Here is a 72,089-nt window from a genome sequence, read left to right on the forward strand (position 1 = left end):
TGCTCTGTGCATGAGAGAGGAAGAATTCCAGATTCTTAGTGTAGATGCATCTCTCACAAATTGTACTTGGCTGATTTTGGAGTAGAGGGTTGTCAGTGTACATGAGGCAGTTGTTACACTGCCTCAGGATACCCATGTTAGTCAGGCTGGGAGGAGAAATGAAGGGAAACTGACCATCCATAATGCTAGATTAAATCCTGTTTTCACAGTGTTGAGAGAAAATGGAGGAGTGTGGTATAACTGTGTGCTGTAATTGGGGTCCATATAAATGGGGTGCTCTATAATGGTCAGCCTCAGTAAGAAGCTGAGGTCCATCATAAAATCCTCCAAAGCTAGCTACAAAAACAAGATTGTCACTGATTCTAAGGACAACCACAAAGCAGTCTATAGCTATGTCAAGAATCTCAGTGGTAACACCCAGATCTGCTCTGAGTTACAACACAATGACGCTAAATATACAGAACCAACTGATATTACCAACATCCTGGCAGATAAGTTCAGTGCTAACTTTACCCCCCCCACCCCGTAAAGGGCCCATATCTATACCAGAAGAATGTGGAGCCCCTGCAATCACAACTGTGCAGGTAAAAACTGCACTCTCCAAAGCCAAGAACACAGCATCCCGGAGACCGGACAAGATAACAGGCTGTGCTCTACACAAACTTCAGAATGAACTGGCCCTCCACCTAAGCACCACGTTCAATCATAGCCTTATGTCAGGCTTTGTATCCACTGAATGGTGCACAGCAACAGTTATACCACTCCACAAAGAGGGAGCCACCATGGACCCTGGGAACTATCGCCCTATTAGTCTGATGAGCCTGGTCTGCAAGACCATGGAACGTATCATCATGGAACTTATAAACAAAGACATTGGTAAACTCCAAACTCTGGACCCCACCCAGTTTGGGTTTGCAAAAGGCAGATCATGCCTCCTGAACCTGATCGACTTCTTTGAAACAATCACCAAAGCTGTAGACCATGGTAAGGCAATTCACACAGCCTATCTGGACCTTACCAAGGCTTTTTACACCATCCCCCATTCTGGAATTATAGATAAACTCACTAAACTGGGTTTAAATCCATACGTCACAAAATGAGTTGCCAACTGGCTCACTGACAGAACCCACACTGTAAAAGTTACAGACTCCAAATCAGACTTCAAACCAGTGACAAGTGGAGTGCCACAGGGTTCAGTCCTGGGTCCTCTCCTGTTTGGTATCTACTTATCTAAAGTGCAGGCTAACACAGAGGGCCTCTGGCTAATGAAGTTCGCAGATGACTGCAAATTAGGTGCCATAGTCAAGTCCCCAAATGATGTGGACATCCTACAGAAGGGCCTCACTGAGACAGATGCCTGGTGTCAGAGCAATGGCCTCAAGCTCAACGCCAAAAAGTGCATTGTCATTCCCTTTGGAAAAAACTCTCTACCCATGAACTACCACATAGACGACAGTGCACTTAACACCAAAGGTGTGCTAAGAGACCTTGGGCTTCAGGTGGACAGTAGTCTCTCCTCTAATAATCACATCACCACAGTAGTCAGGAAATCCTTCTATGTGGCACACCTCATCACAAAAGGGTTCTCATCCAGGATAAAAGAGGTCATTGTTCCCCTCTACTGCATGCTGGAGGGGTAGATTCCTGTCCCAGAGACTTTCCACATTCTGGAACAAGCTACCTATCTATGTCAAGCAGAGTTCCTGATTAGCACTCTTCATGAAAAATCTTGATTAGTGGATGGGAAATAGGAAATTCACCCCAGGAATCACTTCTGTGGCTCTGCTTGACAGGGGCACAGGAAAATAGCACTTCCTGGGTGGCAAAAGCCAGGGAACCTTGGGCTGATAACCTAGTACCTACCTATGAGCCTATGAACCTATACTAGTGGGGGGATCTCTAAATGGTATGAGACTATTGTAGATTTGGTGGTTTGGGGACTGTTTAAGGTGCAAAAGTGCAGCTGAGGTGCTCTCTGAGCAGCTAAGCACAATTTAAGGGCATACAGGCCAGATCACAGGCACCTACTAAGGGAAAATTTATCTATTGAAGACTTTCCGTCTATAACCACCAGTGGTTACCCCCCACTCTACATTAGTATGCAATGGTGCATGGAGGTGAATTACATGTAAACAGGTGACTACAGCAGAGCAGTGGCTGTTTTCTCAGCTCTGTGGAGCTGTGTTAAAACAAGGGCAAATGTGGGGCTTATGAAGCAGCAATGAGCAAATTGAATTAAACAGTTTAACCAATGAAGAAGCTCAAAACTGAGCCCTGAGCCAGCAACCTTTAATCAGATGAGTCCTGACTACACTCTCCTGCCACAAGGGCATGGGGGGAGCCCTCTCCAACAAAATATAGCGTGGTTTAGTGCTCAGTTTAACAAACAGAACCAGATTCAGCAGAAGGTAGTTGTAGGTTGTGTGGTGGGCTGGGGATGGTGCGGTCATTACTTCTGTAATTTTCATCAAAATAAAACCTTACAGATGTACACAGGTGGTCATTATAGCTTATGTTGGGACTGAGGACAGTGTGGCCATTGTTTCCTTTACTTTTTTTTTAGACATCGGAGAAAGTTATTATAGCATCGGTAGGGGCAATGTGATCTCTAGGAGCAACAAAGTGGAATACTTTATTGTAATCATGAATTTTTCACTTTCCTCACAATCGCATATCAAGCAAGTATACAGGCAGCTGCTTTAAAAGCTTTAAAAGTAGGGGTGAAGAGTGAGGAGGCATGCTGTATAGATGTATGTATGACAGCAGTCACTTGAATGCATAACTGTGGTCATCTGAACCGAAGATTTCATCCCAGTCTAAAACAAGATAGTTGCACAGTCAGTGATTGTCTTTTTTGTGGGGTGGATGGGGGTAGGAAGGCAAGCAGTATTCACAGATAGTATTTGTTTATCCTCACAGACCATTGTCTTGTTAGTTTATTGTGAGGCACTATTTTGTCAGCTTTGAACATTATTAGGCTTTGAGTGTAACTTATGTCCTCCTTGAAAAAAAAAAGAAATATAAGACTAAAATTATTTTCTTACTCATGATTTTTGTTCAGGCCACAACTGGAATAAAAGGTTAGGAAAATGCTCTAAAATGCACCTCATAGCATTTATAACCCTATGGCTTCAGGGAAGCCTAGATTATTTGAGTAATTTCTTGAATGGTTATTACTGTGCTATCTGGGCCAGGTAAAGTGTGTTGAAAAGATGCAAGGAAAAATAAGTTGATTAGCAGCAATGAATATCTTTCATTAATCATAATTTCTGTTTAGGCCATCACTGGATTAAAAAATGTATAAAAAGAAAAAAAAATAAATGCACTTCAGATCATATAGAAAGTCATGCTTTCTTGAAAATACTGAAGAGTAAAGCAAAATGAGAGAAAAAAGAAGAAAGAAGTAATATGCTTGCTGTAAGGAGCCCAGGATGGGGAGGGGGCAGAACAGATTAGTAGATGATTGTGTGTGTGTTTTTTTTTTTTGGGGGGGGGGTGAAACAGTAGGCTGTGCCTAGGGCATCATTTCACCTAAGTCTAGTCCTGCACATAGAAGAGTTGTATCATCATTGCAACTAAATACCAGTCATGTGAAAGTCTCTCTGTGAAATGGGTGACCACAGCGTGATACACAAGCCTGACTAACATTAGAATGTTTTAGTACTGATCAGTCTGTGTGTGCTAATCCTAAAACCCTCAAGTATGAGCTAAAAGCTTGCTTAGGAGGAGTGGCAATGACATGGTGATACTTAAAATGGAAGTTTCCAGAGGACTCCAATTTGACATTGGCAGGAAGCCCCTTGAATGCTTACACCGGCCCTGATCTTATGACAAACCTACTGAGAAATCATGAAGCAAGGACAGGAAGTCATTCCCAAGAACACACTTTCATAAGGGTGACATTTATGATAATATCCACATTTGTGCTTGCAATACACTATTTTTATTTTATTATTTGTTTACTGGGAAAGTCTGACTTGGAACAAGGCCAATTTTCAGTGGAGGCCCAGGGAGAAACACTGCATACGCATGCCTTTCATGTCTTTGTGACGTGAGAGGAAACCGGAGCACCTGGAGGAAACACACACTAACACAGGGAGGACATGCAGACTCCACACAAAAGGCAGTCTAGCCTAGAATCGAACTGGAAAACCTCTTCCTGTGAGGTGACAATGCTACTGCTGCACCACTATAATTTAAGAGAATGCAATTCTGTCTTAATGAAGGGAAGATTCAGCAATGCTCCTTACCCACAATACAGTGCAATTTCAGAAAATGAACATAAGATATACATGTGTGTTTAGTATGCTGCAATGCTTATGAGGAGACTAGAAAACAAATACAATGTGCTTTTTGAGATAAGCGTCTCATCTTGACAAAGAAAAGGAGCAGTGTTATTGAAAAATTAAACAAATCCTAAAAAAAATAACTTTATTAGGGGAAAAGTTCCCCCCACACCTACATGGGGGCTTTAACACCTGCTATGCTTACCTTAATTACTATATTAAATTGATAAGTTCACAGCCAAAGAGAAATGATAAAAGCATTCCAACAGAAAGGCTATTTCAGCTCCTCATGTGCATGAGAGACCTATGCTTTGAAGACAAATAGGACATTAGTTCATTTTAGATTTGCTAAAAATGTCTTGTCATTATTGTTACAAATAATGAAATGTGTTTTAAATAGAGCACTACATTTCTGCATAGAGAACATTGCAGCATATGCAAAGCTGATTCGGAGGATTATCATTTGTTAGAGTAAATTCCAGTTATTCTCCAGATTTTTCAGAAAAGTCACCTGACATTATTTTATATTATAAAGTCCTCACGGACTTGAGTTTAACACTGCTGTATAGTTCTGATAGCTTCTTTTAAAAGCTTACAAAGAGAATAAGATCATGTTTCAAGTTCCTGAACAATTAGAGCTCTCCACTCAATGACATGTGTCCCACATAATTAACTTCCTGTGTACAAAAAAAGCTTTAGTGCCCAAGGCACAGGAAATCACATAGCTCTAGATCTTTAGAGATATTTGTAAGATGTTATGTTGCCACCAGTTTTAGCTTGATTTGCAATATGCATGCCCTTAAGATGTGAAGGTTACAATAAATAAATGCTGAGATTTGCTGATCTGGGAAAACCTTTGAAGTCTGAAAGATATACCCCTAAACTTTAGACATTTTTTTACATCTGAGAATTGTGCATGTTAAGAATAGTCAGGAAAGATTGTATTAGTCATGCCTCATTTTCTTTTGAATCGATTAGAAAATGTTAAGATTTATCAAAAAAAAAAAAAAAAAAAAAAAAACAGGGCAATGTCACACTCCATCACATATCTGTACAAATGAACACGTCTGTCAGAGGATTTCCAGTTAAGATACTTACAGGATCAGTTCATCTATTGTTAATATTTATTTGATTGTTTATTGGTCTATTGACAAAAGTCCTCCCTGTCCAGAATAAAAGCTGTGCTTGTCTGTAATGTAACCGATATCATATTACCATGTTTATAACAAATTAAAACAGTTGGCTGTGAACATGAGTTTCCCATTGCCAGTGTTATTCCAGTGTACATACTACCACATGTGGCCTGGATCCATGTCCTTCTGGATTGGTTTTGGCTAAATTTGGAGCCACATACCAGATCATTCTTGCCTCCCTTGAGGAATGAGATCTCATGCTCAGTTAAAGGAGATCTTTATCATTCCAATCCTTCAGAAGGCAGAGTTGGATCTAGATAATATAATCACTACTAGTCTATCTGGAGCTTTCCATTTATAAGTAGGATTTTTGAGAAATAGTGTATGTATAGCTGGAAATTTACAAAAGAGATAATAACATGAACTATTCCTTTTAGCCTAGTTATCTTGCCAGACATATTGCTGAGATAACACTAACTAGGGTAGTAGATTGATGTTGTTATTGTTTTCTGATTCTATTAGATCTTTTTGTGACATTTGCTATGGAGGAACATTCCATCTTGTCAAACATCTTGATCTCGGTAGGTTCACAGGTTATCACTAAACCTATGACTAGACAAGCAGTGTGAAACTTATTGACATTACTCTTCTAGTGATGAGAATAACCGAGTTCTGCAAGTATATACTAGACATAAATTTGAAGTTATACAACAAATTGTTGAGGATGGTTTTCAAGGTAATGACGGACACAGTTTATTTGACAAGTAGTGTGAATCTGTCCCAAAGATGGGGTATCATTTAGGTAAGAAATGTAGTGCACTATATTGCACTAGCAGGTATTGCTAATCTTATGGATGAATAGATCTTTGGATGAAGTGTTTGTTAGATGGTTTCTTTTATGAAAGTGGAGAAGGACAAAAGCTGTAGGTCTTTCATATTTCAGAATGCTTTGCAGATACTACCTCTTACCTTGGGCAAGATGGAGTATTAAAAAAGAAGGATTTTAACCTGTCAGGTAGCATTAACTAGAAGATTGTAATTAAAACTCTGTATGTTGTACAATGTGTTTAAATAAGTATGCTACAAAGAAAGTGTTTTGTTCAGTCACTGGCCTAATAAGGGAATGCAGTGGGACAAAGACATACTGTGGCTTAGTTCAAATCCCACTCCACAAAATAAGATGAGCAACTAGAAGGGCATCCTAACCACAAACAAAACATGACGATGAAAATATATATCAAGGTATGAAGCTACCAATATCTCTCAAATTTTGGCATGCAGGGGAGCCACTGATGTGTCAGGAGGAGGATGTAGGATGCTCACCAAAGTTGATAAACTGCAATTATCGGCATTTTGAACAAACTGATTACTAAAACAGCAGACATTAGTCTGATTCAGGCCCTGATTATAAATATGGGTATCATGGAGAGAGAGGTATCATAGAGAGAACTGTCAACTGCATATAATTTGAAGTTCTCTTCCCACTTGGTTAACCAGATACATGGGATGCCTGATTTCATGCCTGCAAAGCAACTAACAAATAAGAGGAGAGTCAGGACCGTGCTCTGCGAATACTGCTAGTGCCTGTTCACTTTTCTCAGTAATGTTTTATCCCTGAGCACATCAATTTTGCTAAACATTTTTTTTTGTTCTGATAATACTGTAGCACAGTCAATTATTCGGAAGCATGGTGCCTCATGAGAGAAAGTGAAATGGCATGTTTTTTAGGAATGCAGTTTAATGAAATTTGGCCAGTTGTCAGATTTTAATTGGTATGTTCTGAAACAATAATTGAATAGGTTCATAGGTTCATAGGTTCATAGATTAGTACTAGGCTAACTACCCTTGTGGACCATTTCAAGAATAATTACTCTAAAACCTCGTCTTCATTTTATTAATAGAATACTGCAAATCAATAAATCCTGTTACGTATTTCCATATTGTGTCCTCAATAAAATAGTTCTTCCAGATTGGATAATATTTCATTCACTGTAAAGTAGTCCCATAAAGTGTCTTCTAATAAAATCTTTGATTAATTTTGTTAATGAAAAGTATTTGCATTTAAATGTTCAGATTCTCTCTCTCTCTCTCTTCTCTAAGAGTCTCCCATTTGTGACTGGGCAGGCTTCTGATGGTTGACTAATGATGAAAATTAACAAATGAGAATAGATTTAAGCTTGTATCTCATGCATGAATGCATATAAATACATACACAAATCTGTCAAACATACACACATAATGTCCCAGAAAAGCTAGACTAATTATCATTTGCATATGGTCATCTTATAGCAACAGACATCTGTTATCACTCTCTGGAGAATCACCACATCAGTCACTTTCTAACTGGTTCACCAGTGATGTTTGATGTGTAATTTTGTTTTCTAGCAGGAAGCTTACACTCATCATATAACACTCATACTTGTGTAAATGTGCGTGCTTGTGTATGTGTATAAGTACTTAAACACACACACACACACACACACACACATATATATATATATATATATATATATATATATATATATATATATATATATATATATATATATGTATACAGAGAGAGAGAGAGAATGAGCGAGTGAGTCTGTCAGTGAAAAATATTTTTGGGAATGTGACACATGCGGTTACTGTGACCTTTAGCTTCTGTGACACATGGTTATTTTAAATATCCCAAAGCTTTCCGATAAACACAATGGTTCTTCAGCGCTAAAACCATTAGAAACACATATCAGTTAAATAACATTTTCAAAAATCATAACATACTATCCCACCAATTAAAACTTTCAAATAATTAACTTCCTTAAAGATACATGTTAACATTATGTCATAATCCCACCTTAAAGACATTTGCTTACATTTCAATACAGCTCTTAAACTAATAGTCACATCAATTCCTGTTTTTTGTCTGTTTGAAACATAACAATTCACTTATTTTCAATATTTCAAGGGTATTATCTAAATCACCACCCCTACAATTACTAGTAATAGACTTTGTTTCTCTAAAGAAAAATGAATGTTCACTGCCATTTTTCAGATAATGTTTTGCCAACGCATTGGTTTGCACAAATCTACACATGTCAAATTTATGTTTTATTACATGATTTTTTTTTAATTTTCTATGCAATTTACCTATATATAATGCTGTACAATTTTTTACATTTTGCAAGATGGACAACATTACATGTATTACATGTTGCAAAACACCCAAATAGAAATCCTTTTCCTGTCGGTGAATGCTTAAATATATTTTGTGGATATATAAATTCACAGCAACAAAAATTATGACAGGGTAAGGTTTTATATCTATTACTAATATTATGAACAAAGTGCTTCATGCCTTTGTAACAAAAATGGTTCTTTAGACTGGGACAATTGTTATAGGTAAAACTTGGCTCATCACCAATAATTGATCTTAAATCTGGTAATGCTTTCAGAATTCCCCAGTTATTCTTAATGTCCTTTACAAATTTAGTCTGTGTATTATATATAGTTAAATAATGCATATTATTCTGTGTAACATTTCTTGAAGCATTTTTAACATGTTTATTCATTCGCAAACTATGCCTATTCATTATTACTTCCTTTTCAGTCTCATTCAATAATATACTATTATATTGTCTTTCTTTAAATTCTACCAATATTTCTTCCATTTGCTTTAAGAATTCTGCATAATCTGTATTAAGTTTACTTACTCATAACAACTGGCTTTTTTTCCAATACTTTTAAATGTATGCTGAGCATGCATACCTCTCATATGCATTTCTTTCTTGTGAACACTCATATTGATAACACCTTTCTCTGAATTAATACATCAAAAAACTATTTCTGTCTCATCTCATAATAATGCATTTTAAATTCTAAAAATCAGTTGATTCATTTATATATTTCAAAAAAATATTTAACTCAGCCACACTTTCCTCCCATATTAAAAAAAATGTCATCAACAAATCTTTAAAAAAAATAAAATTCTGTTAATAGATTCCCTGTGTCCATTGTAAAAAAAATCCTCTTCCCATTTGTTAAGAGTTAAATTCGCATATGTGTTGGCTATGGACATTTTACAGTGTTTGCAGAGTCCATTTTTCCGTTGGTTTTAACACGTTTTTATGAGAACTCTGCTTTACCTTAGTAGTGTTTCAGGTTGATTCTGTAAGCATGCCACTCATTCTCATCTCTGGAACTGGGACTGCACCCATTAATCAAATCTAAGTCCACTGTGCCACAGTTATGGTCCTATTAGAGCCAGGAAAAAATAACTGATATGGTTAGACAGTGTTATAAACACTGTTCACAACTGATGTCTAGGGTTAAGACATTACTACTGTTTATTGATTACTCAAATCCTCCACATCCAATCTCATGTTTAAGAAAAAAAAAAGCAGAAAAAGGTGATCCTGTACATGTGTACCTCCCTAGGTGATTCACACAGATGTGGGCATGGCATAAACGTCACTTGCATAACTGACATCCCAAAAGGCTATGATGTAGTTAAATGATGCTTGTGCAGATTTGATGTTGACATCATGCATACAATTTATCCTTTTCCTCAATGTAGTGAGATCTCAGAGTTGGTATATTTAATTTGCATGGGATGTGGGGGGTACAGCCCCCCTACAAAAATGTAAAAAAAAAAACATTGCGTGATTGTAGTGGCCCCTAGAACTAAGTGCTGAATACCCAATGAATATTCATGCGGCTGGTGACATCAGCATGAATATTCAGGATTTAGGCAGGACTTGATCTGCACCCACGGGGCACCCCTTACTGCCCAGGAAGAAAAAATGCTCACCCAGTCCAATATTACAAAAAAAATTGTTCTTTATGCCTCTTTGATTTTCTGTTAAAGATTAACTGTTAGCCATTTAGGTATGAACTATAACATTATTCTCTTCATAGATGACAGAATTCTCTGTTTAAAGCAACTCAGACTCCTTGCCTAAGTTAATCAAGATCTTTCAGTTATTTGCAAACTCATCATAAATCAAATTCAGGGCAAGGAATTTGCAAGTCAAGTTTAGGAAATTATTCTTCCTCTTAACAGATGCTAAATAGTTACAAAAATTATAATATACCCTATTTCTGAAATAACTAAGTACAACCCATCTAATACTTTGCTTCCTGCAAAATATAATGCTATAGCCATATCAAAGTATCTTGGTTGCTGAACCATTCTAATGCGCAGTCTGTACCATAAGAAAAGTGGTCAACTCTAACCAGAATAACTGCCTTAACCAGTACTTGATAACAATAAAAAAACATACTATCAATCCTTCAGAGAAAGAAAATGAACTAGAATCTAAACTAGTAAGTCTTTAAGTGAACAATTTATCCACCATACATAAAATGAGAATGCTGAGTTACGTATACCACCAAGCACTAATTAACCATTGACACCTTAAAGCAATTAATGGCTCACATTCTCTTTCTCAAGGCAACTTTGAGTGATACAATTTAATTAATGCCTGTGGCCATACTTGTATTCAGTATAGTCTACCAACTATATTCACAGATTTCAGCATTTTTGCTGTTACTCTATCCCATTTCATTATCTGTAACATAAAAACATAAACCATTGAAGTTAAAAAAAGATAAAAAGTATCCTTTTTATGTTTATATGAAGTATTGTTTAAATTTATTTTCTTAAATGTCATGTATGTTCATCAGTATTTCATTTAAATGCCCCTATATTTTTACCAGCATAAAATGTTTTGTGCAAAGTACCAGTCTTTCATATTGGAGATTGTATTTTTTTTAACAAATTATAATGTGCAAACTCATTTGTGTCTTCTGATTGCTTACAACATAAACAATTTAATCAACTAAATGTTGCATTAAAATATTTCAAAACAAGTACTTTATTAAATTATTTATAGCCTCTCATTTAATCTTTGACATTTTCTTATAAAAATTGACTTTGTTTCATTTCTCTTGCTGATGTTAATACATTTTAATTTGCTTTATGTATTTAATACCATTAGCATCAACACTGTATTTTACAGAATAAAAATGATTCTTCTAAAACCACAATTTTCAGTTATGGCTTTTTTTTTAAAAAGTAGTATGGTTTTCCTTTTCTCTTACTTCTGACTTTTAGAAAAAATTGTCTCAGCTTTTCCTGGTTAGGGGTCGCCACAGTGGAACTCTGGTCCGCTAATGATTGGCAGTAGATTTTTACATGCTGGCTTGCCGGGCCTAACACACAACCTTCAATGAAGGAATGCCCATTCACATATGTCAACACACAGAAGATGCTCTAACTGAGAATCGAACGTGCAACGTCTAACTGTGAAGCGACAATGCTAGCGCAGCACCACCACCACAGTAACAATTTCCTAATGTTTTCACTTAGAACATTCTGAATCTGTTTTCAATCTTGTTTCTGAATACATACCAGTTGAAAGCTTTGGTTTTGCACAGACAGTTTTCCTTGTAAAAGTTTATTTATAGCTTTAAAATATGCCTAATTACATTTGCATAATTGCTCATCTGATCATAAAATGTATCCAAATTATATTCACTTTTAAAAGCAAAGAATGAACAATACATATATATATATATATATATATATATATATATATATATATATATATATATATATTTATGGGTCTAGGACTATTCACTGAAAGCACATTTCACTGAAACACATTTGACTGTATATAATTCACTGAAAGCTCAATTCACTGAAAACACAATTCACTGAAACACATTTCACTGAAAGTTATATATGGCCTTTTCCCCACTGTAGTGTGAACCTGGAATTACTATAAATAGTAAGGGTGTGCGGGGGGCATAGCCCCCCACTTATTTTAAATATTTTGAACTATATACATGGATACTTGCAATTCCAATAAATTACTCTATTCTGAACATAATATATATCCAAACCGTGTGGGGGGGGCTATACCCCCCGTGCCCCACACCCTCCCTTACTATATATACTAATTCCAGGGTCACACTACAGTGGGAAAAAGGCCATATTTAACTTTCAGTGAAATGTGTTTCAGTGAATTGTGTTTTCAGTGAATTGAACCCATACACACACACACACACACACACACACACACACACACACACACACACACATATATATATATATGTGTATATGTAAAGTGTGTGTGTGTGTGTGTGTGTGTATATATATATATATATATATATATATATATATATATATATATATATATATATATATATATATATATATATATATATATATGGGTCTACTTCTATAGACTGAATTTATACTTACCCAAATTTCAGTTTACTAAGATGACAACACCAAACTTTCAGCAAACTGAACCTGCATGTTACCGAATTTTTTTTTCCATTGAATACAGACACTTGGCAAATACTGAACCAGAAAACACACCGCAGTATGTCAAATCCATCCAAGTGGAGGACTATGCTCCCCACTACCCTCAATGTGGGGAGCTGCAACCCCCCCCATATCCCTCCGAACTAAATATATCAACTCTAGGATTGCACTACAGTGGGGAAAAGGGAAAATTTCCCCATGACGGCCAAGTGTCGCCATTCTATGTAAAACAAATTTTGGTAATGTACAGTTTCAGTTTTGTGAAAGTACAGGGTTGTCTTAGTAAATTTAAATTCGGTTAAGTGTAAATTCGATCTAAAGAAGCAGACCCATACATACATATTTATACATATATATGTTTTAAAGTGTAAAACTGTATGTTGCCATAACACAAATGTAACTTCAGTAGCTCTGTCAAATATATGCCTTCAGTTACATCCTTCTCCATATTAAATTTGTTTGCTGTTGGATACTGTTTTAGATATGAAAATAACTACAGCTGTTAAGCAGTAGATATTTCTTACTCTATACAATCTGCTTGCATATCCTACTGTACAATCAGCACTAATTGTGATTTCCTCACTTCTGCTCCTAATTTGTGGAAATGTTAAAATCATGAAGCATATTCGTAAAAGTATATGCTATGGGAATTGGACAACTTACAGATTTATGCTTAAATATGCAAACCATTCTGAAAATACCTTAGCTAAAGAATATTCCAATAGCCTGCCGATTATTTATTTATTTATTTATGTAGGTATGTATGTATGTATGCATGTTTATTTGTACTAAAAACAATAGATTTAGTTTAAAAATAACAGGTGTGCCTGCTCTGAATAAATCTGTTGTGTAATAGAAAGGTATTTTGTTCATAATTATTTTTTTCTGCCTGTCAAGTGAAAGACGGACTTCAAGGTCCTTGTGGATCTAAGATGGAAAAAAATATATATATTAGTGGCAGTCCAGGGAGAAAGGATCCACAAAACAAAGTATAATAAGTGGAATGTGATGACAGTGTACCGTATTTTAAAAAAAGAATATAAACACAAATGCTTTATTTAGATTCAAGTAAATATGAGAGGGTATACAATATTTTAAATGACAGAAGTCAACTAGAAGTTGCATTTGACATTCAAATACATAAATAGTGATACAAACATGAGAATAAGTGACATATAAAAGTTTTATGATTAATTCTTTTCTTCACTAAAGTGAGGGAAAAATGACATGTAGTGCTCTCATAGGGTCATATATATATATATATATATAGGGAAGATTTCCCTATATATATATATATATATATATATATATATATATATATATATATATATATATATACCACACCAATTATGGATTGCACGGAACAAAAGCAAGTGCACGGAACATTAACACACAGTCCCAAAAACTTTCCAGCACTTATTAAGAGACATAGGCAGCTTGGTGAATTACGCCATCTTTATTGTGAACACAATCCCCTCCATATATATATATTTACTGCGGTGGTGGTGCTGCGGTAGCATTGTCACCTCACAGTTAGACGTTGCACGTTCGATTCTCAGTTAGAGGTCTTCTGTGTGTTGACATGTGTGAATGGGCATTCCTTCGTTGAAGGTTGTGTGCTAGGCCCGGCAAGCCAGCACATAAAAATCTACTGCCAATCATTAGTGGACCGGAGTTCTGCTGTGGCAACCCCTAACCGGGAAAAGCTGAAGGACAGTTTTATATATATATATATCTATGTATCTAGATATATATATATATATATATATATATATATATATATATATATATATATATATATATATATATATATAGATATATACGTGGTAATGACCACCAGGAACTTTACCAGCCTAGCCATCCAACCCAACTCAGTTTTATTCCTGAGTTCCTAGAATGCCTATATGGTGGGGTATGTCATTAAAGAGGTAGCTTAGGATAATGTGGGGGCAGATTTTAGTTGGGGATTAGTTTACTTATTGGAAACCTCTGTCCATCAGAGACATGGAGGCCAAATCAGGGGTGAATTTGTGATTTCCCATTCAATGACTAATTTTTTAATTAAATTGGATAAGGGATGAACTCTGTTTCACATAGACTGGGAGGTTATTCCATAGCAAGGAGATCCTTTGAGACACATAACAGTCCCTCCTTCATGTTCTATATATGTTACAGGCAAAGTTCAAGTCCTTCTATCTACTGTTTCTAGTGATGTATAGCTTGATGATGTGCAAGAGATCCACTGGAGCTGGATCTGAAGATGCCTTATATGATAGGCATAGCTCACCTATCAGTAACCTATAGGACACTGAATACAGAGATAGGACCTTAAAGCAATCTGTGTATGACAAGGTATTCATACACTGGATTCACCTGGTGAGGAACCATTGATAGTATTCCAACTGTTGCAAGTGCCTGGTTAGATACATGAAAAAGGGAATTATACTCAATGATGGGTTCATAAGAGCTGAGTAGAGTAGAACCATAGCTTCTTGGACCTGGATGCTCTTCCCTCGCCTATGAGTTGGGCAACATAAAATGATTTTCTTATTATCTTTGCTACATGTTAATCTAATGCCAGATTAATGTCTACATATATTACCAGATTCCTAACTACTGGTCAGCACTTTCGAGTGTCTTATTGATGAAGAAATCAGCTTGGATAGATGATTTCCCAATGGGCACCATAATGCATTTCTTTGCATTGAGTTTTAGTTCATGGCTTTCACACTAGTCATTTGTTTGTGCTTGACCCTCTTGTAGGATGTTGGTGCTGTGGGAGGAATCTATGATGACTCCCAGTTTACAGTCATCTCAAACTTGATGAGTCAGAGGCCTTTGATATTAGTCTTGATTTCTGAAAAGAAGATGCCAAACAGGAGCATGCCCAACACACAACCCTGGGGGACTTTGCTGGTGACCATTTTCATGGTGGAGGTAGTCTAGCCGATCCTGACTTCCTGAGTCCTGGCAATCCAGTGAGTTATTTAGGGATTTTGCCTAGTTTTTAGAGAGTGTCAACAACATCTCAATGGAGTATTGTATTAAATGCTTTGGCATTGTGAAGTTAGGCATTGTGCACCATTTTCCCGTCATTCCTAGCTGTGGTGATCCTCTTGAAGAAGCCCATCAAGTTAAGTTGGCAAGACCTTCACTTAACAAAGGCAAAATAGGATGAGTCCAGTGTCTCTTGGGTGCCAATCTCCTTGCTGATTATTTCCATGATAATTTCATGGCTTTGCATATTAGACATATCAGACTGATGGTTCTGTAGTTCCTGGGGTCAGTTGATGGTGCACAATTATGAAGAGGGATGACCACTGTGAATCTCTATTTACCTGGCACATAACCTGTTTTGAGGCTGTAGCTTAAAGGTGCCTCAACTGGTCTTGCTAGGTAATGTTTTACGATATTTAGGAAGTAACTGGGGATATTGTCGGACCCACTGAAGCAGTGTTCTTGGCATTACCAACCACCTCCAGGACCTACTCCCTGTTGATAGTTGGGAAGGATATGCTAAAAGTGATTTCTCAGGGTGGTAGTGGGAGTGGAGTTTAAATTAAAGCTAAATTTATTAGCCAGTAGATTTCCTATGTCACCCTGGTCAGTGAAGTTTGTGCCATTTACAACCGGTACTCAACACTGCTGAGTATTGCCTTTAAGATTCCTGACATAGCTGAAGAAGGCCTTGTGATTCCCCTTAGCGCAGGAGGTTATCTTGACCACATAATTTGCCTTATTGGAATTTAGTAGCTGTTTGTTTAGATGAATCGGAGAGCTCTTATCTATATGAGCATTGTTCTTTCTGACTTTGGCCGTGACTTTAGTTTATACATTGCATACAACAACTAGGTTAGTCAGATTTAAAACAAAGCAATAACATGCCTTGTAGGTCATTTGTGAATTATGTATAGAAGTGTAAAAATGTTGATGGAAAAGAAACTATAGTAAAAGCATATCTTCTTTTAGTTGTGATTGGAAAGTTTTTGCAGAGAATGAATTGAAAGGAATTATACTGATGAGCTTTTAGTGTTCATGTTTGGAAATGAACCTGGTGATTAAGCCTGGACAAATCATCATGGGTTTGTCCCCTAAATTTAATTAGAACAAAGCTTTGACAGAATTCTGTCTGAACCTAAGTAGAGTCAAATCAATAGGTTGTACAGACATATCGCTTCAAATCAACAACTATAGAATAATTATTATGAAATGTTCATGTTAAATAAAGAATGCTTACCTTAGTTGCTAGAACACCCTTAATCTGTAAGTAGCCATCAGGACGACTTAGTTTTCCATCATCATTATTTCCAGAAGTATGCAAAATAGACTTGAGAGGTGTTCTTTTCTACCTATGCGCCACAAGACTTATCCTACTGACCTCAGAGGTTGCTGAGAAGATGTATCATTTGACCAAGCTGAACTATAATACACTGATGGTGATGTAACAAAAGAATATCATTCCATGAATGCAACAATTCTTTGTACTTATTTGAAATCACTATATGGAGAAGTCAAAAAGGAGCCTGAGACTATCAAAACAAATAAGCTGGTCTGATATAATATAAGGTGTTGCATTCAGGGGGGGAAAGTTTTTTAACTGGAAGACAGCACTGAGGAAAAGATAGCCAAGAAAGAAAGGACCTTTCTTGACATCATCACTTACATGGATATGCAGTGAATCCCCAGAACTGGAAGAGCAGGTTGCATGTCATTGTGGGAAAAACAACCAGTACATGAATGTGGTTGAGTGGTGTACAAATAAGAGAAACAGAAAAACGCTCAAAGATGAAAAGTTCACACAGTACAATATTGCTGGAAATGCTACCCATGGATGACACTGATATAGACTATGTCTGACACTCTGAAAGTCAAGAAATTATTGGCTAGTAGTTGTTTATATATTTGTCTGTTTGCTAGTTTACCCAGTAGGAGGTGTACCCTTGACTCATTTTCAGCCATATCCCTGGCCAGCGGGCACTGTCTGCACTAATTTTGCAGTTTATGGTCGCTGCAGAGCCTATTGTTTCATCTTCTCAGTAGGCCCGTTTTAACAGTGTATATATATATATATATATATATATATATATATATATATATATATATATATATATATGCATATATGCCTATAGTGAAGGGATTGTCTTCACTTTCCTTTGAAGAAGATTGTTGTACAAACTAGTTTAAATACTTCACTAACTTGCCTTTCACCTAGTTGATTAAGTTCCATGTGGTCTAAAAAACTCATCTGAGAAATCTAGACCTCCACTGAAAAGACTTAGTGGTATCATTTTATGTTTTACCTTAACTAACTTTACATTTTAAAGTAATATGATGAAATATGAACATCTAGATGAAGGAAGAGTGCATGTTTACTTTCCATATGAATGCTATAGGTGGACACAGTAGCATATATGGCACGCATTACTTGAAGTGAGTACAAAGAATGTCTCTTCTTTGGAATTTTAATAAACTCTGCTTCCCTTCCCTCATTTTCTAAACAAAGTAAGAAATTATAGAACAGAGTTATAAATAATTACTTGACTATAGCAAAAATGTAAACATACCTATCCATATCTAAATATAATTTATAGGTAAAATTATTTCAATTATGAATGGTACTAATACAAAGTAACAGGGTTATTATATCAAAAGCCATTGTGTTAGCTATCCATTCCATGATGAATGAAGATGGATAAAGCTACAACTTTACCGATAATGAAAAGGAATTGATTAGTCGCCCTGGTGCTGGAGGAATCTACTGAGGAATATGGTCATGTGAACCCAACACAGACTTGTTAGTTCTGAGTAAGTAAAGCCAGACTGGTCCTCCGTGCAAAAGATCTCTGACAGAAGATTGGCATTTCAACAGGCACAATGCAAGTCAAGAGTGTGGACATAGAATGCAACAAGCATACTGTTGAGGGTGAATATGATCATAGGATCATAGGAGATTACTAGGCTAATGGCTCTGGGGACCTTACAAGCCTAGCAAAGAGTTTATCCCCAAAAAAGAAACCCCAGTCAGCATCTGTTGCCCCTGTCAATGAGGGCACAGGTATAACCCCTGGGACAAATTTGTGGTTACCCATCCACTCATCAAGGTTGCTCTTGAAGAGGGACAGCAATGTACTTTGTTTGACATGTATGGGGGGTCCATTCCAGAGATGGGGAACCTCTGGGAGATGAACCTGTCTGTCCAGCAGGTTTTGTTAATATCACGTATTAGATTTAATCCTTTCTATCGGGTACTATGCGAGGAGTTAGACTTATGAATATGGAGCATCTCTAGCAGAGCAGGGTCTGAGATTGCCTTGTAGGAGAGACACAGATCACTTCTGAGTAATCTGCAAGATGCAGAGTAGATTGATAGTGATTTGAGCCTGTCTACATAGGACAGGTGTTGGAGGCCATGGATTCTCTTTGTGAGGTATTTCTGTGAACTTTCCAGTTAGTGCAGGTGTTTGGAGAGGTACATACCAAATGGGGGTTGTACAGTGCAGAGAGGTAATAACCTCCTTTTGTCTGGATGCAGATAGATTTGTGCAAATATATATGCATGGATTAATGGGCCTGACATTCTGGAAGCCCTGCTCTGAGGAAAATGCATGCTAAATTAAGCAAAAAAAATTACTGATGGCCACCTGGATGATTGCCAGCACTCAAGTGGATAAAAAGAAAACAAGAAGAAAAGAAAAAAAAATTAGTATTTTAGCTACAGCCATTCAAGCTGAAACATCATTCACCAGTGGAATTTTTTATAACATCAGCTTTTATGAGAAACTGTATATTTATTCAGTTTCTTCATAATGTGTATTTTTTTCACTGTACGTATTAATGATGTTCCTCATGTGTTCCTTGTAAGTACCATTATAACATAAACAATAATATTATTTGTCCTGTCACCCACACACATGTTCTTGATTTCTCTACAAACTTTGCATTAATATATGCCTGCATTTGCCATGAAGCTATAAACTGCATCAGATAGTACCCTCATACTTCTATAGCCCATATCAGGATCTAGGATATTACCAATGAAAACCTCAACTCATTGCGATTTAAAGTAGATATCACCCACTGTTAGTGTGACTCCAGAATTTTGTAGTCATATTAAAATCTGTCCTCACATGACAATGGCTGCTTTTTTTCATTCTTCTGATATGCTCTTTGTCTACCATCATGTCTGAGTAAGATAAAGGCTTGCAGTGCATCTGTCACTGTCACATAGTATGTCACCAGTCAGCCATCCTTCATGAGCTATGGATCTGGCTGCCAGTTCGTTGGATACTGATGTAGTCATCCATCCTTCCATGTGGTTCTTGTCATCTATTCTTTTTTAGAATTGGCTGTAGAGACAAATATGGCCAGAGGTCCACATCTTTATTATCATCTCAGTTCAATAATGCCTATTCCTTTGAATATGAGAACAAGAACTTATTTGGCAAGTCTTCACAATGTACTATGTCCAACACCAACTGTGTATATCAGTGGTTCTGACTACGACACTGTTTTTCAATCTACCATTTATCAGATCTATAGTCTTGCATTACAAATCTTCTGTTTTGGTTGTCATTCATGGTGTTTGCCTTGTACTTCTGTATTGATTTCTGGTACTAAATGCTGACAGGAATGCAAGTACAATTTTGGAAAGTAGCACCACTGTTATTTCAGTGACTACACATATTGTGTTTTAAAATCCTGAAATGGATTTATCTGATTCATTCTGTAGTGCCTATTCAATTGCATTCAACAGTCATAGGATAACAGATATCTTAAATGGCTGAAACACTTTCGGCTAAGCCATTTCATGTTGCAAAATAGACAACAAATACACAATGTGAAATACTCTTTGCTTTGAGAAACTGTTAAATTCCTTGGGGGATCAACTGAGTGCCATTATCACAGCAAATCTCTTTAGGTACAGCTGTAACAGTCTTCTTATAGGTGGTAGCAGGGTCCATGAAAATTTTTTTTTTTTCTTGCTGCTCACTGAAGTTAAAACAACATTTCTGAATGATAAACAAATCCCAATGGAATCTTTTCAGATGCCCCTGATAGGCATTTGTAGGAGTGTGGTGGTAGAGTTGAATAATTATCTGATGGCTCAAATTTGTAAATCTTTGGTTTGTTTCAACATTAGTAGCCACCATTTAAAACTATAAGCCACATATTTCACTTTTTTATCTGACAAATGCAAACTCATGGATATAATATTATGCTCTGTTGCAAACTGAGCTCAACACCACACAACATATTATCTTTAGACAGGGTTGTGGGTCTATTATAAGTGAAAAGACAGAGTATATTCAGTTATCTTTGAGGTACTATTTTAGAAGGCTGTCATACACCCTGGACAACAGTACATCATCTTTCTCCAGATAAGGATACTTATCACTGGCAACGTTCAAACACTAGTGTAATAAACATTTATTACCTCACATTACAGTACATCACACAGAGCCAATTGGCTTTGCAATCTGCATACACAGACAAAGTCAATTGCCTTGTTTTGACCATCCCCATAGAGCAATATCTATTTCTGACAGCACTGTAATCTTACACAAGCAGCTGAACAACTATTATAATGTAACATACCTCTGACAAATCATGTTCCTGCTGATACTGACTTATGTGATAAATGTAACATACCATCATTATTACAATGTTGTTTTGCTCTATTATTCAGTGTCACAGGAATGCGTAAATGGACAGTGCACAATATAGTGGGAGTTATGCATTTGCAAGTGAGGTGCAATTTCTTTGTGTAGAAATGAGATCTAAACCTTTCTGAATCTCCTTCTATGCAAATACTGGAGAAATTACTTTACTCCTAAACCATGCTTGGAAATAATTCAGTCTGTTATTGTGTATTATTTTAAGCTCATTCAGTAATTATTATTTTTATTATGGGAAAAATGTGCAATAGAACAATGATAGTATCAAATGGTAAAGCATTGTCTTTTATTCTAACAGGGCTGGAAGGATGACCCTGAGTATGTATTTACAGCATAATCATTGGATGTATGATGTCCCATCTTCAGCTGCCTATGTATTTTCTAGTCAAAGCATTCAGCAAAGAAACAAACCCACAAATAAATAAAATCACAGCTGTAAATCAGTGAGTGAAAAAAAAAAGATTGTTAGATTTTGCAGGAATCTGAAGAAATAGTTTAAAAATCCCGGGTATGACACAATTAACACAGTTTTGCATTCTTTGCTGAGTTATTTAATCCATTAAACATTATTGCTTGCTTTATTCTTTAAAAAGCTGATGTTTTTTTTTTCTCTTAGTTTAAGCTCATACTCATCCAATGTTAATACACTCAGTAAACTACTTAAGTAGTTTGCATCATGGTTGTCTGCCCCAAGGATATCTCCAAGGTCACATTATGTATTAGGCATTCCCTAAAGTAATTGTTCCATTGCTTTCTGCCAATTGACTGCCACAAATGCAACTTGAAAACAAGATGATTGTAGTGGAACAATCCTGTATTTTATAAGTCATGTACTTTCCTGGAAGATATGGTCATTTCCATGTACAGACAAAGCTTTTACTAGGCAGATATTTGTGACATGATTTTTTTTCCACTTAGTAACACAGAAATGCTATTAATGAGCAGTATGAAACAATATCTCCACAAAGATCTACATCCCTGGTTCCCTACCTTATTACAGACATTATGGGTGCAGAAAACCCATTGCGTTCAACTTCAGATAATATTCCTATACTTTCTAGCCTCTGCAATTTAAGCACTTTTTTTAGATTTTAGTGTATATAGTAATGTGCAAGTCTAAATAACTTTGGATTGTTATTTTGCTCTAGCTTAGTCATGGCCTTCATGTCCATCATCTTTCTAACCTGTTCGGCATGAATGATGTTTAGTACCTGCCACCGGTTATAAAGCTATGACAGATTTTCAGCTGTCACAATGTTTGTTTTGCAAAGGCATATGAAGCAGTTTGAAGGAATTCAGCTGAGGACAAGTTTTCATATCTACTTTCTGTCAAAAAGTGTCACAGCAACCCTACTCACGCATTTGAATACCTGTTTTTCTATTTTATAATTAACTACTGCTGTATTAATTTTTCATTTATCTCCCATGTTCTTAGCAGAATGCAAGTTTAACTGCACCACTCATTTTCAGTTTTGCCTTTAGGGACATTTATTTAATACCCTGTAACAGAAGCTATAGAAAATGCCACCTTTTTGTTTCTCAGCTCAACTCTCAGTTTAATGCTTGCTCTTCTGAAATGGTGGCATTAGCTATCTTCCATTCAAACACATTCAACAGAAGCTCCTTTAAGGGTCTTGATTTAAAGTTCAAGAACTGACATTGCAATGTACAAAATAATATGACTAACAGTACAACAAGGAATATATATATATATGTATACGCATACACATACACACACACACACACACACACACACACATATATATATATATATATATATATATATATATATATATATATATATATATATATATATATATATATATATATATATAAAACAAAAGGAAGGTTGTATGAAACACAGCCCTGCTATATTGGCAGAAAGAGCCCCACATTCATAAAATACTTCAATAGCATTACAGCAAGTTTTCATATTTACTTGTATTTCCTTGCCAATCATACTTTATTTCTTGTTATTGCAAAACTTGTAGTTATGCAATGTACCTCTGTGAGGGAGCACTTTCGCATTTCTATCATATCTGTCTCTGTATAATTAGTATTTCTGCCTGCATTCAACACAACATGCTCCTTAGTTACATTATGTTTTATATGTAACATGCATTTAGCAAATGCATATTTCTAATGACCCTTCACTATGCAAACTTAGTCAGTAAGGTCAATCCCATTGTATCATCCATCTTTTCTCATTTAAATATCTAAGGCATCACATGATTTCTTACCACAATGAGAACAGGCTTATCTCTTTGGGTGCTTGACATACTCATTAACTGTATAATTATCCCTCAGATTTACTATCCTTCCGTGCAGGACTAGCTTAGTCCTACATGGAAGCAGCTGTTTAGGAGCAGAATGGCAGCGCGCCATGCATATTAATGAAGGCGCACTGCCTGAGCTCCTAAATGGACATGGAGTGTGTACGAGTGCAGGGGGCATGTCTGAGAGCAGAGCTCTCAGAATATACACTCCCCTGCAATGAAGAATAGTGCTGTAGCGTTGTCCCCTCACAGCAAGAGGTTCTCCCGTTCGATTCTTGGCTGGAGTGCTTTCTGTGTGGAGTCTGCATGTCTTCCCCACTGTTGAGTGGCATTTGAAAGACATGCGTGAATGGGCGTGCCTTCGTTGAAGATTGCGCATTGAGCTGGCACCTCGGCACCGTAAAAATCTACTGCCAATCATTAGCGGACCAGAGTTCCGCTGTGGCAACCCCTAACTGGGAAAAGCCAAAAGAAGAACAAGAACAGAGTATGAATAAGAATGAGTGAGACCGCTCATAGGTGTTCACATACTCCCAGCAACATCCCTGCGCATTTACAAGAGCAATAGTTAAAACATTAAATATAAAGATTTTTTTTTTATGAAACAGATTACATTTAACCATATGTATGCGGTTTGCCCATCACTTAGCTACGGTTAATACAGCTTAAATAGTAAAAGAGGATAAAAAGCAAGATATATGCAAATGAAACAATACAGCAATAGTGTAGTGGGCAGAGCATTTGCCTTCGGAGCAGTTATTCCTGGTTCGAGTCCCAGTCCAGTACAATCCATCTTCCATGTCAAATCACTGTAAGATTAATTTATTTTGTTGCATAACCTACAATAACATATATTTATAACATGTATATATTTATAACATATATTTCTGAACTGGCGTACTGCATGAAATGCAGATGTGAGGTGTCATTGTCATAATGTTGTTAAGTCCACAGATAATCACAAGTGCCCCATACAGTATATGTACACAGGAATCAGGGATACAAATGGAAGGTAAAATGTGTAATGAATGATAACTCCATACAGTTTCCAAATCAACTACCTTCCCAAGAAACATTAGACATTACTGTCTAAATTAGTGTGGTGGTAAGCATGATTAAGCACTAGTAGGTAAGTGTAAACACTATTAAGCAGTAGTAAGTGGGAGTAAGCATATTTAAGCAGCAGTAAGCGCACTTAAGCCTGTTTGCGCGAGGGTAAGCAATGCGCAATATTGAAGCTACATCCCTGTAAGCATATTTAACCAAAGGTTAGCATAGCTTACCCTCGTATAAACCCACACAAACCCACTTACAATTGCTTAAAAGTGCCTTAATCACTCTGTATGCAACAGCCGCTGTTCTGGCCAGAAAAAAATAAACAGCCTTTGCAGGTCTTGAACCCAGGACCCTGGGTAGATTATAATCACAGTAGTTAACTACTAAGCCATCACAACAATACATAAGATTGAGGTATCACCAAACAGATCCTCACTATAAGAAATTCAAACTGAACTTGTGAAAAGAATCTATACACAGTCTCATGTTATTAAACCTACTACATAACATAAATATGTGAAGTGGAGTACTTCATTAAGCCCAGTTGTGAGGTGTTATTGTAATAAAGTGTTGAAATCTCCTAATAGACACAAGGACCCCATACAGTGTACGAACACATGAATCATGGCTACCAACACACATATATAACATGCAATGAATAATAAATCAGTGCCACAATGCAAATATAATGCAACTTAAATATTAAGCAATGCTAAGCATTGCACAGTCCAGCTTAGTAGGCATAAGCAATGAGTAGGCCAGCTAACTCAGTCTGCCCATTGGTATACCCCTTTAAGCAATGCCAACCTTAGGTAAGCAGGTTTGCCCATAGCTTAGCCTTCTCAAAATCATCCAGTCATGGCAAAGTACGGGAAACCACCCTATTTAAACCCAACAAGCGGGAATACATCTCATAACTGATTGTAGCTACCCCTTGTAGGCACTATGTCTGGAATGGGAGAGGGATTGCACTTTTGGGCACAGTGCTGGGGCATCTAGGAGTCCAGAGTCATGGCAGGACTCCTTGTGAAAGACCATGACATGGGATTGCTGCAGGGCCAGTACCAAGGCTCCCAATACAAAGCGAAAGCCTGGGACCATCTTGCCCATGACCTCACCAGTGCCACTGGCATACCCCAAACTGGTGAGAAGGTCAGACATCACTATGCCGACCTGAAGCGGTGAAAAGGAGATCTCTTGGTTCAGTGGATCCAACAGACTAGGAGGACAGCTGAGGTCCCAGCCATGTGTAAGTATCAGTCCACTACTGGTTTAATAATTGCTAGCTCATGTGTATTATGGATAGTTATAGCTAAATATTCCAATTAGGTCTTTCACAGCGGCAGGTGAGCGAGCTATGAACCAGGAGGTCCATGGATGTCGATTGGAGTGGTTGCAACATGAGGCAGGTTAGTAATACTCTTGCATGTACTGTCATAGGAAATAAATCTAAAAGTAGTAGTAAGTTAATTGTCTGTATAAAACCTGTATTGTTTAAGGCATGTACTACATACACCAGAGAATGTGGCAGGAAGAGTCTCATATAGGGTGTATGTAAATAAAAGCATAATCACCTGACAATAAAGGTCTAACTGCTGGACTGCATGTGTTTACTTTGGTATCATATGGTAATGTAGATTTGCAATCATTTAATAGTACTGTTGTATTAAGCACTGTTACCCACACTGTGCTACATAAATAAAATGTGTAGGAATGTCTGTATATGACTGGTGCAATCCCAAGAGGTCATATAGTACAACTGAGTGAGTCATTGACAGAAAACAGTGAAAAGACAGACAACAAAATCCAAATAGTACACTCAACTGAGATGTGAACTGTTGTATTTTTAGCACATACAGCCATGGTTTGAATCCTGGGAGTGGTAGTAGGCTGCATACAAAATCATACCCACAACTGTACCAATATGTCCAGAATGTCCAGTAAATCGGCCCATATCTGCTGCCTGTCACCCTGTCCCCCTGGGAAATCAGTGGGATGATCCTAGACATTTAGGCAGCAAACAAGAAATACAACTGATTGTCAGACATCTATAAGAACAAACCTGTCACTCTAGCAACTCCCCAAAATGTTATGAGAGTAATAAGCCAAGTATGACCCATCTACACCCCCATGTTGTCAAGCTGTGACCAGAGTGTGTACAGTAACAGCGTGAGATGTATGTGCATAATACTAATGTGGAATTTGGTAATTTTTGTGGCAACATTCAGGTAATGCTAACAAACATTGCTCCCACAGGTCTGTCAGATATGAACAGTGTGCCTAGAAATAAAAGATTGATACCCTGTACTGGTACTGTTTACTCTAGTATTGTATGGCATTGTTAGTGTTGCAATTGCTCTGAATAATACGGTATCTTTCATCACTGTCACCCACACTGCGCTACATAATATAACTGTCTAGGAAATCCTCTATAAGAGTGTTGTAATACAAGGTCAGAATGTAAAACCACAGGAGAATTATAGACAAAAATCAGATAATAGATACACAGCAATATCTGTATAGCACACATAACTGTGATGGACAATGTTTTATTTTTAGCAGACACAGCCATAGTCCTAATCCTGGGAGTGGTAGTAAGCTGTATGCAGAATCATATCCCACAAGTGTACAGAAATGTTCAGAATGTCCAGTTAATCAGCCTATATTTGTTGGCTGTCACTCTGTCCCCCTGGCATATCAGTGTGCTAATGTCTGACATGTAGGCAGCATTTCATGTCAAATAACTGACTGTTAAGCCTGTACATAATTGGAAAATGTCAATGAAAACAAACCTGTCATTGTACAATTCACTAAAGATCTAAGAGGGCAATAGTCAAAATATGTCCCAGTTCACCTGCCTGTGGTCAAGACATGCCCAGAGTCTGTGCAAAAAGAGATGGAAAGGTATGTGCATAACATCAACCTGGAATCTGGGAGTATGTGTAGAAACATTTAGTGTTAACAAATAATTCCTCCACAGGTATACCAGGTAAGAGATGTATATTGCGGGTAAAACCAGTTCATGTATATAGTTGTCGACAGCCATTCCACTGTCCAAACTAAGACAATAGGGTAGTGTACTAATACTTGTAAGGTACAGATAACAACAGTGACTTGGAAAGTAATGCGAACTACAGGAATATACTAGATGTTAATTGACATCTTTCTCTCCTCCTCACCATATCTGCAACAATAAACTAAATACCCAACTCAACTGGTATGTGCTGACTTAACTCTAATGTTGGGACATATCTCCTATTGTTCGTTAATTATTTAAATCTGTTTCTATGCATGTGCTGTGTTGAAATACTCCCACATTAGTGAAATGTTGCCATCAATGTACATGCATGCAGTTGTAATTACCACTGTGGTTCATATATGCATGCGTTCTATTTGCTATGCAACTGTTCCATATCTGATGTTTGGATTAATGGGAATAACTGTGCATGCTGTTATACTTAATCCTGGAATTTGTTGACTATTAATAACTCACATATGTTGATAAAAATGGGAATGCAGGTCCCAGCGGACCCACCTGTCCCACCTCAGCTGGCCGTGGCACCGGGCACCAGCACATCTAGGGCCCAACCCAGGACTTCCTCATTGGTTGGTCCTGCACCACCTTTGGGTGGAACCACCTCAGTGGATGGGGCTCAACCCCCCCCCCCGGGAGCGGGCAAGGACAGGAACCTGTCACCCATTGCCAGGTCTGGGTCATGGTGCGTAGCGAGCTCCACAGGGAGTTTGGAGATCTGCTATGCCAGCTTGAGGGCTGTGTGTCATGACTAGAGGGTTAGTCTGGCTCTCTGACTCAGCCCCCAGCACAGCCATCTTCGGGGCTGTGAAGGTGCAGTGGTGACTGCCCATGGGTGGGGACCTCTGTCCCACTGTTTCCACTAGGGGGTCATGGGCTTCCAATTTCAAAACACCTCTCCCCATCAAGGTGTTTACCCCCTACATGTGTCATATACTGCCCCTGTATGCATCTTGTTTGTCTTGTCTGTTAACCTACCCAACCAACATCACCAAATATATCTACTATCCCTCCCCAACATCTCACTCTCACCTAAAAAAAAAAAAAGTGCAATCTGTCCCCCAAAAAAAAAATCTCTCCCCATACATACCTGTTCATTCCACACATGTGTCCACTGGACACATGTAATCTGGTCTAATTGGCTTAACAAGATATTATTGTTGTTTTCACCCTTCTCTCAGGGGTATGAGTGTCCAAATCTATGTCCAAATTCAGTGTATATGCACAGCTGTCACTGTAGAAGAAATGGGCAGTTATGGACCTTCCCTACACCATTTCTGCACATCCCTAGCTATTTTCCCTACTGTCTTTCCCTCTTTGTGCCCCTTTTTTCACCACTTTCTTATCAACCCTTTTTCATTTCTTTTAAAAAAACTTAGGGCAGCGGTAAGCTGGAGTAAGCACTTTTAAGCAACAGTAAGTGTGTTTAAGCTTGTTTGTGTGGGGGGTAAGCAATGCATACACAGGTTAAGCAATATAGAAGCTAAATGAGTATAAAAAACTGTAACCGGAAGTTAGCAGTGCTTACCTCCATGCAAACCCATGCTAACCTGCTTACAACTCCTTAAAAGTGCCTTAATCACTCTGTATCCAATGGCCTTTGTTCTGTCCAGCAACAAAATACACTGCCTCTGTAAGGCTCGAACACAGGACCCTTCATACCATAGCCAAAGTGATTTACCACTAAGCTATGCAAGATATACCTAACCCTGATGTTTTCATAAACATATCCAGCACAGTCATTCAACAGTACAGGAAATGTATTTATACATTTAGATGTATGTGTGTGTATATATATATTTATACCTAAATAGATATATACACACACATATATATATATATATATATATATATATATATATATATCTACACACACATATATATATATATATATATATACATATATATATATATATATATATATATATATATATATATATATATATATATATATATATATATATATATATATATATATATATATATATATATATATATATATATATATATATATATATATATATATATATATATATGTCTATATGTGTATATATATATATATATATATATATATATATATATATATATATATATATATATACACACACTATATATATATATATATATATATATATATATATATATATCTAGAGCTATATATGTATATACAGCTATAGATCTATAGATATAAAAGAGAACATAACAAATACATATATGACCACAGGCAGTGTTAATGGGGGTGAGGGGGCCCAAGCAACATATGTTTTGTACATATTCATATCCCCCCACCCCCACAGCTAAACAGGTCTGCCCTGCAATACAATACCAACTGTTTTCAAGTCCCATAACCAGGGCCTGACACAACATGGGCACAAGATGTTAACAGTAATCCATCCCACCTGTATGATGTCAGGCTGGTATCAATAACATATCATGAAGTACAGTCTGGCTACCATAGTGAATGTATAATGTGGAAGCAATGAACATTCCAAAGATACATATACACAGACACACACACACACACACACATATATATATATATATATATATATATATGTGTATATATATGTAGCTACACATACACACAGAGATATGTATAGGAAGATACATATTTAGAGGGTACACACCATATGGAATAGCCAGTATGCCTATAGTTGCCACCTTACCAACTGGACACTGTATACATACATACATATACACCATACAAAAGACAATTGTTGCCTGCAACATATACCCACAGAGAGGTCATAGGATATAACACCACACACAGGTTTGCATACATGAGAAAGCTTTATTTGTGTATTATTACTGTTGTATATGCCAAGTCATATAGCTGTTTAGACTCTGAAATACATATAAAAAGACTAATGCAGCTGTCAAACAGATAAATTAATACAGTATTCCGGAAAGCATTACATATGTTGCTGTCCAGGTCAAGGCCTTCAAGTAGTACAACAGCAAAGACAGACTGGGCCACAGCATAACAATCAATCAACAGTAAGTAATGCAGATGTATAGTCCAGCAGCCTCTATTGACACTCTGTATACAATCCCTAGGGGGTAAAGACCTCAGCTGACACAATGGGATGTATCTGTTACATAACAAGGCATAACTGAAACCATCACAATCACACTGACAAACAGAACAGTCTGTAAGGCAGGAAGCAGTAGGCCTGCATTTATCCAAGGTGAATTCTATGGTAATGTACATCCAGATACCTTAAGGCAGCTTACCCTTGATACCCCTCACATGTTGTAACAGCCTAGTTAAGATATGGTGCACCCCCCATAGACTGACATGCCAGGCCATATACCACTGTTACATACACTGGCCTCTGGACTGCATAAGGGCACACATGTATTGTGCAGGTGAAGCCCACACATATATGGACCCAACCCCACAATATGTGTGGGGGATACAACAGCAGTGGACTGATGGCAGAAATGGCAGCATGACATACTCACAGGCCACTACATAACAACCAGCATGTTATATGGACAAAGCCTGGTATGTAGGTGGAGGAAAGAGGCTGGAACACAGGCCCATATGTGAAATATTGTTGTCATACACTAAGCAAGTTGATGATGTTACAGGATAGTCTGCAACATACCCTTAGTCAGGAATATAAAGTCAGAAACACAAATGGATGTAGCCATGTACTGATAGCACTCAACACAAACACAGCCAGTGATATATCTGGTACAAGACATGTGTGGTGGACAGGCAAAACATAACACGACCACCTCTGGCCATCAAGTGGATAGGCACAAAGTTGAGAGCTATGCAGACAGACTGCAGTCCATGTTAAACTAGTATGTACACACAAACCCTGTAATACTGGTACTATACAATGCACACAACAACAGTACTCACACTCTGTTTGTAGTTCTGGAACCTCATACAAATATGTAGCTGGCCTGATTGTGCAAGTTCACTTGTAAGAGGTATTGCTACCTGCTGTCTGTAACACTGCTGCCCACACAAAGGAAGGATGTCCACCATACAGGAAAGGTAAAGGGACCATGCCCACATGATGTAGGGATTTATAGTAGTGGGTTGCCATGACAGTGGTAATTGGAAGTACTACACAGCATGCTGCATGCAGGTAGCAAGTGGAGAACACTGATTGGTGCAGAGGCCATCACCTGATCATGTGCATAACCCACAAAAGCCATGCTGCAATCTATTCCAAGCAACTCAATCCATTTACTGGAGAGAGAGAAAGAGAGATGGAGAGAGAGAAAGAGAAAGAGAAAACAGGAAACAGATCCAGAACCTCAACTATACCAAAAAAAGAAAACAAAGGAAACAGGCTAAGGCCATAGCTAAGGAGAGAAATAAAAACTCCTACATGGACACTATCCACAACAGACCTCATCCCCACAACAGGTATGTGAAGTATACGTGTATGTAATTGACTGTAGTACTTGGTCCATAATACTGGGGTAGATGATGTGGAATGATATACATGTGCCATCAGGTGTTGCTGTTGTAATGATCTTCAGCTGAGCAACTGCTATTGACATTAGAGTCTGTCCCTGTGGGTAGTGGGCCATACCCATCAACTGTGTAGAGCAGCACTGACTGACAAGATGTAAGCCTATATAGTGTGTGTTGTGTAATGGAAAGGATGTATATTACTGTGGCCAATAGCTAGTGGTAGAAGTAATGTCATAATGATGGAGATGTGGGTTCCAGAGTCCACCACTTGCAGGACATTCAGGTTAACATGTATTGTAGAATGCTGAAATGAAATAGGTGTGTAAAAGGGTTACCTGCAATCTGGCCCTATATATATCCCCTAATGTTAGGCTGTGTCCATATGTGATGTTGCACCTGTCAAGGAGAGTTAGAGACTGTGGTCCTGATGTCTGAATGCACCCTATATATATATATATATATATATATATATATGTATATATATATATATATATATATATATATATATATATATATATATATATATATATATATATATATATATATATATATATATATATATATATATAATCTACATGTATGTCTACAGATATACAGATACCTATATGCAAACATATATATCTAGACACACACACACACACACACATATATATATATATATATATATATATGTCTACATATATACAAACACAGACAAACATACACACACACACACACACACACACACACACACACACACACACACACACACACACACATATGTATGTAAATACATGTCCCCTATATTACCACCACATTGCTGGGTGCTATGTGTGAGGGAACAGCACACATAGCAATACACACAGATATATACATCTGTAAGTGTGTGCAACATGGATGGGTATGTCACATGTGAACCCCTTGTTGGGACCATATTGCCCTTGTCTGTGAAGCGGGGAATGGGAATATGAGGAAGGATGTCAGGTATATTTGTGGAGGTGGTCCGGGTCGGTAGATATAGAGGACAGCCTACAGGGGTGGTATATGACACATGTGGTGGGTAAACACCCTGGATGGTGTGTGTGGTCTGCGATGTGGAAGCCCCATGGGCCCCCATATGGATACAATAGGAACAAGCCTCCCACCCATTGCTACTCACGACAGCAGTCCACGGCTCCGAAGGTGCCTCGCCTTGAGGCTGAGCAAGAGGAGCATGTGGACCCTGTGAATGTGTACTGGGTGCCTCAAGGTGATGTAGCACATCCCACAAGTGCCTGTGGAGCCCCCTATGGAACAGACCCTGGACCTGACCTCAGGTGACAGGATCATGCCTGTGTGTGCCCACAGGGGGGACAACTTCCCCTGAGGTGGTTCCACCTGAAGGTAGTGCTGGACCAGTAGATGAGGAGGCTACAGGGTGGGTCCCACATGTGATGTGGCCTGGTAACATAGCCGGATGAGGTTGGAAAGGTTTTTCTGCTGGCAAGAATTCCCTAAACATGCTATTGTGTCACTGTTATAGAACATATATGGGTAGTAATAGTCTACACAATCTTGGAACATATTGAACAGCATGCATAGATATTCCCAATAACACAGAATGTCAGATGTGCAGCAATCACATAGCAAGCATACCACATGCATATATGGAACCATAGTGGCCCTGACAATGGCATGAAGGTGAATAGTCCATAACAGGCCAGCAATGATAGTGTCCATACAGGGAACATGGCTACAAACACATAGCACAAAGTGTGGTACAATACAATATATGTCCCACTGGTAGGTAAGCTGTAGCCATACCTATTGAGTTGTATGAACAGTTTGTTGTCTCTGATATGGTGGGGGGGTGACAGAGATGTGTATTAGAAACTATGGTAACCTTGCTGTATGAGTTGCTCAGATCTGTTTCCATCTTTATGTCTTTTAGGCAAGATGTCACATGGCCACCTACCTGCATATTCAGTGGCAGAAAATGACGTTGTGCTGAACTACCTTATCCAACACTATCCTGTCCTGTTTGGCAGGGCCTCCCATGAGCAGCAGGAGTGGACCAACCTGTGGAATGATCTAGTCCACAGGGTCAATGATGGCCTGCATAACTGCAGTTATGAGCAGGTCTGGTATCATTGTTCTGACCTGCTTCACAATGCCCATCGGCATGCAACTGCAGTCTGGGGAGGATCACCTCGCAATGGGCGGGGGCCATGCCATCATTCCCCCGTGACACATGTTGAGAAGCTCCTTGCCAGCCTCGTGGCACCTGCTCATCTACACACCCAGCAACTGGCAGACACCATTATGGAGGTGGGTGCTACTCACACACTGGCTGAGAAGCATGCAGGTAATGCCAGAGGGCACATCAGTAGACCACTGTTGTGTATGCATCCGCATATGTACAGGTAGATCATGCATATCTGACATGTCATATATATATAGCTTGTTGCTGAATAGTAGTAATAAACAGATGTGCATAAGTGGTAGTATTGTGGACTTGTACTGTTGATGTACTGTAATGCTGCACCCACCCTGTAGCAATGCCACAGCTGTGGCCACTGACATCACATCTGTCACACTCTTATGTAGGTCCCTCTGGTATACCACCAAGGCAGCAGCCTGTAGCTGATAAGTATGGTTTATGTTGATGCTTGCCAATACACCGGGCATGTAATGGCTATGGTATATTCCATGCACACATCTAACACACCTACCCATAATGCATGCTGTACATGTTTACATATTGTTGCTGTTAAATGCACTGCATCACAGTGGTGACCATGATGGGGTATTGGAAGGGTATGGCAGACACCTGCAAGATAACTAACATTGCGAAATGTGTCCACAGGGATTAACGTAATGGTGGGATGCATGGCATACAGTAGGGACATGTGTGAAACATCACCCTTATACAGTGCAACAACAGTCTATATACCAGTATGACAATGGCAACTGTTACAGATCAACACTATGACATAACATATTACTGTGGTCCACATTATTAGCTGGGACAAGGTTGTAACACATGGTGTTCGGTGTATGGGACACTGCAAAATGACACACATGTGTAGGCCATACTTGTCAAGCATCTGCAAAAAGGCTGAAGGTGGGGAGGATGTGTCAGCATGACACACCAGTACACTGCAGCAGGGATACTAAGGATGCTAAGAATGGCTGTATCTGCACACAGTCAGGTTTAGGAACTGTGGCAGATGTAATCCACCCCCACAGCAATAGTGATGACAGTGTGTGAACACTAAGGGATGTGCACATGAGTAGACCTTGCAATCATGCAGAGTTGGGGAACATGTGTAGGGCAGACTGACCATACACTGGCAAATGCAGATGGTCATTGCTAGTATACCCCTGCCAGGAATAGTGACTACTGTAGTACACATAACAATAGGTGCAACAAATCGTCATGATAAGGGCGTGCACACATATGCACACATGGAGTGTATGCATCTCATTCAGCATCTGCACACCTAACACATTCCGTAGACACTGCATGTGAATGTACAGGACATATGTCAAATATGAGGCTCATGTACTGTTAATATATGCGGTGATGTCATCCCATGGCAGATCAAGGAAGGGTGCATCATATTAATAAGGGTGTGTACAATTCCCATAGCCATGGTATGGTCTGACAGTTGTCAGTGTAATAGTATTGCATTGGTTATACATGGTCTGCTGATGTTGAGATCTGTAAACATTAATGAGTGGTATTAATGCGTGTATGTTAGCAAATGTGATGCAGGATGGGGAACTTATGGGAATAAACATGGGACTGTGTGTAAAATCATGGACAGGTAGGTATTAAGGAGGAGTGTGTGTGTGTGTGTGTGTGTGTGTGTGTGTGTGTGTGTGTGTGTGTGTGTGTGTGTGTGTGTGTGTGTGTGTTTGTGTGTGTACTCTTATGCAATGCTTTACAAGTCTTAAAGTGTGTTTCTTGTTTTCCCACACAGGTGGCGAGGTCGGTCAGGGTCCCTCCTGCATGCAGTCTGATGTTGGTGTCCAAACAGATACTAAAGATGATAATAGTACTGTTGAGGCACAGGTGGTGTTGTCAGGGGCCAAAACTGCTCCATCATTTGACATCCCCCTCTTAGCCACCCCCAAACCCGCACACAGTTTCAGTGCCTATACATACCCCATCACCAGTGACCATAGCAGAGGGACAGTTGACGGTTGATAGCAGTGTATAGGAGAGTGTGGTATCCATGCCTACCATGTCTGGTCACAGCAAGCATAGCCAGATGTCCATCAGGGCACCACATAGGCAGATGTTCCAGGGTTCTCATGGTAGGGACACTGGTTATCATGCCCCTGGCAGAAGTGCCACAACTGGTACCACCAGGCACATGTTTCAGGCTGCCATGGGGGCAAAGACTCGTATGGAACTGTACACCAGACAGGGCCTGAGACTGCAGAGGGCTGCTCTCAAATCTGCAAGTGACAACTTCCATTAACTGTCTGGTGCCCTCAGTGCTCATACCGAGGTCATGGATAGACAGTTTGGTGAGATGGTGGGCCTCATTGACCATGGTTTGTCCATGCTTGAACATATGGTGGGAGTGTGGTGATGGCCGCATGGATGTAGGCCAGCAATACCAACAGCTGGCAGTCAACGTAGACGTGCTAAGACTCCAAGGTGCTCCCGTAGTGGCAGTACCAGCCTCAGCACTGCAGGGGGGCGCTGTCCACACCACACCACAGCAGGCCATGAGCACATGGTCATGGCCAGTCCAAGGAGTGACCAAGCAACAACAGGACCAGTAAAATCCAATAAATTTATTCCGTACACTCTAGCACCTCGGCCACAGTAAGCCTTCAAGGAGTAACACAAAACACACCTCATACATTTTTATAATCCCATCAATCAACATTTCATTAAAACAATTTATCAATCAACCAATAAAATGCTAATATTCACTTTACATAACACTTCTCCAGCAGCAATCTGTATTGAGACCTTTAGGTAACAAAGTACCATATTTCAGAATAAAAACAGTTTCTTTTTTTTTAAAAGCAATTTCACAACAACATTTATATCAGATTCATCAGCAGCCACTTGTTGCAAAATAGTAGCTTGTAAGGTATAATACTGTCCATCATGATGTTCACAAAAATGTTTAGCTAAGGGGCTCTCTACTCTATAATTTCTAATATCTCTCATATGTTCTAGTAACCTCACTTTGAACATCCTTTTAGTTTGGCCAATATAGTACTTGTTACATCCACATTTTATTGCATAAATTACCCTATTTGTCCTACAATTAAATGTTCCATCAGGGACAAAACTTTTATCATTTATATTAGTAAATGCTCTATAAATATATTGGCAACAGTTACAACTTCTACATGGAAATGTGCCTAATTCAGAAATTGACCACGATAATTTAACTTCTGGCCTACTGAATTTTGTGTGCACTATCATATCTCTAATACTCCTACCTCTTTTGCACGAGAACACTATTTGTTTTGACAATAATTGATTCAACTCACTATAATTTTGTAAAAATTGCCAAAAATATAAGATAATTTTTTTTAAATTTATCACTACACACATTGTACGTTGACACTAAGAAAACCTTACTATCAGAGTCTACAATTCTATTCTTCCCAAAATAACCATTACTAATACTTTTGTAGTTTATTTGTTCATTATTTTGCTCGTTATATCTAATTCCCATTATCCGTTTCACATCAGCATCAAGCAGTTTAATATCATAATTCCTTCTAACAAACATATCTATTGTTGGGGCGTGGCCAAGGATGAACACAGGATAGCAGCAGATTTCTTCAGCTCCACCAATTTCTTAGCACTGACAGGAAATAATTACTTTTAAAATTAATTTATGAAGTAATTTTCTTTCTAAATACGTTTGGAATATCTATTTCTTGAATAATATCAAAAAAAGAAAGAAAATTTTAATAATATTCCTGTCAGAAAACACTTTGGAAATTTCTTCTGTCAGCTTTTCTGTTTGAAATGAGTTCCAGTAAGACAAATTCTCAAGATTCCAGCATCAAGAAAGAACTTCAGTCTCTGATATCTACAATCCAGCAACTTACTGCCAAAATGGATAAACTGGATACTAAAATTGATACCTTTATAGAAAAAACTACAAAACAAATAGACTTGTTACATATAGACTTGCAACAACAGAAGACCCAGATTACAGGCATAGAAGAGACTGTAAATGACATGGAGAATAGAATCCAAGAAGAAGAAATCAACATTGAGTTTTTGCTGAAACAGAATACACATCTACAAACTAAACTTGATGACCTGGAAAATAGATCTAGGCAATAACATTAGGATTTTTGGACTGCCAGAAAATATTGAAGGTAACAATATTACTTCTTTTTTAAATACATGGCTCCCTAAAACTTTAAACTTGCCAGAAGCTTTTTCTTTTGGTATCGAAAGAGCCCATAGATCCATATCTAATTCTAACTCTAACAAAAAGTATCCTAGGTCAGTTATAGTTAGATTTCTATCATCTTTTGATAAAGAGATGGTACTTAAAACTGCTTGGGCTAAAGCACCTGTTAAAATTAATGAGACAACTGTGCGTTTTGACAATGACTATTCTTCCTTGGTAATAACTAAAAGAAAAGTTTTCCTGCCATTAATAAGAGAGCTTAAGAAAGCACAGTTTAAAACCTACCTTCTGTTTCCTGCCAAACTAAAAATCTTTCTTCCTGATGGCCCTAGAATCTTTGAAGACTTAGACTCTGCATTGCTGTTTATCAAAAAAATAAGATTTTGGATAAAATAGTGGAAATGGAATGGGCTAGTCTTTCATTAAAGAGATTGGCAATAGAAGCTTCATGGAAGACTTCAGAGAAGAAAAAAAGACTAAAAAACAAATGACTTGTTCTATGTTTTTTCTTTTTCTCTCTCTCTCTTTTCTTCACTATTAATCTTTTTAAATACAGTTACTGCATTTTCAGAAAGCCACAAATATTCTGAAAAAGATTTAATCAAAGTTACTTTCTGTGTACAAAGAATTGTTTTTGTTTTATAAATAGTCAAAATATCTGAGGAACTAATAACAAGCTATCAATCAATCTGTTTCTCTTTGTGACAAAGAGACTTAAGGTTAGTAATTAGATACATTTCTTTTATTTCTTTTATTTTAAATAATGACATTCTTTTTAGATTATGCATTTAGCAAGGGGTGGGGGAGGGCAGGTAGAGAAGTGTAATGAAAATATGATAAGTGGAATAATAACTTATTAATTCCTTATAAAAAAGTATATATGCTGTTTAAATACTGTTACTAATTATTTTTCCATGATTCTATTGCTCATACTTGTTTACAAATAACCTGTCATGCTTTAATTATTAATAATTAGAACTAAATGGTAGTAAATAATATGTTTCATATCTATCTTTATTAATATATACAGCAAGTTATATTCCACTGTAGATACTTTTTATAGCTTCCTTTTTTATTTTTTTTATCTCTTCTCTTACTTTCTATTATTTTCTACTCTCTGTTTTTTTTTCTTTTCTCTCTCTCTCTTTTTCTTTCATATAGGTACATTTACATGCTTTTGATAATTCTGATACAGTAAATAATAAGATTTGTATAAAAATTGAATAGGGACTTAAAAAATTAGTTGTATTATATACTAATAACTGTGGGCTTAGTTTCATTGTCATAGAGGCTGTAAGAACTTATAAATTACTTTGCGAAGGTTTTACTCTGTTTAGTTTCATTTATATTGCTAAATGAATGTCAGTCACTTGTATTTATTAAAATTCCCGCCAGAATGTTAAGGGAGACAATTTGGGATGTGGGTTACCTTGTGAATAGTGTCCTTGAGTTGTTTTAAAAGCTTCAACACTCAGAATTCACGCAGAGAAGCTGAATGCAGTCAATTTGAACTTTGACCTCTGAATTCACACTGACACATCACAGATTCAAGGAGAACACTCTACCAGGAAGTAGAACTGCTGCAAATGCAACTCTGCGATGGAAAATGAACTCTATTACATTTAAATGTGAGTTATTTTTTATAACTATTTACTTATTTATGTTATAATTTATAAAATATGAAAGTTATAATGATTTTAAATGATTCAGTATCCCATAGTAAACAAATGTGATATTTTAGAAGGCACAGAAAGTAAAACATATATACATATGTTTTTGAAAGTTTACTTGACTGCAACATATTATTGTATGTATGTACTTATGATTTAAACATATACAATGTTACAATTAATTTGACTTATCTAACTGACAAGCACAAATGTCATTATGATTTTATTTTAGAAGAAGTTGTCATGTGACATATTTTAAAGCAGCAGTTCAGATATATAAAATACAGATGGCTTTCTTCACAACAATGCAAGTATATTTGGGAATTTATATAGTTATGTAGTATGATTTGTAACTAATTTTATAAACATAAATATTTTATTTTACTGGCAATAATAAGTATGAGAAAAAAAGCTTTGATGCAAGTAGTTTAAAGTCTTTTAGAAGCTGTTAACTGCATTTCTATGACAGAAAATAGGTACATCATTTTTTTTTCTCTCTCTCTCTCTCTCTCTCTCACTTCTTTTATTTCTCTCTCTCTCTTCTTGGTTCCTAATATCAAGTTTATTTGAATGCTATTTGATTATAAATGTATTATATTAAATAGATGTACATAGAAGTATGAATTGTTTTTAAAAGTTTCTATTTGTTTATACGATGCTGATTTATCAAATGTTTAGTTTTGTCTTACTATATAATCTAATTGAAAGATGTTAATTTTAGTTAATAATAACTAGTATTAAATTGATAAGGTGGCAGCTGAGGTACTGCTGCTTAGGGTAGGGGGTTAACTTGAGTAGTATGTGCTACTCGAAGTTGGAGTTTTTAACTCCAGGCTGGGTGCAAGGTTTAATCCTTATATTATTTTTTTTTTTGTTTACTGTTGTTTGTATATAGTTCTGACATCCACAATACATTTTGTAAGCTCATTGTCACTGCAAACAAAATTGAAGCTTATACAAAATCCCATAAGAGTCTCAATAAATACAGCTATATTTAAAGGTACACCTAAAGGAGGAGGTATAACATTACTTATTTTGTTAATTGTTATTTTGATTATAAGTTTTATATGTTTTAAAAATGCCAAATGACTTCTCTAAAAGGAATTTCTTTAAACATTAATGGACTGAATAATCCATGTAAAAGGGCAAGCTTAATGAGATACATTAATTTACATAAGGCCAACTTAGTATTCCTTCAAGAAACACATCTCTTGAAAAAGGATATTGATAAATTAGCCACTAATAAATATACAGTATTAGTTAGTTCAGAGCACACTCAGAAAAAAAGAGGAGTGGCTATTTTATGGAATAAAAGTATGCCCATACCTAAAACTATTAAGTCTTATGAAGATGATAAAGGAATGTTCTGTATGGTTACAATACAAATTAATGGAAAGACATATACATTAATCAATGTATATTGGATACCAGGAATTGGTATTAATACAGCGAAATACCATCTTAATAAGATCATATCATTCTCTATAGGAGATATTATTTTAGCAGGTGACTTTAATTGTATCCTACATGAAAAAGATACTACTACTATAGGAAAAAGGAAAATTACATCTAATGCAAAACATTTAAAGGACTTTGTTAATTTTTATCATTTAAATGATATTAATAATCAGATAGACTCAAAATCATTACCATACACTTTTTTTTCTAACAGATATAAAACTTATTCAAAAATAGATAGAGTCTTTATTTCTAACCACATGGTAACAGAATTAATAAATTCTAAAATCATTTTGTGTCCTATATCATATCATAATTCAATTGTCTTTGAGTTCATGATAAAAAGTACTTACAATGTTCAGATCAAAAGGATACCAGCATATTTAACTCAACTAAAAGACTATAAAGATTATATACTTTCAGAAGTGCAACATGTTTTAGAAATAAACAATACACCTGAAGTCTCCATTGTTTATGTTTGGGATGCTTTAAAATCATATCTATATGGACAAAGTATCAGATGGCATAATAATAAAAGGAAATCTTGGGATAAGGAATTGTTAGATATTCAAAGTAAATTAGACTCTTATAAGCATAATAATAAAGAAAATATTATGGACAAAAAAGTAATTGAAGAAATAAACAAACTAAATGAGAAATACAAAGAAATTTTAACTCATAAAGTTAAAATAACTTTAGAGAAATATAAGTTTTTGTCTTACTCAATAAGCCCCAAATACTTACATAGACTTAAAAATAAAACAAAAAGGTTGAATAAGCAAAATCATATTAAAGAAATTTTCTCTCTAAGGAAAAAGAAGAATGTTTCTAGTCTACCAGAAATATTAGATGAATTTAGAAATCACTTTCACAAAATTAATCATAACATTAACATGGAACCTATAGATAAAATAAAGGAATTTATAACTACAAACATGAATAAAAAACTTAATAAACAACAAACTAAACTATTGGATAAAAGCATTTCATATACAGAGGTTGTTACACAAATAAACAAGCTTAAATCAAACAAAGCACCAGGTAATGATGGTATTATACCAGAGATATATAAAATTCTTTCTAAAAGTACATACTCATTAATACATAAGGTTTTTATTTTGGCCCAAAATGAGCTAATAACTCCCCCATCTTGGCAATACACATTTATTTCGCCAATTGTAAAACCCAATAAAGATCCAACTAGATGCACTTCATATCGACCCATTTCATTACTTAATGTTGATTATAAAATGTTTATGGGTATTTTTGCTGATAGATTGAAGACAATCATCCCAGGCATTATAGATATAGATCAGACAGGCTTCATTGTAAATAGAAACACTTTTGACAATATAAGGAGGACTCTAACATTAATTGATTTTGCAAATAGGAGAAAGAAAGATTTAACACTTATTAGTCTTGATATAAGTTCAGCATTTGATTCAGTAAGTTGGGACAACTTGTTTACCTTACTGAAGTGCACAAACTTCTCAGATGCATTTGTAAATCTAATTGAACATCTATATAAAGGTGCATTGGCTTATATTAAGATAGGAACATATGTCTCACAACAAATACCCATCTTAAAAGGTACAAAACAAGGGTGTCCACTTTCTCCACTATTATTTACTTTAATAATGGAGCCTTGGGCTAATCTGATCAGAAACAGTACTGATATAGAGGGATTTGAAATAGATGAAAATACAACATCTAAAATTCAACTTTTTGCAGATGATTTCTAATTACATCAGCAGGATCTAATTCCTCTATGCAGTCCCTATTTGATAAAATGATGAGTTTTAAAAATATTTCTGGTTTAATATTCAATGAAGAAAAAACTAAAATACTACCTATATATACACGAAAAAATTTTCTCATTAGTGATTTTAGTAAATATATACCCAATTCAGGTCAGATAACTTATCTAGGTATAATATTAACTAAGGAAAAAAATGGCTGAAAAGTGGAGTAAACTCTCCTCCTATTGCATTCGATAAAATAATCACAATAATGGTAAATTCCAGATACGGAGGAGTGAACACAGCTTGTGGAGATGTATCAAAAAAACTCAAACGTACTAAAAACAACACAAATTTTAATCGAGTAAGCGCTTTCACCTACTTGGCTTCTTCAGACTCGTATATGAAAACATACAAACAATTTCAAGCAGTGTATAAATAGTCATAAAGGGCGGGAAATGCTAATCATTAACTCCACCCAAAACAGTTAAAATTAAAACAACAATTCATTCTGTTAGTAATGCTCCATGAACAGATTATATAGTAATATCAACAAGCAGCTAAAATCATCAAGCAGGCAAAGTCTCAGTGCAGCATATTGACATAACATAAGGCTTGCAACCACAGCTAGATATACCTACAAATATAAAATACACAAAAATAATAACATTAAAAGGTTAAAAGTAATATATATGTTCTGATGTAATATGATATCTGATTTAAATACACATAGACAAAAGCTACTAATCCAAATTAGTATAATACACAGATGGCAAATATATGCTTAGCTAACAGAACAAACAACAACAAAACTAATATACCTGTTAATGAGCTTTAAGTCTTCTCATTCTCAGGAATGGTTTAACAGATAGTTTTGCATTCAGTCCTGGTGGTACATCTGATCTAAACTTCATTATCCACATGTTCTCCCTAGCTTCTGTATGTGTTCTTATATCGCCTCCTCTCATATTCACTTGTACCTGTTCTAGGATTCTAAAAGTAAACGTATGTGTGTGATCAGATTCCATGACGTGTTTGGCAAGTGCATTATTTCTGTGTTGCATTCTTATTGAATAAAGGTGCTCACGTATGCGATCTTTTAGATGTCTATTCGTTTTTCCAATATAAAATGAAACACATTTCTGACATGTAGCTATATATACAACATTGACAGATAAACAATTCCCATTAGCTTTCAAGTAATAAGTGTGTTGACTGACTGGGTGAACAAACATGGCATCATTGTTAATATAGGGACAGTAGTTACAATTACCACAGACGTGAGTACCAGTAGAATTGCCTGAGGGTAAAGCCTCAGATGTTTTCCTTTCACATAGAATCTTTTTAAGGCTTTTCTTGTTCTTATATCTGAAAAGGGGAAACTCACCTACCCTTTCCTTGACCTGTGTGTCAATTGTGAGTATATTCCAGTGGGCTTTAACCACTTCCCTAATTCTCCAGGCATCAGTGGTATAGAACATAGTGAAAGCTGGATCATGAGTATTATGTGTATTAGTTGGTAATGGTTCCTCAGTTGTTAACCTCTTATCTGAGAAATAAGGTGCTGCAGTACCTAATCTAGATTCTTGTACACATTCAAACCCCTTCACTATCTCCTGGTCCTTGTAGCATCGTTGGGATAGACGATTATACAAGTCATCCAGATCTTGTTCATAGCCTGTGGTAGTAGGATTATATCGTGAGGCCCTCATTGCCTGTCCCTTAACAACATTTCTATAAATGTATTGGGGATGCATGCTTTGACGATGCAGAAGGGTATTGATATGACATTTCTTCCTAAAGACACCAGTGTTAACTAGTCCGTTGGACAGTTTCTCAACATAGACATCAAGATAAGTTATTTTAGTTGTAGATATCTCATGACTAAACTTAATATAAGGTGTAACATTATTCAGATGATCAATGAATTCATGGAGTACATGTGTGGGACCTCTCCAAATAAAGAAGAGGTCATCTACAAAACGTCTATAGAACAATATGTGTTCTACAAAACTGGGCAGTTCGTACATATACATATTCTCCCATTCAGCCATGAACAGGTTGGCGTAGCTATTGGCACAAGAGGTGCCCATAGCCACGCCATCCTTCTGCAGAAAACACTTATCTTCAAAACAAAAGATATTGTTGTGTAAAACCACTTCTAGCAATGACATGAGTAGCATGATCCTTGGTTCAGGCAACTCAGAAACCCTTTGCAGATGTTTGGTCAGGAAGTCAATGCCCACAAGGTTCGGGATAACCGTGAATAATGATTTCACATCCATTGTAACAAAGGTTAATTCCAATACATCTGTCACATCTTTCAAACAATCATATAAATCAACTAGGAACTGTTTTGTGTCCTTCATTTCTTAACGTTCAATCACCACTGATTCCATTGATCAGTGGACTTCCCAAGATACATAAAGATATGGCTAACCCTCCCCTTCGACCTATAGTAGCAGGCAGGGGATGGATTACTGAACCTTCCTCTATTTTTATAGAGCACAATTTAAGACCAATTGTAGACATGAACAGGTTCATATTGAAGGATACAAAACAGTTCCTAGTTGACTTATATGATTGTTTGAAAGATGTGACAGATGTATTGGAATTAACTTTTGTAACAATGGATGTGAAATCATTATTCACGGTTATTCCGAATTTTGTGGGCATTGATTTCCTGACCAAACATTTGCAAAGGGTTTCTGAGTTGCCTGAACCAATGATCATGCTACTCATTTCATTGTTGGAAGTGGTTTTACATAACAATATCTTTTGTTTTGAAGATAAGTGTTTTCTGCAGAAGGATGGCGTGGCTATGGGCACCTCGTGTGCCAATAGCTACGCCAACCTGTTCATGGCTGAATGGGAGAATACATATATGTACGAACTGCCCAGTTTTGTAGAACACATATTGTTCTATAGACGTTTTGTAGATGACCTCTTCTTTATTTGGAGAGGTCCCACACATGTACTCCATGAATTCATTGATCATCTGAATAATGTTACACCTTATATTAAGTTTAGTCATGAGATATCTACAACTAAAATAACTTATCTTGATGTCTATGTTGAGAAACTGTCCAACGGACTAGTTAACACTGGTGTCTTTAGGAAGAAATGTCATATCAATACCCTTCTGCATCGTCAAAGCATGCATCCCCAATACATTTATAGAAATGTTGTTAAGGGACAGGCAATGAGGGCCTCACGATATAATCCTACTACCACAGGCTATGAACAAGATCTGGATGACTTGTATAATCGTCTATCCCAATGATGCTACAAGGACCAGGAGATAGTGAAGGGGTTTGAATGTGTACAAGAATCTAGATTAGGTACTGCAGCACCTTATTTCTCAGATAAGAGGTTAACAACTGAGGAACCATTACCAACTAATACACATAATACTCATGATCCAGCTTTCACTATGTTCTATACCACTGATGCCTGGAGAATTAGGGAAGTGGTTAAAGCCCACTGGAATATACTCACAATTGACACACAGGTCAAGGAAAGAGTAGGTGAGTTCCCCCTCTTCAGATATAAGAACAAGAAAAGCCTTAAAAAGATTCTATGTGAAAGGAGAACATCTGAGGTTTTATCCTCAGGCAATCTTACTGGTACTCACGTCTGTGGTAATTGTAACTACTGTCCCTATATTAACAATGATGTCATGTTTGTTCATCCAGTCAGTAAACACACTTATTATTTGAAAGCTAATGGGAATTGTCTATCTGTCAATGTTGTATATATTGCTACATGTCAGAAATGTGTTTCATTTTATATTGGAAAAACGAATAGACATCTAAAAGATCGCATACGTGAGCACCTTTATTCAATAAGAATGCAACACAGTAATAATGCACTTGCCAAACACGTCATGGGATCTGATCATACACATACGTTTACTTTTAGAATCCTAGAACAGGTACAAGTGAATATGAGAGGAGGTGATATAAGAACACATGCAGAAGCTAGGGAAAACATGTGGATAATGAAGTTTAGATCAGATGTACCACCAGGACTGAATGCAAAACTATCTGTTAAACCATTCCTGAGAATGTGAAGACTTAAAGCTCATTAACAGGTCTATTAGTTTTGTTGTTGTTTGTTCTGTTAGCTAAGCATATATTTGCCATCTGTGTATTATACTAATTTGGATTAGTAGCTTTTGTCTATGTGTATTTAAATCAGATATCATATTACATCAGAACATATATATTACTTTTAACCTTTTAATGTTATTATTTTTGTGTATTTTATATTTGTAGGTATATCTAGCTGTGGTTGCAAGCCTTATGTTATGTCAATATGCTGCACTGAGACTTTGCCTGCTTGATGATTTTAGCTGCTTGTTGATATTACTATATAATCTGTTCATGGAGCATTACTAACAGAATGAATTGTTGTTTTAATTTTAACTGTTTTGGGTGGAGTTAATGATTAGCATTTCCCGCCCTTTATGACTATTTATACACTGCTTGAAATTGTTTGTATGTTTTCATATACGAGTCTGAAGAAGCCAAGTAGGTGAAAGCGCTTACTCGATTAAAATTTGTGTTGTTTTTAGTACGTTTGAGTTTTTTTGATACATCTCCACAAGCTGTGTTCACTCCTCCGTATCTGGAATTTACCATTATAATATTAACTAAAGATATCAAATCTATTATACATAATAATTATAATACCTGTCATATTAATATACAAAATCTTTTCAATACCTGGAATAATATGTTTTTTTACTATGGAAGAGAGACTTACAATTATTAAAATGATAATATTCCCCAAGATATTATATTTAATACAATCAATAATACTACCACCTACAAAAATAATTATCAAGAATTTGAATACATTAATGTTAAACTTCCTATGGGCACCTAATAGACCTAGGATTGCATTAAAGAAACATACCAATAGCTGGTCTCAAGGGGGCATTTCTTTTCCAGACTTTAACTTATATACTATCTCTTCTACTATAAAAGTTATTACTTTGTTAATAGATCAGTCATATGTTGCAAAATGGAAAGATTACTGGGAACTAATTAGTGTTCATTTCATGAAAATCTCTTTAACACATAAAAATACGATTGTAAATAACTCCATGCTATGGTTACTAAAAGAATTTTGCACTTCACCTATTACACCAAAATATATAGTTAGTTATCCATTAAACATTATTATTAGTTATCGTAATTTTATATTCATGCATCCTAAGTATAAGGAATGGAATTTTATTATATTCCCTATAAAGTATACACGTGGTATGCTTTGGTCATCTACTTCTGAAGGAACTCATTCAGTCACATACAATGATCTAAAGTACTGGTATCAGTTGCTATCTGATAATAAAGTTAAAAATTTAGATCTTTTAAAACAAGAATTTGATCTGAGAGAAACTTGTTGGTTAGAAGTTCAGACCTTTAGACAACATCTCATGAATAAAATTGATTTAATGTCTATAACAGTTAAAGAATCTATTCCAACACTGATTGATTACTTGATATTAAATTTACAACATAAAGTTTCTGATAAAGGTAAACTTTCATACATACATAAAATTAGAGAAGAAACTTATTACAATGTAGATACCTATTGGAATTATTTCACTTCCATTAATGGTGAATTACCAAATCAACAAGATAAACAATATATATTGGAATCTGCCTATAAAACTACTTCTTCCATTATCTGGAGACTTTTTATTTGGAAATTTTTACATAGATCCTTTTATACACCTTTGATGATGAATAAAATAAATAATAAAGACAATCTATGTAAAAGATGTAATGTAGAAATTAATGCTGATTGGGCACATATGTTTTATGACTGTATAAAATTGAAAGAATATTGGAAGTCAATCAATGATTTTTTGCAGGCTCTTTTTACAGATAATTTTATTATTTCTAAATCTCTTATATTATTCAACACTCCTGTACCTCAAAGTGTTAAAAAAGTTAAGCTTCCATTGTTATGGTCTATTCTAGCAGTGGCTAGAAAAATAATAACCAGAAATTGGATTTCAGATACACCTCCTTCTTTTAATGAATTTAAAAATGTTATGACTGTAGTGTGCCATATGGAATTGATGACAATAAAATCAAGAACTACTAGAAAAACATCTTATTATGTTATATGGGATACTTTACAAAATTTATTAAAAAAATCTTAACTTCAATAGCATGGTATTTTAGTTTAATTAATTGATTTGATTGTAGTGGATGTCTTTGTAAATACTTTGGTTATTTTATTGAATGTTATAACCATTTCTATTTTAATTACTTGTTTAAAATTGTTATGATATTTACTTGTATGTTAAAAATAATAAACTTGTTTTAAAAAAAAACATATCTATTGTACCCCCACCTAGGTATGTAGTGCTACTGAACTGTGTAACTTTCATTGCACACACCACACAGTGTTTAGGGTGAGGTGTGCTCCAGGTTACATGTTACATGCAGAACATCCTCAGACATGTACAGTATGGTAATGGGGGGTGTAATGGTTGTATATGGACAATACATATTGTGACATACCCTTATATAGACATTAACAGACACATAGCAGGCAGACACATATCTGAAAGATCTGGGCCTATCTGTGCTAATTAACTTGTCCATATGTCCAATGTGTTACAGGTAGGCTGTACACAGCACATGCATAACTGGGCTGGATTGTAGTATCAGTTACCTGAATGGTTGATGGTGACAGTGGACACCATAAAGTGGTACATAGGACATATACCAGGTGTACCATGGTGTAATGACAGTGTACACAGCACCCACATCCTACAGTGGATATTGAACTCACTGGAACCCATGATGACACTCTGACATACCCACCATCACATATTGCCCATGACTGTGATACAACCCATTGTATATCGTGACAGTGGTACTACAAGGATATGCATCTAATGCACATGCCACACCTATGGGCAGCAACAACAATATCTGTACTACTGTGTGGCAATGCATATTGTAATAGGAGTATGTGGCCTCGGAATGCTGTACCCTACAGATATACAGACATTCACACATACAGACACTTGCCAGATCTCAATGGGTATCCCATGCCTATCAACCCACTTGTGCAACACTGTTGTGCTGGTACTGCAAGGCTCATGTAGCTGGTAGGAGACGAGCATAACAGGTTACATGTAATGTAATGTCCAATACAACAGCAGTCACATCTGACTATGGCAATGGGTGTTGCAGTGGCTGTGAAGGCCCTCATGGAATTCCCAACTACAGGTGTACTAACACACAAACACTGCTATCCTCAGTAATGCACACATACACATGTGTCAGTGCTGGGGTGCATCCCTGCAGGTGGTCATAGCTGTGTACCTGGCTATTGTCCATGGAGAGATGGGTTGCATAGGGGATGTGTGTACAGTGGTATTATACCTCCTGCCATGTGCCAGCAGGCAATCTATCGACAGACACCACTGTGGTGACCCTCAGTGTGAGAGTGACATGCATATGCCAATCCTCCGGGTGCTTCCTGCAAATGGCCACTGAGGTGATCCAGTTGACATGTATGCAACATGTATTACTACACATGGTTAGTGTCTGTGATGGAGATCTGTACCCAAGCATGTTCTGTTGACTGTGGTAGTGTAGTGTAGGTAACCATGGCATGTGTTGCATAAAGGGTGTTGTTTCCTGTATGTGCCCATTATTACTCAGCTGGCTAGATATGTCACTGTCAATCAAGCATAGGTTGCCTGTATGTATCCAAGCTGGATACCTGCCATCTGCACATCTGTACAGGGGCAGACAGACATCAGCTTGGCAAGTAGCTATGCAGTAGGATGAATGTGTCAACAGATAGACATTTGACAACAATATGTATGCCATTACTACACGTCGGAAGCCCTCACTGACATGTGTTGTACAGACGGTAGTCTACAGTTACATTCCACATGTCAAATCATTATCCAGTAGGGGATATATACTGTGACACAGTTCATTCACCAGGGACATGACATTGAGGCCTCAGAGTCCAGCTATTCCTGCAGGTGTGCTTGTTGTCAGTACTACATTTAGCACTCTACTCTTGCCTGTGAAAGCACTGTCAACATTAGTACTGCCATGATAAACTGCATGCCAGTGTGATAGCACGTACCCTGGGTTACTACCCCTGTATGTAACACATTCACATGAATAACAGTGCTGTATAGGTCTTATGTACTTTTGTGTCCCAGACATGACACTCACACCCCTTGCTACTGTAATGACAGCACATAGACGCATGTATTGTACATGGCATTACAAACACTTATTACAGATGTCATTACCCTGCTATGTTATCAGACTGGGTGTTGAGCACTGGATACCAGGGCTAAGCTATGCTTAGCAGGAGTCAGCATTGCTGCAATATAACAGCTAAGCAGATTTGCGCACTGGTAAGTGAAGCTTACACGGTGTAAGTTCCCGTACGGTTAACAATAGTTTAGCACCACATAGCTTAATGCAAACCCACTTAAAGCTGCTCAAAACCACCTTAACCAATCTGTATCCAGCAGCTCTTGTTCTGCCCAGCAACAAAATACACAGCTCTTGCAGGTCTTGAGCCCAGGATCCTGTACACTATAATCACAACAATGAACCACTACGCCATGGCCACTGTGAAGACAGTTGTTGTTTTTCCAATATATCTGTCACTAAACATATTGATTAGTAATGAACAATTGCTTTGACTTCCACAATTGTGTAGTACTTGTTATTGATATTACTGTTGCATCACATATGTTGTTATTTCAAAATGTACACATATGATACATACGGTGAGATGCATCTGGGAAGGTATAAACAACATGATGTTTACACATGACAGGAATATGGATATATACATATACATGTGTGGCTATATGTCTACATGTGCATACACATGTATTCATACATATGTCTGTCTACACATCTGTATAGTGCATCATATATATGGCCATTTGTAGATCTCTTTGTATATATATATATATATATATATATATATATATATATATATATATATATATATGGCTATATATGTATGCACATCCTTTGTGTATAGATATACCTATTTATGTTGATATATATGTAAATATCTGTAACTATATGTGCATACATATCTATTTAGCTATACCTATTTATGTCGATATATATGTAGATATCCAAAACTATATGTGCATATGTATCTATATATCTGTATATGTGTAGATATATATTGCTGTGTATGTGTATATATTTGAGTATTTATATGTATATATCTGTATATATATATATATATATATATATATATATATATATATATATATGTGTATGTGTATATATTTATATATATGTGTATGTGTGTATATATATATATATATATATATATATATATATATAGATATAGATATATAGATACATACACACACACATATATATATATATATATATATATATATATATATATATATATAAATAAATAAATATATATATATATATATATATATATATATATATATATATATATATATATATATTTACCATATGTCCAGAACATGGAGTGGAGTCCTAGCTCAGCACCAATAGTCCCAACCTCTTACTGCAAGGGGATGTCATGTATATACTGCAGATATATATGTAGACTGTTGCTACTGTAATAGGGGTTGTCTTAACAGTGTGGGAGATCCATCTGCTTCTCACATGTACACCACTGGCTACTGACAGACATCCTAAGGACATCATAGTACAGTACCACTGCTAGCACAGTAATGATCCTGTGGACTACAGCAGAGATATGACCAATATATGTGGACAGTCTGGCACTCTGTGGTCAGTCCAGAGGTGTACACATATCCCCTTCATGCGAGACATGTGGACCATGCCTATCAATGTGGATGTTAATAGCCATGTACATGGGTATATCACGTGACTACTGGACTACATATGCCCACAAAGTTTATGCATGCACACACGCCAGTCTGTCCTGACACATAATACCTGGTGGTGCAAAGGTCACGTGGCCACATACTACCCAGTTGTAAGTTACATACATCTGTACAGAATCCCACTGTTTTGTCAGAAATACACAACAGTTATGGTGGCCTGGCAGCAGTATGGCTTGCAAATAACTGTACATAATAGAACACTGGGTAATTAAACTAGGCTGCTAGGCATGTAACAAGGCACTGTGCAAACTACAGGCAGACTGACACAACACTGGACTACATTTTGCATGGGGAAATACACATGTACCTGCAATTATAGCAGGCTCTACATGCATATCACAGCACAGAGTAACAGACACCTGTGAGAAAGTGCATACCCACAACCAATATAAACACAGCCACAGCCACATATGGTACACAAGCGTAATATGACACTATATGGACTGTCTAATAAACACCATCCTCATATGTGCCACTCTCACACTAATCCTACATACACTGGGTCATGACAGTTTGGTCCAATGGCTGTCTGTGGTATGGGATATGTGTGTTTCTGGCCCTAGAGACATGTGAGCCAATAGGGTACCACTGGACCAGCATGTAACATCAGATCGAACAGGACCAAGAACAATGGAATCTACCACAGTCTGTGCACAGCCCAAGGTATATATGTGCAATACACATACTGTCGACAATCAACATAAGTACACAGACCCCAGTACTGTACACACAACCACAGAATGCCCAAGTTATGTCCTCAGAAACAGCCCTTGCTATACATAACACGTCTAGCAGTCTGATATCTGACTGGCTTGTTATCAGGTATGATGTCAATAAATAATGGTGTACAGAACATATGCACCTCTTACTGCATGACATATGTACAAATGTTGACAGACTTGTAGCTGGAGCTATGAACACTGGCTCAATATTGGCATGTTGCTGTGATAACCTCATACATTTACTGTCATACCAGGGTTTGTTGTGACATATGTCCTATGAGGGATATGAAGTCAGTAACTCTCATGGCTGTCACCATATACTGACTGCAATCTTCATACTACGCTTCTGCCGTTCTCAGATAGGTGTTCTGTGAGTAACACAATAAACAAAGGGCTCCACACACTGCCCAGTCTGCAGATGACCCTACAGATGAGAGTTTCCTCAAAAACATAGCATTGTCATAATAGGTATTAAAACATGTAGACCAGCCATATCCACACACACCCTGTTAAACCAACATTACTCCAAATGTAGAATAGCAACACTTACATTCTGTAGTCATGTTTGGCACATCCCCTTCCTGACTGTTGGCCTGTTTCCACAGTGTATGTTGTTAGAGGTAAATCCCAAAACAATTTGTTTGCCAAACACCAGATCTAGGTCCTGCTCACAGTGAATGTAAAGGCCCAACACCAACATGATGTTCCTAGATATTGGTGTGTGTTTCCATGCAGTTGGCTATGGGAATGTTACCACAGCTGTTTCACATGCAATCAGCTAGAGGAGGCCTGCAATTTGTGCAGAGGCCATCAGCTGATCATGAGCATCACTTACAAAACACAAGCTGCTGCCTAAGCAAAGCAGATGTACTTCTCCACATCCACCAGAGAGGGAGTGAGAGAGACAGACATAGTAAGTTAGGGAGGCAGTGGGAGACTAAAACCTAAGCACATTTGTGTCACACATCTACCACTATGTGTTTTCAAACCTCTGACTATGTATTGCTATCACATGTCTATGCAGTTATTGCATGCGCCACATAGCTTACATGTTGGGGAGCTGTCCAAAGGTATATGTGCTGGTGAGTGACATCTGCAACAGTGATATAGTAGCAATATGGTAGGTGTAGTACACGTGCCTGTCCACATGAACAGGTATCAAATGTCAACACAGTCACACTCTCTCAGGAACTCACACACATTGACACACTTGGCAGGGTCAGGATTAGACTTCCTAACTAGTTAGTTTGCCACAATACAGTAATGAGCAGGTATCACATGCACCACAGGGGTTATCTGGGAGGTTATATGGACAAAGGGTATGTGAAGGTGTCTGACACCAGACAGCATGCTTCAGTAGGCCAATGGGAGTTGTAGTGAGTGTGAATGTGGTCGAAAGCATCATACACCACACACACAGGGTGCCAGGACTGACATGCATGGTTGCATTGCTTTACGGGTGTGTAGTGGTTGACTGTGCCAGAAGGCTATACAAGGCTAGGTGAAGGGTATAGCTTGGCATCAGGCCACATGACAATGGTCTGCAGTGTGGCTCATGGGTGTAGTGTCTGGATTGGCCCACACAGGTGGGTATTGTATTCACCATCCAGTCACCTGGGTTACTATTGTGTGTGGCCAGTGCTGTGTAATGCTTGCCATGCATGTGTTTTATAGTCCATGACATGGATGGTGTCTGGGATGTGTACACAACCCACATGCATGTACAGTGACATGTGGAACTGTACCTGGGGTGTCTGGCCCATGTTGTGTACACAGATTGTTATCATCAAATGTGCCAGTCCTGGCCTCATGTGGCTGGAACTGGAAATGGCACCAGGTTGACCCTGCACCTACATTGATAGCATGATACAGGTATTCCCAGGTGTCAGTGGCATCTGTCCCTACAGGGCATGTGTTTTAGGCATGGTATGACCTTTGTGAGTCACATTTGATGGCACCACAGTTGTTGAAGGTGTCCAGTGGGGAACATAGTGAAGGCACACTGTCTGCAATTACATGCCTATTGTACTGATGGACAGGGTGCCATGCCCTCTGTAGTCCACTGTAATCACACCATGGTTACTATTTGTGGGCAATATGCAGGGTACTACTAACATAGCGGTTGTTGCCTAGGCAAGTGTGTTTGTGTATGAGACATGGGCTGAGAGTGCTCTCTGGGTAATACAAGGGTTGCTTACTTTGTTCACCAGGCCTTGATGTCACATGTAGGGATATGGATTGGCACCCCAGCCTCTCAGCTATTTGATATATGTTATCCTTCTAAAGTGGACATTGTGACATATAATAGGGTCACCATATAAGAAATTTGCAAAACCCACTCCACAGTGAGTCCAGCTGTTACACACTCACAGCCACCTCCACAAAGGATACGAATGACAAACACAGACACATGCACACTTGCTGTGTCTGTGATTAGAACTCCTACCTAACTAGTTTATCACACTACAGCATTACACAGTTATAGGGCACGCCATGGACATTATTGGACTATTCATTCCCAAAAGGTATATTTCACTATGAATGACATCAGCAGGCTTGCCAAAGAAGGTCAATAGAGGCTGTAGTGACTGTAAATGGCCTCAAAAGCATTGCACCCTACACAAAGAAACACATACACAAACATCCACATTTGCTATGTCTGGGAATATAACCCCTACCAAACTACTATATTGCACTATAGCATTACACTGTTATAGAACGCACCATGGAGATTAACTTGCTACTCCTTCCCCAAAGGTGTATTTTAAAGTGAATGACATCAGCAGGCTTGCCAAAGTAGGGCATTTGAATTATAGTGAGTGTGACTAGCCTAAAAAGCATTGCTTCCTACACACACACACACACACACACACACACACACACACACACACACACACACACACACACACACACACACACACACACACACACACACACACACACACTTGCCAAGTCTAGGATTAAAACTCCTACCTAACAAGTTTATCACACTACAACATCACATGGTTATAGGATGTGTCACAGAGATTACTAGGCTATTCCTTTCCCAAAGGTGTATTTCAAAGTGAATGACATCAGCAGGCTTTCCAAAGTAGGGGATTTGAATTGTAGTGTGTGGGACTAGCCTAAAAAAGGCATTGCTTCCTACACAGAGACACACACACACACATGTACACACACACATACACACACACACACACACACACACACACACACACACACACACACACACACACACACACACACACACACACACACACACACACACACAGTTACCATGGCTGGGATTAGAACTTCTGCCTAACTAGTTTCTCAAACTACAGTATTACACAGTTAAATGACATGCCTAAGAGATTACTGGGCTATTCCTTTCCCAAAGGTGTATTCCAAAGTGAATGACATCAACAGGCTTGCCAAAGTAGGGCATTTGAATTTTAGTGAGTGTGACTAGCCTAAAAAGTATTGTTCTCTACACAGACAGACACACACACAGTTGCCATGTCTGGGATTAGAACTCCTACCTAACTAGTTTATAACATTACAGCATTACGCAGTTATAGGATGTGCCACAGAGATTACTGGGCTTTTCTTTTCCCAAAGATGTATTTCAAAGTGAAAGACATCAGCAGACTTGCCAAAGTAGGGCATTTGAATTGTAGTGTGTGTGACTAGCCTAAAAGCATTGCTCCCTGCACAGAGACACCCACCCACACACACACACACACACACACACACACACACACACACACACACACACACACACACACACACTTGCCATCTCTGGGATTAGAACTCCTACCTAATTAGTTTATCACACTACAGCATTACACAGTTATAAGACATGCCACAGGGATTACTGGGCTATCCCTTCCCCAAAGGTTTATTTCACAGTGACTGACATAAGCAGGCTTGCCATAGTATGGCTATGAGGAGGGCAGTGTGTGTGCATGGACCATAACCCATTCATCTAGAGGTAGACACACCACACTTAGGCACGCGCAGGTTAATATTCAACAGGTACGTGTATGCAACTGCTAGATGACTATTGCCTTGTACAGTCATGTTGCACAGCTAACACTATCACCACAGAGTCTTTATTGCTGACGGATACCAGTGGCTAATTTCTACAGTGAGTGACATTTACACATCATGTGGTTGTAGCCATTTGGCTGTGTACTGGGTGGGACAGGCCTCATGATGACAGGCTCTTTGTCACTGTCACTCTCTTCCACATATCTATGTATGTGTACTTTTGGCATATTATAGTTTGTTGTCCTTGGATATATGTGTGTATTCCTATCCAATGTGTGTGCAAAGCATGACTGGTGCATACTGAGGAGTGTATGCACTAACATCTTCAGCTGTCAGATATGTATGGTCCACTGTTGTTGGCAGACATGGGCTTCATTTGTTTAACATGGGCTTCATTTGCTTATGTGTGTCAGCATGCCCAGTATTACCTTTCAGTATGTTGCTGTCTGACATCACCTTCATTTCTGTAAGTGTCTGAGCATGCCCAGTATGCCCTACTGTATTAAATGTGCGGATCCATTCCAGGTAGATTATACACCAGTGCAGACCTGTGTGGTCTACACCTACAGCTAGCAAACTGTTTCTGCAGGATATCTGTAGATCAGTTGGCAATATGAGGTCAAACTGTGCAAGGGATAGTGGGTTCTGTAGGTGATTGTGTCTGTGCTGCTTCTGATACATGGTACTAGTGTTAGCAGAGATATTCAGACATGTGTACTGTTATACACTGTGATGTTTTAAGTCCTCAAGTACTGTCAGGTAGACATTTTTGCTCACAGTGATGTTCTGGGGAACACAGGGTGAATGCAGCTTGTCCAGTATTGTGTTCAAATGCCTACATATTCCTGGAAAGTTATGCCATTCTGGAGGAGGAGCTGTAGACACTTCCTGCTGGGTCTGAGTAACCAGTTCAGCACCTTGGTATAGTGATGGCAGAGGATCCCATACTTGTACATCCATTGATGTGACAGTATGGCCTTATCTTGCTGTGGCAATACCTTACAGCTGTACAGATTTACACAGGTTACCCAAAGGCAGGGGTCATAAGTCAGAACATTACCCCTATTGTGGTGTACGGGCAGGTTTGTAGCCACCTATTTTTGTGTTTGCAGTCAGGGTTAGAATATGCACACAGCTGTGTTTCAGACTTTGCACATTCCATGTTGCCCATGCTCCAACCCCCCTCTATTATTCTATCCTCTTCCATACATTATGCAAACATTCTCTGCTACTTTCCCTAAAGTTATTACCTCATCACAGCTGTGTTTTGGTGTTGGTCCACAGTTCATGCAGTGGGACATGATGGACATGTTACTGTGGTTTTTCCACATGGCCTTGCATATGGGTTATGTGGAGTGTGTTATGTTGTTATTTGGTTGTCCATGACATAACATACATTGGCAGTACAGGTGAGACGCAAGCCTTTGGCACAGGCCAGTAGGCCATTTGGTGGTGATGCAGGCCAGCTGTAGCAGGCTGTTGCATTCTGTCAGTCCTACAGTACCAGACTGCCATACAGTATATTCCCCTGGGTTGACAGGGTAGGTGTGCTAGGTGTTCACACCAATACATTCTATCAGTATTGATCAGGTGGTGTGGATTCTGGCAGGGTGCTGCTTACAGCTAGGGACACACCTGCATGGGACACCTGCACTGCATGCTGCATTCTTTTGCTATTGCCATACACAGGTGGGGGTCATATTGTACCCATTCCCAACAGCAGGGATAAGACTGGAGAGGTACCTGTGGGTAGTGGTTGGGTGAGCTGGGTACATGTGTGCTATGGACACTACTTGCATCTACTCACAGATATGCATGGGGCATTCCAGTTATTCCAGTTTGGTCTGATGAAGTGGTGTGGTCACTGTGAAAGCACTTACCACTCTTTTGGATACATCTATTAAAGTTCCTGAATTTTAGCCTTTTGGGATGGCATTTCTTCATTTATTTTATTCTTATTTTTGTCTTACCAACCTTTATCTTGCTACCATATATATTTTTTGGCATTCCAGTTATGCTGGCTTGTGCAGGGACATCAGCTGTTTCTCAATACATCAGTCCTATTACCTTTGTGATCTGCAAGTTTTCGGCCAGATGATATCAGTATCCCCTACTACAAGCCCAGATAATGGGATGCATACCTGTATGGAGAGTTCCAAGGGTGTGTCCATTTCATGGTTACACATTATATACTGTATGTCTGGGGTACTTTTCCCTGTGTACTGCTTGTACATCTAGCCCAGCAGTTATGCCATGTCCATCTTTCAGATGGTGACTCATATTACCGTCATACATTTACAATGGCTTACTGCTAGAATGTGTTATACTGGGGAGCATTGTCTTTTGCACTGCAGTTGTGAGGACTAGGCCCTGTCATCGGCAGTAGTGGGCAATAGCCACCAGGTCAAACCTCAACATGCATACATAGTGACCACTCTCACACAATATGAAACACACACCAACCTAACACACGCATACCTGCATATTGTACAAATGCTACAATTTATCTTGCTACTTTGGCCACCTCAGGTCATCTGTGCTCCACTGGTATTATATCTACACATACATGTTACTACATGTATACATAGGATTGCGGGGGGCACACCTAACTGTTACTACATTTCTACTTAAGATTGGGGACACACACCTGACTGTTACAACATGTCTACATCGGATTGGGGGTGCACACCAGACTGTTACTACATTTCTACATAAGATTGGAGGGCACACTTGACTGTTTCTGCATTTCTACACAGGACTGGGGGGGCATACCTGACTGTTTCTACATTTCTACATAGGATGGGGGGCACACCTGACTGTTTCTACATTTCTACATAGGATTGTGGGGGGGCACACCTGACTGTTACAACATTTCTACATAGGATCGGGGGGGCACACCTGACACGTACACATTTGCTATGACTGTACTGGTATGTCAGGTACTTCATTTCATTCTGCATTGTTACCTATCATGCTGACTAGAGGCATGTCAGTGTACTACAGGTCTTAGGTTTGATTGACCTACATATCAGTTTCTGATGTCTTACCCTTCAGAACTAACATCCTACTGCCTGACCTGATGTAGTCTGTCTGTGTAGGCCTGGGGGAGAGGTTACCTCTAGTCATCATTCAGAGGCCTTAGCATGACCTTTGTTTGTGTTTGTCTACACCTGTCCTGCTGGCTGAGACTGTTGTTGGGTATGTGAACCTCCCTGACTGGCATGTATGTATCATATGGACACATGTGGCCCAGAACATTTCCTGCAGTGGGTTTTGTCACCATGTGTAGTACTGGCTACTATGGTGACACCAGTATTTGTTACAGATCACATGCTGACACTATAGGTGTCTACCTCTGCTGGCATCCCATTCAGCCACCAGATTCCCTTGCATGCCCACATCCATACCGTAGATACAAGTAACAATACCTACTACTCCATTCGGCAATTGGCAAGAAGAGTGACTTACCTTGTGGATGTGCCAGGATTGAGGATAGTGCTGGAGGGCTGCCTATGTCAGATGCACATAGTACACTCCCTATACATGGTAGGGTCATGTTTGGCATCCCTTTTACTGTATGTGTGAGTCAGAGAGAGGTGTCATTCCCTGGGTCTGTCCTGTCTCAGTGTATGTGCTATGTGTTGCCTCTTTGCCAAGGCCAGGGCATACTGGGCACGCCTCCTTCTGCCTACTGGGGCAGACTCTGGTTGTTCCTCCTCCGAGTCAATTTGTGCTTGTGCAGGCCTTGGCAATGGGGGTGGACTGTGTGGCCCTGCCACATGCTGTTCCTGCTGCAGCTGTTTCCTCAGAATCATATTATGTAGCATGGCACATACAATGACAATTTGAGTATACGTAGCTGAGGAGTACGGCAAGGCTCCAATGGATGTGTCCAGGCACCTGAACCACGACTTGATTATCCCAAACGCACACTCTGTTATAATTGTGGTCTATGCATGTGCCTCATTATAGAGTTCTTGTTCGGGTGTGTGTGCATTCCTGATGGGTGTCATCAGCCATGGCTCCAGTGCGTAACCAGCATCCCCCTCTAGGTGATTGCGAGGGATGTCCCCATTGGCAAAACTCTGGTACAGCTGCGTCAGATGCCAGATGTGGAAATCGTGATAGCTTTCAGGGCAGCCAGCACACACATTCATTATTATGCCCTGGGCATCGCACACAACCTGGCAGTTGGTGGAGGGGAAGCCCTTGCGGTTGATGTAGACCACACCCCGCTCACTGGCTGGTGCTTTGATGCATATGTGCCTGCAGTCTGTAGCACCCACTACCTCAGAGTTTTCTGCTATTTGGTGGAAGAGACGCATATTGCTGGCCAACATCTCACAGGTGTTGGGGAAGTATACGTGCTCACCGGCATGTGCTGACATGGCATCCAGGAACTGGTGGAATAACCTGGATGCTGATGCCTGTGAGATCCCTATAATATTCCCAGTGGGCCTTTGGAAGATACCTGTGGATAGCCCCTGGTAGGTTACCCTAGGTCTGTACACTCTTCTCCATCTCCTCACTGTGGGTTGGTCAACAGCATTCTCATTTTCACCACCCTCAGCCTCTTCCACATGTTGATGTATGATAACTACTGCAGTGACTATCATTTCTTGTTTTTGTTTGCTAAAATTTACCTGCTTCTATACACTGGTGGTGTAGAGTATGTGGGAAAAATCAGAGGGAAAGTTGTTTACATAGTTTACAGTAGTGTTCTGGGCTGGGCTGGTCTGCTGCCTGTGTAATTGGCTGATTCTGATACATTTCACCTGCCAGCTATGCTACTTCTCCCTGACTACCTTTTTACTGCTGTTTTCCCTTCCCACTGCCTTCCTGTTTAAGCCCAGGGGTGCGCCACACAAAAACAGTGCTTAAATGTGCACAGAGGTGCTATTTCCTGGTTTACTTTTTTTTCCTTTAAAACCTGGGGCACAGCGTGCACACCCGCTTAGGCAATGTATACAGTGCTATGCAGCCTCAGACACACCCCCTTGCTTAGCTCTGTAAGCTAAGGGCAAACCCAAGCCACAGGGCTCCAATCCACTTACAGTATGCCTGACTCACCCCCCTATGATGTCAGCTAACTTCTAGGCTTGCACCAAGCTATTTCTGCACTTACACTGTTGGGTGCTGACTAGCATTGAGGGGAAATCTGGGATTCAGTATCATTCCCCTCATTTGCATATGATTGCCTGCTGATGCATAGTTACAAATCTGGGATTCAGTATCATTCCCCTCATTTGCATATGATTGCCTGCTGATGCATAGTTACAGGTCCCACACTGAGCCTCCCCCCTTAGCAACCACTATTCACTGGCCATGTTGTCTTCTGCCTGCCACTGAGTATAATGACAAAATAGTGATTTTAGTTAGAATGCTTATTTCAGGTTTTTTTTTTTATTTTTCGCCCAATCCCATTTGTACACCGCTGCCCAACACTTAAACAGCCGAAATTGGTTAAAAAAAAAAGTTTTTTATTTATTTATTTTTTTAACTGTTTTCCATGCCAATGGCCATATATTTAGCCACTGGCATTCTTTACATGTTATATATATATATATATACCCTTTATTTGGGGCTGCCATGGCTTCATTTTGTAGTTTGCAGAAATGTACTCGGTTACTAACCAAGTACATTTTTACAGATTACACTAGTCCTGCATGGCCGGCTGACAGCTTCCTGGTTCACAAATTCACCTCATTTGCATGATTTTCACCTGAAAATGGTGAAATTTGCATACTGGAGCTGTGTCCATGCAGGACTAGTGCAGGAGTGCTCGTGCACGTCCCTGCATCTTATTCCTGGATCGCATGGCGGACATATTAACTGCTGGTGCTCCTGCACTAGTCCTGCACACTGTGCACGGCTTGCTTAATCCAGGGTTACATCTTTTGGCAGTTTAAATTCAACTGTTCAACCAATTTTTTGGAATGTGTTATGCCTTTCCAAAAGTACATTCAGTCTTAGTATCTATAGCTGAATGGTTATAAATGCATGTAGCATAGAAATATATTCACAAGCCTCCTGACATAAACAGTTAAGATTATTTTGTCTTAGAAAAGAAAAAAGTAAAGACAGTATAACAGGGCCCAGGCTAACTCCCGTAACAGTGTGCGTCTTAGAAGATGAAAAAAAAGTTTGTACAAGCACCATACCGAGGCAGACTACCTGTAATACAACTGCACTGTCAGTAATGGCAATATGAATATGAAGATTCTGTTTCTGTAAATCAACCAGCATTATTAGGTATTGAAATAGAGAAGTGACTAAAGTTATTTATTTATAAAAGTTAAATAACTGCAGATACGTCTGCTAAATACTGTCAATGTATACTGGTTGAATATAAATGGAAAAGGTTAGAGATAGTCTTTCTTCTGCAAAATGGAAGAATACAGAGTGAATTACAAAAGATTTACAAATACCACAATTTCACAGGATCTTATAAAAGTGAAACAATTGTATAATAGTGATAACTTGTGGCTGAGTGGGTACAAAAGTGAATTGTATCATCTTTGGGTAAACCAGGCATTGCCCACAACCAGCCATAGTTATGAAGTGAAAGAAACTGTAAGAAAAAAGATCAACTTTGACGGATCTATACAGCAGAAAGATTACAAATACTTTTAATTGTCTTAAATATCAGTTTAATTTCTAACCCCTATTCAGTCTTCTGCATCAGGAATCTTTTTCTCAACTTTTGGTAAAACTTTCCCCAGAGATCACATCCTACAATCTCAGAGGGCACTCTCAGAAAGGACCTACACTAAAAGCCAATAAAGCTAAAATTTTACATTCTGTCATGTAAAGTTTGGCAGTCTCTACCATTCTAAGATATCTACTCCTGTTCTAAATGTAGACCTCAGTACAAATCACACCTTCTAAAGCACTTGCAGTGTATATACGTTCAGGCTGATCACATTGCATAACCACCTCTTCCTTAACCTCTTATCTTCTCTACCTTTTATACTCAGTTCCTTCTCCACTATTTCTGTATAACCAGCTGTGCATTGGATTGTTTGTGAATATTGTACATAGGATTGACTATTGATATGTATGATATAACTTGTTTATATTTTTCCTGTATTACTCTGTACTCATCCAGTCTGTGCCTAGAATTGGTTCACTGAGGTCAATGTACTACCCATGTAACCATACATACAAGAATAAATAAAGCTGCAATTCTGCAATAGAAAATACTGTTCTGGTTGTCACTAATCAGGACCTGGATTGTTAGGCAAGCTTCACTTGAGTAAGAAGCAAAAAAGACTGGGGTTAGTGCCAGCAATTTTGAAGCTGACAGAGTCAGCATTCCATTTTAATTTCCAACTGTGGCTTTAAAAACAAATTAAATTTTTAAGCGGATTTTTCCATTCTCATTGCTGACATTTTCAGTGTAAAAATAAAATATGGTCACATGGAGCGCCAGGTGCCTATGAGTGCTGCAGGCTGCAGTAATATCTTACACTGGTCCTAGATGTCTCACTTTATTTTGTTCTCGTTAACATTGCTCACTTATTTTTCAGGCAGTTCTCCTCATGCATTTCTTACAAGCAAACTTCTGTAATGCTTTGCATTTACTGACAGTAATCTCCACCATAGAGTATTCTTCTGTCACCCCCCTCATTTTTTTTTTGTTTTGCATAATAGATTAAGCCGAATGCCTTGATGATTATGAATGCATTTCCCCTTACTCACACTTCCTTATTATTACCACATTATTTCAGAACAAAAGTTCAGATCAGAATTTTTATCAAAAAGATAAATATCATCTACAAAGCAAAAACATTGAAGAGCTATACACTGTGATATTTTGAGGTCACATATGCCCATTAATTAAGGATCAGAATACCATGTTTACCTTGCATGTCCAAATGCAAACATCACATGTACTAATTTTAAATGATGGGGAAAATGCATTCATTAGCATATTGAGGCAGTATTTTATATGGACTACCTAGCATGCATTTTCAGATATTAACCACTGCTCAGAGCTATTTATTCTGTAAGTCTGCTCACTTTGTGCTATGTTCTACAACAGTAGCAGCAGATCAAACAGGGCTGGAAGTAAGACACAAAGCAGTAAGTAATTGTTCCTGGTTCTCTTCTCATAATGGGAATATGAGCCACAGTTGCAAACTTGATAAATGTTGTACAATCTGAAGCTTAGAAGGTGGATGCATCGTACTGATACTGCTATTATGTTGTTAATTTTGTTGCAAAACATCTTAGGTGATCATAGTGATAGGGTGGTAATCTTTATTTTTAAAGTAGTGGGGCAACTTCCAGCTGTTAATCTGCAAGCATTGTTTCTGGTGCAAAATGACCTTTTATTCTTTATAGCTTGGATCATGCTCATTCTTTCAAATATTTCTCAGTGATAAGTGAAGATTAGGTATGTACCTTGTCAAACAATTTCAAATAAATAAATAAGTGAATAAAATGTTTATAAGATCAATATGAATAATTTATTTAATTATTTTTAATAACCTTTGCCTGAGTCCAATGAATTTAGTTTTGGATTTACTTATATTTACTGCTGTTCTTTTTTTTTTTTTCTTAGATGAGCTAAGTAACTTGCTTTTGCTTTTTCCAGTTCTGCAATTTTGATTCAAAACTGCAAATTGCAGATTTAACACCCTGGACATTTTGCTGAATCCAGTTTCCCTTCTACTTTCTTTGCACCACGATATCATGCACCTACTGAAATAGATTGTCATTGCAATGGTAAATTATGCATTCATTTATGGCCATGTGGAAGATTGCTAAGAATGAAAAAGATATAGATAGCGCACCTCCCCACTCTCTGAACATGAAACTGGCACTAATGAATATATTTCACTGAGGCTGCAGCTGGAATGGAGTTAAGATATGAATAATAACATGGAGAGTTAGTGGTGTAACTGCATATACATATAGATGTCAACACCTTTAACAGTAGGGCATAGGCAGATTTTTATGTTCACATAGATGGCCATGTTACTAATTGAACTGCAAAGGGGGTATCTATTAAGCTGTTCTATGACTACTGAATTTTCTTTTTAATAAACTTTGACATTTGTAACTGAAATAAAATTCTGCAAGACAGGACACACCATAAAATAATGGAAGAGATTAATTTTCACTTTATCATCAAAGCTGAATTTCTGTTATCATTTCATTTGCATTTTGCATTACATTCTGATAGGGTTATGGACCAACTATATATGTGCATGTAAGTTTAGATGCAATAATTGCCACTCTTGTGTTGTACTGGTATATTCATCTCTTTTTCTTGTGTGTTATATTTGTATAATTAGATTAAAAAAATATTTGAAAAGCATCCTTATGTTTTCATTTATTTTAATATCAGCAGCCACACACAGTGCTGTATTTTGGTAGCATTTTATATAGTCAGGCTAAAAATGGCAAATAACGAAGCCATGAGAAGTTTTATGCATTTCCTAATGTGTAAAGCAGTTCCATAAATCAGAGAGAGAAAAAAAGACGCTCACCCCTAGACTGTTTTATTATTTGGAAGTTGCTTTTTTGGGGATGGGGGAGTGTGGCATTCCAGCACAGTATGCATGAAGGAATAGTGCAGTTTGGCATGAGATGGAAAAGCAATTAAACATGCCCTTAAAAAAAAAACTGTATATATATTTTTTTTATTTCCAACATCTCAGACCCACACCCTCACCCATTTTCATTTTTCACTCGTAAAAGCTGGCCATTTAAACAGCTTATTTAAGAACATTGATACTCACCTCTGATTGAACAACTTACTTAAAACAACTTGATAGTCACCTCTGGAAACATGGTAGGTGTTTCTCATGTACAGACTGAGAGAATGGAAGGAGGTTTGTTATTCATTATCTGACACCAAAGTAAGTGGTTGGTGACTTATAGTTTGACAATAATTTGAGAGCACAGTTGGTGATTTGTGACTCAGACACTTACAGTGTGGTAGGTGGGTATGATTCATACTTTGAAAATGTGGTAGGAGGTTTGTGTCTTTTAGTTTGATAGCATGATTGTTGGCTTATTACTAATTTTTGATGACCTAATGGGTGGATTTTGACATACTGTCTGACAACATTGTGGGTGAGTTTATTGGTTCATATTGGGTTAGTATAGCAGGTGTTGACAGGACTATGGGAGTTCTGGAGCTCTTACTCTGACAGCATGGTATATGGTTTGTGATTCATGCTCTGACAGCATGGTAGTCGGATTATGACTCATACTCTGACAGCATGATTTATGGCTTGGGATTCATGCTTTGCCAGCATGGTAGTAGGATTATGACTCATATTCTGACAGCATGGTTTATTGTTTGTGATTCATGCTCTGGCAGTATGGTAGTAGGATTATGACTCATATTCTAACAGCATGGTTTATGGTTTGTGATTCATGCTCTGGCAGCATAGTAGTAGGATTATGACTCATATTCTGACAGCATGATTTATAGTTTGTTATTCATTCTCTGGCAGTATGGTAGTAGGATTATAACTTGAGCTCTGACAGCATGGCATGATGTTGCAACTGGTGTATATATCTTGTAGTTTGCTAGCATCATGTGTGATTTGTTACTCATACTCTCAGCATGGTAGGTGGTCTGAGATCATTACTCCTCACACTAGTTGGTTTCTGTTAAATATACTGCGAGCATGGTTGGTGGTTTACTCCTCCTCCTCCTCAGAGAGCATGAGATGTGGTTTAATCTCAGACTCCGACACAGAAGGTAGTTTGTGACTCATAATCTGATGGTGTACTAGGAATGTGACTCCTTCTCTGATAGCATATTTTTGTGTCTCTTAGTTTGACAACATAGTACAGAAACTGTGATTTATAGTCTGATTACATGGCAGCTAGTTTGTTTCTGATATTATGACAACTTGGTATGCAAGTTCTCACTTAGACTTTCACAGCATGATAGGTGCTTTGTATATCATTGTTTCACAACAATATGGTAGATGGTTTGAGATACATGGAGCTCTGATTCATAGTCTGAGGGCATGGTTAGTGGTTTGTCTTTCACACTCTGGCATCATGCTAAATGTTTTTCCATAATTCCAACAGTATGATAGGTGATCTATGAAAAGAACCATAGCTAGGTTTCCTGGCAACTTATACAGTTCCCTTACATGGTGTCTCCTCAAACGAAAGCGAGGACCAAAACAGTCTTCTACTATATGTTGAGAACCAAGAAAAAAGTCCTCTGCCTATTTACCAAAGTAAAAAACAAATCATCTAAAAAAAAAAAAATCTCAGCTTTAAAGCACTAGGGAACTGCTTGATACACATTTAGTGGATGTCTTTCTGTGGCTGAGTAACACATGTATTGGCATTAAGTTTTGACTGCTCTTTATGTCTCACCCTAGCTATGCTTCTGTCTGTGAGTCTTCATTTTACTGTATGTAAGGTGGTTTATGACTCGCATTCTGACAGCAGGCTAGGTGGCTTGTCAGTTAATCTCTGACATTGCAGCTGGCGATTTTTGCCTCACTCTCTGACAGCATGGTTGTTGGATTTTGAATCATACTGTGAAAGAATCATAAGTGATTTGGTACTTTTTGTCAAACAGTATGCTAAGCATACTTTGCCTCATACTCTGACAGAGTGATAAGTAGTTTGTTACTTGAACAACATGGTAGGTGGTCTGTGGCACATAGTCTGAAGAATATGGAAAATGGATTGTGATAGCCTGACAGCAAGTAGGTGAATTGTGATTTACTGTATGATATGATATGTGGTTTGTGACTCAGTCTGACAACCCTGTATAAGGATCATGACTCATTCTCTCACAGCATGGTAGGTGGTTTATGACTGTTTCTCTGACAACATGGCAAGTGGTTCTTCACAATATAACAGAATGGTTGTTGATTTATAACTCATACTTTTACAATAAGGCTGGTGGATTTTGAATCATACTCTGTGAAAAGGATAAGTGGTTTGGTATTTACAGTCAAAAAGTATGGTTGGTGGTTTCTGATTCATTGTCTGACAGCATGGAAGTTGTATGTGGCGCATACCATGATAGCATTGCAAAAGGTTTGTGACTTATCATGTAACAACATGGTTGTTGGTTTGTGACTCACAGTCTGACAGAATGAAAGATGTGTGTGACTCGTACCATGATAGCATTGCAGAAGGTTTGTGACTTATAGTCTGACAGCATGGTGTGTAGATTTTAACTCACACTTGGACAACATGGAATGCCTCTCAACTGACCAGAATTTCAAAGAAAGTTAATATTTTTGCCTATATTTTTTTAACTGTTTTCTAATAAAATGCATGTTTTTCCAGGCAAATCACTGAGGACTGAAGTAACTAATGACTCAAATGTAAGATTCAGACTTCATATCCTTCAGAAAAGGTATGATAAGACAAAACATATTGTTCAAAGAGTGTAAGAGAAATATGTAAAATATGTCCCTGATTTTAGGCCTCAATCCCCTATTATTTTAGGCTTTGTTCAGAAATCTTTCACAGAGCAGTTAAGAGGTATGCAACTCGGTCAGTGTTTTCTGACAGTATGCTGTGGTAGGTGGTATGTGATTCATAACTTAGCATCATAGTACGAGGGGGGTCTCTCAGTCTCTGACAGCATGGTAGATGGTTTGTGACATAGTGTGACAATCTGGTACATGATCTGTGATTTCAGTCAATGTCAAAGTGTAGTCCTGCACAAGGCAATTCAATGGTGGTAAACTGTGTGGATGATATACAGTGGATCATGTCTTCTGCTATATAAAGCTCATCAGCAAAGGTAAGGCTTCAGGTTTGTCTGCAAAGAAACAGGAATGCCAGGCTTAAATTTCATTTATTTTCTCACCAAAGGTTATATCTTTAAACAAAGACTACAGCCATCCATTATTTCCATAGCCTAAATCTTAACCACATTCAAAATTAAGAAGGGTATTTTATTTAGAATAGAACATTTTTATTTAATTGCATTTACTTGTTTAAGTGCGGATGCTACACGCCAGCATTAACTCTAGAGCACAGCCTGAGTAAGTGGCTAACTCACGTCTCATTGTCTTGACTAACAACAGATGGATTTAAGACTTCTGCAAATGGATGAGACCAAATATATATTAGTAGCCTTGATCTCCTAAAAAGGATGCAACATTTCTGAATTGCCAGAACTGAGTGATCAAAGGTTTCAAAGTGTCATGCTCTAAATTCTGTATGAAATCTGATTAATGGAAAAAAAAGAAAGAAAAAATGAAAGAAAAAGAGTGTCCACATATATCATTTACATGTTATTTATACCCAAGTCAATTGCTCTGGCAAAAAAAGTGCTTGTACTACCACATAAATTTATCAACGTCAATACACTCAAGTTTCTGATATGCTATATTACTCCATTTAACCAACCTCATCTCACACAAGCACATATCAGTAGCTTCAACAACCATACAGCAGTATAATTATATGAAAATACATAAAAGGAGGGACAATTTCTGTATAAGGATGCTGTATTGCTTTACTATAAAATATACTTTCTCCTTCTAAATTTGTTCAATACTTTTTTTTTTATTGTCTGCCTTTATAACCTCCTCTCCAACTAAAAGAACTGGACTTGTGTAACCCCCCCTTCCAATCCCACATCAAATGTATTTCCACCTTTCAATATTTGGAAGAACTCACCCTGTCTTTCAGATAGGCTCTTGTCAGCATCTGTACCCTATTTCTGTTAGCAGGTATGTCTTCCTTTTAACTTACTAATCTCCATCTATCCTTTTTTAACCTGAGTCTCCTCTCTACAAAATCCACGTCTACTAGCCAAATCTTCCTTTTCTATTTCAGAAACATTTGTATATTATATAATCCCTGAAATGTCCACTTCTATACTGTAGCTACTGGCTCTTAACTTTCTCTGCAGAAACTTGAACTTATAGTTCTTTCATCCCAATTCTAACCTTGACTTCCCAGATCCAATTCTAAAAGAAAGAATTTCCATGCATTAGGATCCTTAAT

Source organism: Protopterus annectens, chromosome 7.part0, assembly GCF_019279795.1.
Source record: "Protopterus annectens isolate FY-2018-M chromosome 7.part0, PAN1.0, whole genome shotgun sequence".
Lineage (NCBI taxonomy): Eukaryota > Metazoa > Chordata > Ceratodontiformes > Protopteridae > Protopterus > Protopterus annectens.